Below are 72,089 nucleotides of genomic sequence, written 5' to 3'. Positions count from 1 at the left end.
GCGCAGCATGGAGCCGGACGCAGGGCTCGATCTCACGACCCTGAGATCATGATATGAGCCAAAATCAAGAGTCAGATGCTTAACATACTGAGCCACCCAGGCACCTCCCCAGTATCCTTATTTTAAAAACACATGAACAGGGGCGCCTGGGTGGCTCAGTTGGTTAAGCGACTGCCTTCAGCTCAGGTCATGATCCCAGGGTCCTGGGATTGAGCCCTGCATCGGGCTCCCTGCTCGGCCGGAAGCCTGCTTCTCCCTCTCCCACTCCCCCTGCTTGTGTTCCCTCTCACCCTGTCTCTCTCTCTCTCCCTGTCAATTAAATAAATAAAATCTTAAAAAAAAACAAACAAACCACATGAACAAGCTTCTCTTTCCTATAGAAGCTCTCCTGCAACATTTAAAGCAGGACATTTTATTTCTTTACTTTTTCTCCTTGAACTTGTATTTCTATTCCACTTACCCTACAAAATTTTATCCTAATGTATTTTTATGCTTAAAAGTCTTTTATTGATTGCCCTGTTGTATTTTCTGCAACAAATTTACGTATGTAAATAAAAGTTTTATGATTCATTTTATTTCCTATTACCTAAAGGCTCTAAATGTTAAAATCATTATTTAGATTGGGTTATCATTACAGTCATTTTTTTAGTGTAGAGTTAATCAAAATAATCAAAATAATATAAATGTATTATGAATTTTGATAAACATATACTAAAAAAATTAAACTTGTCTTAGAAGTAAACAATATGACTTTAAAAATTAATTCATGTATCTGGATGAATATTGTTTAGTTCTAGAATGAGGCAAGGTTTATCATCAATTATTTCCCAGTTTTATTTTTATTGATATAAGAAGTGAGAACATTAATTCATGTATATAAGTAGATGGGAGAGAAAGAGTCTTGCTATAGCAATGGTATTCAAATCGTTAAACTCCAAACATTTCAAGAGGTATTATGACAACTGCTGAGCTTATTGTTTAAAACACGTGGACCTGATAGAATTGATTTATCCACCCCACTGGGCAAGGAACCATGATTAACCAAGGTATTTGCTAAAGGCAACTGGAACATGAAAGGTAGGAAGGTTAGCTCATGCCCAATTGCAAAAATGTAATATCAGTGGGTGGAGCAGTCAGTTAAATGTCCAACTCTTGGTTTCGGCTCAGTTCTGATCTCAGGATATGGGGTGAGCCCCCCCAACTCCATTGGCTCCATGATGAACATGGAGTCAACTTGGGTTTCTCTCTTCCTCCTCCTGTACCCCTCCCACCAGCACACATGCTCTCTCTCTGAAAAAAATAAATCTTTAAAAAAAAGAAAGAAATGAAATTTTACTCCAATTAAAATAAATATTTCATGATATATAATAAGATATGTTTTAACTGGACTGTTAACAATATACACTGAATCTAAGAAAATATTATCTAGTAGTGCCTGGGTGGCTCAGTCAGTTAAGCATCTGACTCTTAGTTTCAGCTCAGGTCTGATCTCAGGGTGGTGAGATCGAGCCCCACGTGGGGCTCTGCGGTCAGCACAGAGTCTGCTTAAGACTTTCTCTCCCTCTGCCCCCATTCCCTGCACTCTCTTTCTAAAATCAATCAATCAGTCTTTAAAAAAAATGTTATCTAAAGGTTAATTCCAGTGTGTCTTAAAAATCTGACTAAGTTAGAAAATATTCTTGTTACATTAAAAAGAATCAGCATCACTAAACTTCACCACTTTGGCTGCTCACAGTTGCGTTTCTTTCCAGCTAATGACATGTTCTAGGGATGAGTATTGAGAACAGCAGAAAATATTTGCTTGTGTTTAAATACATGAGGAAAAGTTATTTTTAGCATCCAGAAATTCTAATTGATGATCTCTTTGCTTTGCTTTCATGAAATTCTCCCTTAGATGATTCATTCTTTGAAAGTAGACAGGCTCATTTAAAGGAGTGGGGGGAGGGACAATAGATATGAACAAAGAGTCCAAGGAAAAAAATTGCAAATTGCTTATAATCTTAAGAAAAAAAATGTTTCACTTCATTCAAAACAAAAACAGAGATGCAAGTAAAACCTGAGGGACATGAAAATCCTGGAGAGGTGAGAGGCTGGGGCCTGGGGGTGTGCGATGGGTCAGCAGGTGATGAGAATGGGTCATGAGATTCGGAGCTGGGGGTTCAGGGAAGAGAGAGGGGCCCTGGCTTCACAGTGGCTATGATGAATTAAGAGAACACACATGCCAAGCACTAGCGATGTGGGAAAGCGGCCACCCCTTGAGATAGATGGCTAAAAACAAAACTTAAGAAAAGAAAAAATAATGATAACCATTCTCCTGAGATGTAAAACTGCAAAAAATCAAATGTTGGACAGCTCTGTTGACAGGTCTCTGGGGAAACAAACTCTTCTTCATTGCTGGGGGGAATGTGAAATGGTACAACCCCTAAGGAGGGAATTTGACAAGATCTAGCAATATTACATATACATTTACCTACTATCCTTGCTATCCTCCTTCTAGAAATCCATTTTAAAGATTCACTGGCAAAAATAAGAAATTAGACACACACACACACACACGCACACACACACACACAAAGATCCTTCATCGCAGCACTAAACTATGAGTGTAAATGGAAAGAGTGCCCATGTCAATAAATGAAGGACTGGTTGAGTAACTCTGGTACACACTCACGAGGGAACACTACATAGCTATAAAAATGAAGGGAATTCCATAGGACAAATGGTGCATTTCTTTCAATAAATAAATGGTAGGGATAAAAAACAAGAAAGGGAAATTGTTATAGGTTAAATGAGATTTAATGCAAATACAATGTGTGGACTTTGATCATAATTCCAATGAACAAACTGGGAAAAAAAGATATTTTTGACCTGGATATATAATGAGATGAAGGAATCACTATTTTTGTTAGGTGTGATAATGACATTGTGACTATGTTTATAGAAAGGCATAGAAAGATATATCTGTTGAGCTGTGTACAGAAATCATTATAGGTAAAATGATATATAAGGTATGGTATTTGCTTCAAAATATTTCTCCCACACTAACAAAAAACTGTGTGTGCATGCCTGTGTGTACGTGTGTGCAGGGAAACAGGTGAGACAATGTTGGCAAGATGCCAGTTATTGTTGAAGCTGGGTGATGGGTGCCTAAGGGTTTGTTATGCTGTGCTCTCTATTTTTGTATATGTTTAGAAGTTTCCATAATAAGAAGTTAAATGTTTTAAAATTAAAACAAAAGTTGGGGCACCTGGGTGGCTCAGTTGGTTAAGTGTCGGACTCTTGATTTCGGCTCAGATCATGATCTCAGGGTCATGGGATTAAGTCCTGCATCAGCCTCAGCGCTCAGTGGGCAGTCTGCTTGAGATTCTCTCCTCTGCCCCCCTCAAATAAAAATAAAATAAGTCTTAAAAGAGATAGAGTCTTGTTAAGTAAAAATTATTTCCCCATCCACTCTATCATATATAGATTCCTCCCCACCCCGATCTGAAAGTAGAGCATTCCAATGAAACCTTTCCTAAGCTGAAATGGCATGAATTGAAGACAGATTACCATTAATTTATGTGGAAAATTTTTTGAGCATTCCCAAAATAACTTCTCTTGGGCTTTTCTGATACCTTAGGACACACCTTGCTAACGGATGCACAAAATCAATTGAGATGAAACACAGATGTTCACAGGCAGTTCAAAGTTATGGCGGCTTGATGCTGAGAGGCCAAGTGTGGGTCCCAGGGAAGGAGCTTGATGGGGCCCCTCTTGCTGCTCGGGGTGAGCGCTGCCTCTAAGACAGCTTCTACAGAACAAACACTGAACACGATTTTTAGCTTATTGCCCTTTTTCGTAAAAGTGAAAATCCTCTTCGAATTTCTTTTTGCAAACACAGGTACTAATGTGGGCCTTTCATAAAAGTAAAGTGGTGTAACTCAAGCTTTTGAAAAGCGGGGGACACCCATATTTTAATTTATAGCATCTCGACACAAACCAAAATACCCAGTTAAATTTAAAAATTAGAGTTATATTTAACAGAATCCTTGAACCATTGGCTTTCTCTGTTCTGAATTTATAGCACCCAACACCAGCCCACCTGTTATCAGGCTGAGCATCATCTGTAACAGAACGATGTACAAAATGGAGAAAAATGGGACAGGTTATAGGTTCCTAGCCAATTCATTAAAAAACATCCCTTTTACATCTTCCAGGGTTTTTATACCTTGGTGCAACACAACCATTCTATGTGGGATGGGTGAGGGGTAGTGTGGGAGAGAACGGTGAGCACAGCCCCCTTTCCTCAGTGGATAGGTTTTCGCAGAACACATAAGCCAGCCCAGGGTCTGGAAATCAGGAGCCTTAAACCAATCCACGCCTGCTCTCGTGCTTCTGGGCAGGTCTTTGTCTCCCTGCGAAGGCTCACACACTCATGTGAAGACTGCTCATCTACAGCTTGGTGTAGGTTCTCAGTATTTCCAGATCTTGCTTCTTTGGCCTCTGCTAGGGAGATCTCCGGCTGGGGTGGCACTTTGTGCCCTGTACAAAGGGGCCAGAGTGCAGCAGGGGGCATTCACTCTAGCCCTAGGCTTGCCAAAGCCTGGAGCCTGGCAAGGAAGGGGGCCTTCATGCAACTCAGCTACTGGGGCGTTTTCTGTGATTTCGGTGCTGGTGGAGGCTCTGGCCCCGGGTGTCCTTACTTTATATTCTTCTTCTCTCATCACCTGACCAGTATCAGGACATTAGGCCTCTGTCAGTAGGAACCCAGAATCCTCTGCAGTTTGGGGCTTTCGTAGCTTTGTGTTGGTTGTAGGAGTTGGTAGGGGGGAGGTCTTCCTCATATAGTCTATCCAGTCATGTTAAGAAGGTAGCAAAATGTGGAGTCTCAGGGAAACACAGAATGTAATGTATCTTCATCTGATTCTCCTTTCTCCTTTAAGCTCATATGGCCATGCTGCAGACTTAGACGCTTTCTGCATCTTAAAAATTATACACGGATCCATTTAACACTTTAGATATACAATGCTTGTGACAAATATTTTTAGAATGAGATCTGATTACAAAAATAATACATATTCTTCACACACACACACAAAATACCCTACAAAACACAACACACCTTGGACATTTTGTGAATAAAGACAAAAAAATTCCACCACTCAGAATAAGTGTTGTTAACACTTTGGTGTTTTCTAACAATCTCCTTTTTATGCATAGATCTCCACATAGCTGTATTTGATAATATTAGGAACAACCGGCACTGACAATTTTACATCTTGCTTATGTCATTAAGTCTTTGAGGTCGTTTTTGTTTGTTTTTAATAGTTGAAGAGTATAATAGGAAAGGCATTGTGCTGGGCCTTGAGGTACATAGTGTACGTGTGTTTGTGCATTTGTGTGTGTGTGTGTGAATTTGTGTATGCGTGATTATCTTTTTCAGCTTGTTTTCAAAAGTAAAGAAGCAATAGATGTAATCTCTGCCCTCCCAGCCTTTCCAGTCTAGTAGAAGAAATAATACATGTACATAATTAACTTCAATACAGTGGCAGCATATAATAAATCACGAACTCCTCTGAGATAACTTGGAGGTGGGATGAATCTATATATGCATATTCTGGGCACTTTCTGTTCTAGTAGCTGACATTGAAGAACTATAACAATAATCTTGATGCTTCCCCAATCTGTGAATGAATAATTTCTGCTTTCAAGTGCAGAAATCATCGAAAGGTTTGGTAAGCCTGTAACAAAGGGATGTTGGAAGCAACCAAATTTGTGTCACTTTCATTGTTCGCCACCTCTGAAAGGTCACACTGCCAGTGCTTTGTTTTGTCAAAGGCAATTAGAGGGCTGGGAAGCCACCTGTGTGGCTGGAACGTTGGGAGGGTGAGGAATAGATGAGACATGCGAAGAGTGAGAAGAGGTTTTGCTCCTCCCTTCTTGGGGTGCCATGGGAAAACACTGATTTAGAATAATTAAAGCTAAGTAATGGAGCAGCCATACTGGGACATTAGCCATGCCTGTGACCCAACAGGAGATTGCCCCTGCTAATGAGGAGACAAGACCCGGTCTCCCGTCATTCAGAGGCTAACTGTGAATTCCCATAGAAAAAGTGAGAATTTCAGATAGGAGAGGGCTGGGAGATCAGAACTGAACCTACAAAGGATGAATGTACCGTTGCAGAGGCAGAGAATTCCCAGGTTGTGTGTGCCTCCCGGTGTATTTCACGTCATCGTCTTCTTCTTTAGGGCCTGATCATGACAATGTATAAAATGTGTCATCCAAAGACCAGAAGGTTGCATGTGGAGCTGAGGCTCGTGCAAATCTTAACTCCTTCTCCTTCCAGAAAATGGAGGTGGTACTCTAGTGCTTTTTATGGTCTTTCCTGGGAAGCTTTTAGGGTTTTGGTGAATTTGCTTGTACTCACTACCCATGGGGAAAGCCCATTAAATCTTGATTCATAGTGTTTTCATTTGGGGGAAGAAACCACTTCCCCCACCTTCCAGCAAGGCTTTGCATGTGTTATTTTTCCTCCCTTGGTGCAGATATGCAGATATTTTACAGGAAAGAGTACAGATCCTTATTTGGCATGCTTTATTTAAGGAAGAGTCATGATTTTATTGGTATTCACCATTTCTAAAGGGAGGAAAATCATGACATGACAGGGCCTGAGCAATCCAACACCAGGTAGAGAGATTTCAGGGACCGCCCCCCCAACAGGAGTACCGTGCTCCCGGGACTCTGTTCAATCCACTTGGGTCTTCCAAAGGATGTAAACAAATGGGCAAAGTCCTGAATATTTTTCCCACATGCTTGCATGGAAAAAATCAGACTCCTAAGTAAGTCAGGTTTCATCTTAAGAAGAGCTTCTGCGAATTTACCCCTGCATATGAGGGAGCCTTCTGTAATGGCTTAACCCCATTCAGGTGGAAAATGATATTCTTGGTCATCTGACCATGGATATTTTTCTTAGCAAGACAGGAAGTGGGAATCTGGGCTATTACAGAATAATAACGGCAAAAGCAGTAACAAGCTTTCCTTTTAAGCAGAGACAAGGCGGTGAGCCCCCTTCAGACCGAGTTGTGAATTGTCATTACCGGATGGGTAATCTGTTTATACAACTCAGACCACCCGTTTTCACCATCTCAAACTGACAAAAATGTTTGTCTAGGGGGTGTCCTGTGTGGAGTAATGCTTTCCTTTGTGCAAAGTTGAGATTTGCTTAGAAAGAAGGCCTGATCCCTTCTGACCTATGTGTCACTCTGCCGTCAAATTGGGCCCTCAAAGGCAGAAATCTATCTGACCAGGCCTGCTTCCTGCTTAAAATCCCTCAGGCTTCAGGATGAAATCCAAACTCTTTGATGGTCTGGTCACAGACTATCCCTTTAGCCTCATATCTGACCATTCTTCATTTTGTCCTCTGGGTTCCAGTCATACCTAAGTACATTTTTCTTTTTTTTAAGCTACTGTTTGCTGAGCCTGTTCCACACCACGAGGCAAATACTGCACTAAGGATTTTTACATGGGTTATGTCATTTAATCCTGATGACAGCTCCAGGAGGTAGATGCACAGAGATTCAGTCATTCACCTAAGGTCGTGTAGCTAATAAGTGTGGCTAATAAGTGCTAAACTATGATTTGAACCCACGTAGTCTGACCACAGACCCCAGGCCCCTAAGTGCTTGGCCCCACCGCCTTTTTACCTGACAGCACCATGCTCTCTCTGGCCTTGCTGTCTCTGTTTATGCTGTTCCCTTCATTCCTCAGACCCTGTTAACTCCTTTCTGTTGTTCAGAAGTCCTCATGGACATCACCTCCTTCAGGAAGCCCTATACATGCACTCCCATAATTCCCGCAGTTAATTCCCTCTTAGAACTTGTCACATCTGTGTGTGTGTATTTTTACAGTCTCCCTCCTCACTAGGCTAACACCTTCTTTTAGAAGCTACACCTCTCATTTCCATATCCATACTCTGAGTTCCTCGAACTTAGGAAATCCTAAGTACATAGTAAGACAGCCAATACAGTTTCTTCCTGTAGACAATAAACGCATGATATGGACCTTTTTCTCACCGAAGAGTCTGGATGTAAGCATTCAGGGCTGGGATTGCAGCACCAGGGTGAAGGGCCCTAGGCTCCTTCTATCTTTTTCTTCTACCATCCCAAAGGTGCTGCTCACGGCGCCCATGTGGGCCTAGATGAACCACCACCATGATGTTCATTCTCTTTCAAACCAGTGCGAAGAAAGAAAATAAGGGGCTCACTCCCTCTTTCCCCTAAGGACCCAACCTGGTATTTGTACTATTTACTTCTGCTCACATTCCATTGGTCAGAACCAAGTGACACATGATTGCCCCTTGCTACGAGCAACCTGGGAAATGTAGTCTGGGAGGCCACGTGCCCACATAAACACTATTAGTCTTGCTATGTTACTATAGAAGAAAGGGAATGAGTATTTGGGAATAACTATCAATTTCTGCCACAGTGAAAAAGAATTTTAAAATCACTATATCTTAGGTATATATTTATGCTGTGTTGAGTTAAATCAACATGTGGATTGTTGAATTTTTAGTTTACTGAATACTCATTTATTTTTATAGAATCTAAAGCCTTTAAATGAAGTGTTTCCTGGCTGGAATAATTTGTCAGTGTATGTATTATTAAGTGAATCAATTTGGTGGAGTGATGGAGGAGAGGCTTGTCAGAGAAGGGTTTCCTGGAGGAGGAGGATCTGATGTGATTCTTGAAACATGCATAGGAGTTAGCCAGGTTGAGACAAGCCCGTGTCTCCAGGCCCAGCAGCTGCAGTGGTGACCAGCTATGCATGGACTCCCGTCAACTTCACGCAGTTACCATATGACAGCACCCGCCTCATGCTTGCACCTCAGACCTCTTGCCTTCTGTTTGGGGGGCTTCCCTGTTAACGTCGAGGCATGGGAAGTTGTGGAGCCACTGGGTGCCCACGCTCGCACACGCGAAAGTGCAGGGCCTTCAACCTGAGATGAGAACCGATGGGTAATTTTTATGCCTTTCTCTCGCAAGTGAATGGTTCTGAGGCACATTTTAAGTGGCTTCTCCGCAGGGTGGCATGAGGTCAAGCAGTCAGGTGCACTCCCTGGGTTGCACCCTTACATGGCCCTCCCTCCTTCTTTGCTTCACTCCCCATCCCTCGTCCCTCACCCCTGCTCCACGGACTTGCCACCCCTAACAAAGGAGGAATACAGAAGCCTTTGCTTCTCAGACTCTGTTTTCTGGAGAACCCTTTGCTTCCTTAAGTCCCATTTCCCATTCCGTCAGCAACATAAATCCATTCCCCTCTTTGTTATCTCTGAAAAAGGTAAGGTGCACAATAGCCAGCCACACAAGTACTTTCTTTCCTCCTTTCCCCGAAGGAGATTTTAACTCCTGCAAAGACTTAGAGGCACAGGACATTTTCAGAAAGCCAGTCAACCACACATTTCAATTTAGATCTCATTGATCCCATGTTAGCATGTAGAGAGAAAGTTATTAAAGTCTGTGGTTGAGTGGTTCCTGCCCTTGCCTCTGTCTGTCACGGAAGAGCTTGTCATCGGCCAGGGGGAGCCAGGCAGGGAGGGGAGCTGCCAGCATCAGGTGTTCCGGACGCCCTTTGGGAGCTGGAGACACATCTCTTGAGTCAAGTTCATGTTAGGAGAACAGTCCCCCTTCCCCACCTCAGACCCACAAAAAAGTTTCCCTCAGAGATTCAATAAGGGAGAACAGCACAAAAGTCTCCTCTTCACTATAGAGTCGCTACTTTAAACGGTGCTCAGAGGAAATTTTATCTATTACCTGTTGACCAATCTTGCTTTTGCCTTTTTTTTAATTTTTAATTTTTTTTTAAGATTTTATTTATTTATTTGACAGAGAGAGAGACACAGCGAGAGACGGAACACAAGCGGGGGAGTGGGAGAAGGAGAAGCAGGCTTCCCGCGGAGCAGGGAGTCTGATGAGGGGCTCAATCCCAGGACCCTGGGATCACGACCTGAGCCGAAGGCAGACGCTTAAGGACTGAGCCACCCAGCCGCCCCATTTTTTTTTTTTTTAATACAAGAACATGACATGAAAGAAATTTAAGAAAAAAGATAAAAGATTAGCCACAGTCTCCCCTCACTTAATACAGTGCCAGGCACTGGCTGGGAGCAGCTGGGGTATGTGACCTTCATGGTGTTGCCTGGGTCTAGGAGTCTGGATCTTGGCTGGGATTGTACTTCCTTTCCCTGTCCTGCTGAGGCTGATGACAGCCCATTACCTTCCCAAGTCCTTCTCCTTCCAGAAAATGGAGGTGATACTCTAGTGCTTTTTATGGTCTTTCCTGGGAAGCTTTTAGGGTTTTGGTGAATTTGCTTGTACTCACTACCCATGGGGAAAGCCCATTAAATCTTGATTCATAGTGTTTTCATTTGGGGGAAGAAACCACTTCCCCCATCTGCTGCTGTCAGCTCCCAGCTGAGCCCCAGTGCCACCATTCTCCCCTGTGCTCTGAGTGGAGTGGATCCTGGAATGGTCTGAACTGGAGGGTGCCATCCAGGTGGTTCCCCCATTAGCCCTAAAAAGGCAACCCTCTGGGTCTGGGAGCAACTTCCTGCCCTTAGGGGAAACGTGAATGTTTTTGATACAATAGCGAAATACATGAGGTTAGGCTTTACTGTTCTTAAATAACTGTAGAAAGTCAAGTGTAAAGAAGAAAATCATCTGCAATACACCATCTCGTAATAATCATTCTTACGACTTGAATGTATTTCCCTCTGTATATACATACAAAATGTTCTCTGCTTACCATGTGATTGCCTGAGCACTCATACTGCTTGTTAGCATGAAGCTCAGTCTCTTCCTCTTGAATTCTGTCCTATCGGATGCCCCCCCTTCTCACCACCCACTTTTTGTTGAAAAGCTTCAAGAACTTCCTTGGATAGAGTGGTTCAGTCCTGCTTGCAGATGTTAGGCGTGAGTAGCACCAAAAGCTGTGATCGTTCCTCTGTCACTCAACGCATGACAGTCTTACTCTTGAAGACCAGCCAATTCTGTGCTATTGGACAGATGACTCAGGTGCTCTTGAAAGCGTTACAGAGGTGATTTCACATGTTAGCTTCAAGTTCCCAGTCATGGATTTTCAAAGCATGAAACAGCTGAGGAATGATACAGTTGGGGAATCTATAGTCCCCACCAAACCCTAAAGGCCTTTGTGCTATCTGGACCAGATCTAAACTAGCCCCTTTCCTCAAGGTAATTTTATATCATGACCTTGTTGGCTTCTGCTAATACTAATTCTTGCTTGGGATCACACCATGATTCTCATAACAAATGTCCCTAACTTGAATTTCAATAAGCAAGGGTGGGGGCATCACAGTACCTTCTCACCCAGAGGAGTATGGACACTTTATGATTATAGATCTACATGTCCTCACAATCCTCAGTTTTACAGGGGTGCGGGAGCCTTCACTAAGCTCCACAGAAGATAGAGAGCAGTTACACCCTTTCTCCAGGACCACCGAGGGTCACCACCCTACATTTCTATTGTTAAAAGGAACTCTAAAGCAGGGACATATTTAACCACTGGATCTCTGAAAAGATAAAAAGCCCTGATCTTTTGTTGCCAATTTGCGTGATGTAAATACTATTACCATGGCCAATTTCAACCTACCAAGGTGATGCCACTGGGCTTGGAGTTGAGAATCGATGCCTACTGTCGGCACCCTCTGCTTTTGGGAGTCCAGCCACCTCCAGGACACCGTTGCCTCAAGTGACCGGCAGGACAGACGTCTTCTCTGAGGACACCTCTTGTTTCTGCTACCAGAGAACTGCTGGAAGCATTTTCTAAGTAAGTAAATAAATAAAGTACACTCCATTATATACTTAAAAACTGAACTAAACCGGACAGTATATTCTTTAAACATTATCAAAATAAAACTCCAGATACCCAGTTTTTCTGTACTTACCAAACCCCTTGGAGAATCAGGTTTATTTTTTTGTCTTTAGTTATTAGGTTAAAACACATTATGCCCATCACTTAAAGCACCTCCTTGCTAACCAACGCCGTTACCTCTGTCCTGTCTCCCTCTCTTTGTCCTGCAGGGGGGGAGGGGGGGCGATGAGACATTGAGAAGCCAAGCCCACTGCACGGGCAGCTCTGGACTCCATTCCTGGACCCCGAAGACTCAGGTTTTAGATGTTGTTTAAAGCTGTGTGATATTTCAGTGAGGGGCCTCTCGTTAAGCATTTGGGCCAGAGGTTGTAATCAGTATCTGGCGGTATCAGTTTCCTTTAGGGATCTCAATTTGTTAATTAGGATATACATTTGTTTTAATATCACACTTTAGAGTTTTGCCTCAAAAGAGTATCTAGGGATTTAAAACAACAACAACAACAACAACAAAGAAATGCCAAGTTATACTATAATGAGCCCCTCCCCTCTTTCCAGGGGCTATTTTGAAAGATGACTGTTAGTGCTAAGCTGCAGTCTGCTGGCCAGCGCCCCAGCCCCTAGTGCAGAGAGAGCCCTCGTCTGGGGTAGCTCCCTCCCATCCCGTTTCCCTTGTCTTCTGGGGATTTTGCCCATGGCCTTCAACATATGTGCTGGGGAGATGTAATTTAGTCAAAATAGGGGAAGCTTGTAGGATCTGTGTTTTTATTCAACATATTTTTATTCCGAGCTTACAATGTGCCAGGCATTAAGTGCTGAGATTTATCAGTAAACAAAATAGACAAAATTTCCATGCTCATGGAGCTTACATCCTAGGGAGGAAGGGCAGACAATGAATGAATGAGTGAGTGAGTGAGTGAATGAATGAGGGAATGAATGAATGAGCGAGTGAATGAGGGAATGAATGAGTGAATGAGTGCGGTGCAAACAAGGACCAATGGCTTGCGGGGGCAGCATTCACTTTCTGCTAGAGGAAGCAGAAGAGTCCTGGAGTCTTGCAGAAAAGCTCCGAAACTCAGATATCCTTCCATAGACTCCGGAAGGGCACTGTCTGTGTTCCCAGAGATGGTAGAACAGTGCTCAGCTTTGATGTCACCCCCTCCCGTCACCCCTCAAGACTCAAACTCAGAGGTCTGGGAGCATTGCCAGGCTCCCTGGTCCAAGGGCCCTTAGAGAAGGCGGCTGACCTCCTTTCCTCTCCCCCACTGAGCCGCACATCTTGCACTTAGGCAGCATACACAGGTGTCCGTGGAACAAAGAGGGGAAGGAGCCCCAGAAAAAACCAGAAGCCCCAGCTTCGAGTCCTGGCCTTGCAATTTACTAAACATAAAACTTCGAGCAGCTTGCTTACCTTCTCTGAATCTCTTTCCTCACCTGGAAAACAGCTACTAAATCCAACTTCAACCTGAACCAATAGCTGATACAACACTATTTCAATGCAATTTTTAAATTATTATTTTGATTATGAGCTAAAACATATAGTGACTGAAGTGGGTCAGTCTGGAAATTTGTCGTGTGTTTCTTTCACTCTCTTGCTATGAAAACAGCATTTCCAGTACAATATTAGGCAGTGAAGCTATTTTCAAGTGGGGATTTAAATCAAATATTAAAGAAGCATGTGAGGTAGCTGGTGGTGGTGTGAGACTTCTGCTTGAGTGTGAACCTCCCTTGTTGTAGCAGAGGACTCCTGGGATTTGACCTCGTAGAAAGGTCACAGTGGGTGCTTCCTTGTGCCTGGTTGCTGAAAGGAATGAGAGGCTCCCAGGATGCTGTAGGGCTCAGGGGGAGGTGGGGTGGGTGGGTGACAGAATGGTCAGGTATAGGAGCATTGGGGGAAAGACTGCCTTAGTCAATGTGGATAGTGGCCTTGTACAAGTCTGAACCTCTGAGCAGGGAGCCCGATGTGGGACTCAATCCCAGGACCCTGAGATCATGACCTGAGCCGAAGGCAGATGCTTAACCGACTGAGCCACCCAGGTACCCCTGTTCTATGGAATTTAACGGGAAAACTATTTCCTACACTTGTGAATTGCACATGTAAGATGCCCCTGGTTGTAACTAAATAACAAACTTAATTTCTGGTCATTCTTTGTGTGATACCACAATGTTATTATGTTACTTATTTCACGGTATGAAACAAGTCTATCATTTAATAGGCAGCCTCTTTGGGTCATACTCAGAATGTTTACTGATGCTCTAAAAACATCCAGGTTTTGTCAAGGGCACTTTTAAAATTTGATGCTTAAGAAATCTTTACAGCCAGAGAGGCAGATGTGTGGAGGAGAGAGATAGCAATTAGCAAAGTATAGACCTAAAACATTTTAGAAAACATTGTCTATAGGGGGCGGAGTTTAAGATGGCAGAGTAGTAGGGGGACCCTGAACTTGCTTCGTCTTTCAAATGTGGCTAGATCAACATCCAACTATTTTGAACAACTAGGAATACGATTTGAGGATTAAGGAAACATTACGTATATTCTTTAGTACCAAATCCTTAAAGTGTTATAGACACATTGTGTTTAAAAATACATGTCAAATTCTTAACTATTAAAGTTCACAAAAGTTTGAGTCATTTTTTTTCTTTCCTTGTTTCACTACTATCTGAAGGAGCCTAAAGTAGCTCATGGAATTCCTGTCTTCCTAATAGTTTTGGGAATGTTTTGTGGGTTGTAGTTATTTCAAAATGAGAAAACTGAAGTTCGGGGCAGGAATACCGTTTTCTTCTGAAACAAAATGACAAGCCAGACTTATTACAAGGAGTCAGCTATTCTTAGACTAAACAGATATCTGTTGCAGCTTTCTATAAAACGTGTACAGTTACTAGGCTGTCCTGTTTTCTGTCTTCTCTGGGAAGCTTGCCCCTTATCAGTCTGTCTTTTTTTTTTTTTTTTTATCAGTCTGTCTTAAGGTGCCCTGGAGGGTCTGTCTCTCCTCCCTCTTATCGTTGTCCTCCTCTTCTTCTTCCTCCCCACTCCCATCAGCGTCACCCCTGCTTTGTTCTCTATCCTTTTCATCAAGGCGGGAACTGTTTGACTAGATCACCAAAAGATACCTTTCCATCAGCACCAAAGGACTGATTAAATCTATTCTCAGGCCAAAAGATGACTCACAAGGAAGTTTGTGAAAAGAAGGAGCAGAGAAAAATAGAAGGGACTGGATTTTATGATTTTAAGAGTTGTTTACTTAGAAACAGACTCATGTAAACAAAACTTCCCAAAAGCTCTCTGACAATTTCTGGGGAGAAGAAGCTGGAAAAAAACAACCCAGATGTGGCCTGCTGGTTGGAACATAGATTTCCTTGGTGGTTCCTGGAAAGGCGCGCCACCCTGAGGGCGGAACAAGGAGATCCATCATACCTTAGTAACGTCCTCGGATCTATTAAATTCTTGGGTAACAATTTCATCCTTTTCCATATACTAGCAGCCTCATCCTGAGTGTGCAGGGCAAAGTGACCCAGACCATGATAAGGAGCAAAGTGTTTTCTGTGCTGTACCATGCCTGTTTCAAAATAGGAAATCCCATTCTATGGAAGAAATTCCAAATTGGCTTTTCATTTTACATGCCGATAGCTTCGGGCAGCTGTAACCAACTTTAAGCAGTGATTACAGCCTTGTGCACATAACAACTTTCTGCATTTTGATTACGTTTATTAAATTCGGGCTCTGGAGTCTATTATGGATGGTGTTACTCTGAACCGGATTCGGTTAGGAAATGAGTCCGTGTGCACGCGCCCGCGCACCTCACCATGAGCTGCCACTGCTTGCGTTCTGAGCATCCTGTGAACCGCCCAATGGCAGTTGTGTTCAGTCACAGTGACAGTTGGGTTCACTTCGCCAGCTCATTTGCACACCTCTTCCCCTCCCCTGTGGTTTTAAATTGCTTAATTAGTGAATCTGTCTTACTTTTAAGTAGCAGCCAAGCAGGTTGCTCACCTGCCACGTTTGTTTTGCCCATCAGCGCTCCCCTGTCTTTCTGCCTGGTCAAGTCTCATTAGCTCGTGCAGTGTGGCTTCTTGCGCTGCTGCTGAGGGGCAAGCTGTATGTTCCCTGCAGCACGTCTCATGTGGGGGTGGTCAGTCATTTAAGCACTAAGGTGGGGGAGGAAGAGTGCCGTGAACTTGGGTGTCCCTGGGAGCACCCAGGGGAGACGAAGGGGCCAGTTGCCCCCCTCCTGTGGGGTTATAATCACATGCAAAAGAAAAGCTAATTCGAGGTGAAAGGACTTGATCAGGTTGAGGAAGAGTCTGAGTTCACGGTATGAAACAAGTCAAATGCCAGTGTCTTTGTAGGGAGCTGTGTTGGTTATGTTGGGGATGGGGGATGGTGATGAAACCTTCACCATCTCCCACCCCCAGAAACAGTTATGCCTCTCAAAACATGCTGGTTAGAGGCAGTGATGTTTTGTCTCTGCAAATCTAGCAGATCCTTATTATTTTACTATGGTCCCTTTCACAGGAATGGTTTTGGTACCCCTTATAAATAGCTATTTTTTTTTTATAAACAACCTTATTGACATAAAATTTACAATCCATAAGGTTTACCTGTTTAAATGTTCTTTATTATATGTAGAGGGTGTGTAACCATCACCATAATCTAATTTTAGAACATGTCATCATCCCCTAAAAGGAACCCTATACCCATTAGCAGTCACTCTCCATCCCTCCGCCCCCCCCCCCCCCCGCCCCGCAACCACTAATCTACTTTATACCTCTATAGATTTGACGATTCTGGTCACTTTATATAAACGGAAGCATACAATTCTGGTCTTTTGTGACTAAACTTCTTTCACTTAGCATAATTTTTTGAAACTCACCTATGTTATAGCCAACTATGATACAGTTATCTATGTATACCATTCCTTTTTATGGCTGAATAATATCCCATTCTAGGGATATATGATTTTCTGTTTATTCACTTATCAGGTGATGGACCTTTGAGTTGTTTCTACTTTTTTGACTATTATAAATCATGCTGGTATAAACATTTGGGTGCAAGTTTTCTTGTGTGGACATATGTTTTTGTTTTTCTGGGGTACATACCTTGAAGTGGAATTGCTGGGTAATATGGTAACTTTATATTTAACATTTTGAGGAACTGCCAAACTGTTTTCCAAAGTGGCTGCACTATTTTATATTTCCACTAGTAATGTATGAGTGTTCCAATTTCTTAGCATACTCAGCAACACTTGTCTTTTTGAGTATAACCATCCTAGTGAGTGTAAAGTGGTATCTCATTACCCTAATAGCTAATAATGTTGAAAATCATTTTGTGTGCTTACTGAGATCTTCTTTGTAGATCTTCTTTGGAGAAATGTCTATTGAAATCACTTGCATGTTTAAAATTGGGTTGTCTTCTTATTATTAAATTATGCAAGTTCTTTGTATATTCTGGATACACGTCTCTGATCAGATACATGATTTGTAAATATTTTCTCCCAGTCTATGGGTTGTCTTTCCTTGATGGTGTCCTTTGAAGCACAAAAGTTTTAAATTTTGAGAAGGTCCAACTTATTAATCTTGTCTTTTATTGCTTGTGTTTTTGGTATTGCATCTAAGATATCACTACCTAAAACAAAATCACAAGGATTTCTTCCTATGCTTTCTTCTAAAAGTGTTATAGTTTTAGCTTTTACATTTAAATCTATGACCGACCCACTTGAGTTAAATTTTTGTATATGGTGTGAGGTAGGGGTCCAAAATCATTTATTGCATGTGGATAGCCAGTTGTCCCAGTGTTTGTTGAAAAGACCATTCTTTCTGCCATTGAATTGTCTTAGCCTCTTTGTCAAAAATCAATTGACTATGAAATTTAGGGTTCATTTCTGGGCTCATAATTCCATTCCATTGATCTATATGTCTATCCTCAAATGTCCTCCTCAGAAAAGAGCCTAAATTTAAGTATATAAATTTGAAAAAATTTTGCAAGTGAACACAACTGTATAGCCAACACCCAGACTTAGAAATATAATATTATTACTACCCCACTAAACCCCCTTACTCCTCTTAGTCACTGCCCCCAGAGGTATCTGCTCTCCTGACCTTTATCACCACAGATTAGTTTTGCCTGTTTTTGAACTATATATAAATGGAACCATAGAGCATGGGCTATTTCCTGTTTGGTTTTTTCCTTCAACAGTGTGTTTTTGAGGTCCATCTGTGTTGTTTCATGTAGCAATAGTTCATTAGTAACTAATGTGATTTTTTGATATGATATAAAATATGTCATTTAAGCATCTTCATAATTCAACAAACCAACATTTTCTCTTTTTTAAAAAAGATTATTTATTTGAGAGAGAAAGAGTGTGAGTGCACGAGCTGGGGGGAGGGGCAGAGGAAGAGGGAGAGAGAGAATCCCAAGCAGACTCCCTGTTGAGCATGGAGCCCAACGCGTGGCTCATTCTCATGGCCTTGAGATCATGACCTGAGCTGAAATCAAGAGTTGGATGCACAACTGACTGAGCCACTCAGGTGCCCAGTATTTTCCAAATGACAAATGTATGGGAAAGATCCACTTAAAGTGCAATATAAATGAATGGATTTTGATGTAACAGAGTTTGAAGAATTCACTGACACGATTCCAGTTTCTACACTGTAACTAACCTTTAAAAAATGACTACTTGTAGAGTTTTGGTGTAGTATCAAAGAAGAATAGCCAAGCTGCTAAATTTCTCCTTCCTTCTCCAGCTAAATATCTATATAAGGACAGATTTTCTTCATGCATTTTAACTTAAAAACATATCACAACAGGTTAAATGCAGAGACAAATATGAGACTGTAACTGTCTTCTATTATGTTGGCCATTAAATAGATTTGCAGAAATGTAAAATAATGACACCCTTTTCACTACTTTTTTCTTGGAAAATATAGTTGTTTTTCATAAAATACTATCTTGGGTTAATATGTAATAAGTTTTACCGTTGTGATTTTAAATTAATATTTAAATAATTTTTATTTTTAATTTCTGATAGGACAAATATTAACAGATATTACTCAGATAAACAAAAGCTCTTTGGGGGGTCACTGATAATTTGTAAAAGTATAGAAGGGTGCTGAGACCAAAAAGCTTGAGAACCACTGGTGTAGGGGGTGCTAGGTACTTAACACATAAGCTTATAAATAAGCATGTCATTATAAATCATGGCAAGTGGTATAAAGAACAGGGTGCTAGGAGAAACGAACCAGTGAGAGCCATTAGAAGGGGGGTGACGTCAGAGAAGGCCCCTCTGAAGAAGTGATCTGAAGAACAAGAGTGAAGATCGTTGTGGGCATAGGGAACAGTACAGGCAAAGCCCCTGAAGTGGGGATGAGCGTGGCTTGGGGGGAATATGGTGATGAGAAGGAGAGTGGCATGGGATGAATCAGGAACTAAATCCTACAGACTCCTGTAGATCATGTTAAGATTTTGGCATTTTGTCCTCATTCCATGAAAAATTCATATCGTAGTAATAAGAATTACTATAATATGATCAGATTCAAATTTTAGAAAGAGGACTGATTGCTGTGTTGAAAAAAGACTGGAAGGGGATAGGAGAGAAGTGAGGGGAGCACTTGGGTGGCAATTTTAATAGTTCAGGGGAGAGCGAGGGGTGCCTGCACCAGGAAGGTAGTGGCGCAGGTGGGGCTATTTGAAGTTAACATTTATAGTTCTTGCTGCCCCCATTGGAGCAGAAGAGAGAGAAGACTCCTAGGTTAGAGCGCTTTTACCCACCATGCTTAGAGATACCAGTTCCCAGTATCACAAAGATCAAATATCCATTACATCAATTTTATAATTATTTGCTGGGTTTTTGTGTGTGCGACTGAATCACCCACATTTACTTGATAATTAGATGTGATGAGATTGAAAAAAGTCACTCTTATAGCGCCACCTTGTGGACAGTAGTGAGAAGTTTTCTTATTGGGTCCAATAACAAAAAAGACACAAAGTTCTCGAAGAGGCTCACCAGTTATCAGCCATTCCAAGTTCTTGGAAGGAGATGGGATATGAATACATTCTAGAGAATTAAAGTTAAACTGCTATCCTGAAAATAACTGTACAGATTTATTCAGGCTTGATCCCCTCTGGTTGACATCAACATCAACAGTAATTGACTGAAAATACCTTCTATTTCGGTCTCACCTGACGGCCACCTCTTGTATCTGTCCGCTCCTGTTCTGCTTCTTTCGCACCTGACCTGACTAATGACGCTGGAAGTCCTCAGGGCTCAGTTTTAGAACCAGCCCTCTTCTTCCTTCCTACTCTGCTTAGGCACATTTATTCCAGACCCTCATGTGACTTCCCATCAAGACTCCCAGAGTTCTCTGGTCCAAGCCTCTCCTCTGAGTGCAGGGTCCCTCTTTCTAATCCCCTGTTCCACCTCTCCATGTGAATGTTCCATTCAAGACTGAACTTGGGATTTCCTCCTCTCCACATCTGCCATTCTTCTGGTGTTTCCAAATTCAGTGGAGGCACAACACCCTCCCCTCCCTGTTTTCAAATCAGAAACTTGGAAGTCATTCTTGAGTCCTCCCTCCCCCTCCCTCCCCCCTCCCCCTCCTCCTCCTCTTGAGCCCTCCCTCCCCAGTCAATCTCTTGGCCTCTTCTGTTTTACTGGTAGGTAGGTATCTCCGGAGTGGCCCACTTTGGTCTACTTTGATTGCCCCTGCTCTTTCTGGCCATCCCATCTCTTGCCTGTCCCACAGCTACAGCCTCCCCTCCAGGCTCTCTGCAGCCCATTCTCCACATTGACGCATTTTTTTCAAAATGCAAATTTTACCAGGCCACTTAAAACCTTCCAGGGTTGCCCTGTGGTGGGTCCTTCCCTCCCCCCACCACAAGCTGCTTCCCAGCCACTCTCCACCTTGCTCTCTGCACCTCAGCCCCACTGGCTCCTCCATTCCCTAAGTACCTTCACCACAGGGATCTGCTCCTGCTCATCCCTCTACGACTCTCCTGGTTATTTCTACTTAGCTTCCTACCTCAGCTTAACCATCTGTTCGCAGAGAAGCCTTTTCCTGAACTTCCAGGCCTTTATTCTAAGATACTATGCATCAGAAATCCCTTCCCTCTGAACGCTTATCTCAGTTTTCAAGTTTATATTCATTAAAGTGGTGTTCTGATTAATGACATCCCCTCAGAAGAGCCTAAGCTCCTCGAGAGAGGAAGGCCCATGGCTAATTGTGCTCACTGTATTTTTCTAGCACCCAGAAGAGTGCCTGACACATAGGAGACGTTAGAAAAGTTCTCTGAATGAAGGAACAAACGGTTGTGTCTCTAAGGCCCTGAAAAGCAGTTACAACAGTCAACAGTCTATAGCCATAGTTTGTGTTACTTACTTGTAAATAAAATCAGGTCCAGGTGTGACTGCAGATGGTGCAGACCTGCCAGTGTGGGGGAGGGAATCTCAGGCTGCCTGTCCCCTGGCCAGCTCCCACCTCGTCTTGCCACATTGGTGAACATATACTTGAAAAAATCATACACGAATCTTCTCTAAGAACTAACAATAATTTTGAAGGACATACCAGTCCAAGTCAATATTGAGGGGAAAAAAAGTATTTACCATCTCCTCAGGGACATTGTCTCACTATGGCTACAGTCAGTTTAGGTAACTATTCAGAAAAATTATTCATCTCTGTCTTCAAGCAAATAGCTTTCTCCTGATTGATTAAGAAGCTGACAGGACATGGTACACCTGGGTGGCACAGTCGGTTAAGTGTCTGACTCTTTGTTTTGGCTCAGGTCATGATCTCAGGGTTGTGAGATCGAACCCTGCATCAGGCTCCACACTCAGCGGGAAGTCTGCTTGAGATTCTTTCTCTCCCTCTGCCCCTTCCCACCCCCCTCGTGTGCTCTTCTCTCTCTCTCTAAAATATATAAAAAACCCTAAAATTAAAAAAAAAAAAGCTGACAGGACAATTAAAGTCATTTATCTCAAAACACGGAAAGTTCAAAGGTGATCTGATTGTCCCAGGACATTTCTAGCTACTTTTAAATTAGTCCTTAAAAAAATTACTGGTGCCCTGTTAATAAGGTAAAACAAAAACTCATTTCCAATGTTGACATGAAAGTGATTAATACCTTTATATATATCAAAATTATTATACCTTTATATATAAAACATAGCTTCTTAATCTTCCCTCTATTATTTTACTTATTTATAGATTTGTTCCAGGAATGATTTAAGACAGGTTACAATACATAAAATATGACAAAATAACACAAGTTACAAATAAATTAGAAATTCAAAGGAAAAATAGGGTAGGGACCAAAAATGGACTCAGAAATGAGGCCAATTAAAAAATGCCTTTTGTCAGGACGGTGGACCAGTTGTCTACACAACAGTCATCTGACCCTTCTTCCTTCTGGAGAGCCCCGATTTTGTTCTGGTAACAAGTGTCCAGCTCTCAGCCCTAGAAGATGAATCATGATTGACCTAAGAGAGTCATGGATCCCTTGCTGGACCATTCTTGTTTGAAAAGCACGTCCTTATTGTTTGAGACACTGTGAGTGAAATCTCTTACTCCTGGCTGGTAGCTTCGTCCCTGAGGCATGTGCTGCTATTTCTCATTGTCTCTAAGCTTTCCAGCAGTCCACTCCAACAGGGACATTTGGTTAGAAATGACTCAGTATCCATAAAACAAACAACAGGCCTGCACCTCAGGAAAAGCACAATATTGCTAAAACTAAGACCAACTAAAACAAGGGTTGAAAAGGGTCCACGTATTTATCTAATGGATTTAAAATCCTGCATGAAACACCAATGTAATAAAGATACTGTAATCAGCAATCCAAGCCAAATTGGCTTTCTTTTTTGACATAATTTATTAGTCACCTTCAAGTTTCATTTTCTATGTGCTCCTTAAGTTAAAACATTATTCTCTGAGCCAAATGAAAGTGCATTTCACAAATTAATTTGGACAGTGGGAGTGGAAAAGGCGTTCTTAGCAATCTAACCTTTGGCTTGTGAATACAGAGCCCTAAGTCTTTGAATTGGCAGACCAGTGGGGTGGGTAGGGAAAAGGTCTAGATGGTTTCCATATACTTTTCAAAGAAAGAATATGTGTTTTATTCTATGTATTTCTTCAGAAAAAGTGTAGGCATTCAAGAGGACCGGGAAAGATCACATTCTAAAAAGGATTGTTTCCCCTTTTAACAATGACATAAGAAGAGATTCTATTTTTACTTATAATTTTATTTTATCTAGGAATAAGACTTCTTTTTTAGTTTATCTGTTTGTCTATGTATTTATATTCAGCTTATAAAGACAAGAAACAAACATAGCACTGGTAGAAAGAATGTCTCCTTCTGTGTGCTCTCCTTGACTGCTTGAGCCCATAAGCCAATGACTATTGCTGCCATACTACCAGGAATAGTCCCCCCTCCAAGCCCAAAGAAGCTTATTATTATTTTACTATTTTAATGACCAGAACTTGCTAATGTGGGCATGTGAAATGTAACCTTGGAAAGGAATGCTCTCCATACCAGGAAGTCTTTGAGAAGGCTTGAGTTCTTGCCATAACTAAAAATCTGATGATGCATTACTGATGACTTCATCCCCAAATGAAGGCTAGCTGCCTGTGTCCATAATCCTCAGGGAGAATCACACCAAGAAAAGACTAATTCGAAAATAGAATACAGGGACACTTCATTTGCTCTATTGAATAAAATGAAGGAACCAGTCTGTGCAAGGATAGAGGATCACCTTGCAGCCCCTGCTGGAAGGGCCTATGTTTCTTTTATAGCACAGAGAGCAACTGCAGAGTGCTTCACAGAGACAAAGAAAGAAAGAAAGAAAGAAAGAAAGAAAGAAAGAAAGAAAGAAAGAAAGAAAGAAAGAAAGAAAGAAAGAAAGAAAGAAAGGAAGGAAGGAAGGAAGGAAGGAAGGAAGGAAGGAAGGAAGGAAGGAAGGAAGGAAGGAAGGAAGGAAGGAAGGAAGGAAGGAAGGAAGGAAGGAAGAAAGAAAGAAAGAAAGAAAGAAAAAACGAACAAACGAACGAAAGAAAGAACAAAAGAAAGAAAGAGAAAGAAAGAAAGAAAGAAAGAAAGAAAGAAAGAGAAAGAAAGAAAAGAAGAAAGAAAGAACAAACGAACGAAAGAAAGAACAAAAGAAAGAAAGAGAAAGAAAGAAAGAAAGAAAGAAAGAAAGAAAGAAAGAAAGAAAGGGAAAAAGAAAAAGAAAGAATGGCTAATGGGGTTTTTCAGTGGGGTTCGTGAATGAGGAATGTAGAAGTAAAGTGGTCCCCCCCATATGAGGCTCTGTGCCCCAGGAGCTCTGACACTTCGTAAGTCATTGCACATCCTGGCTTTCTCTTTAGAGAAAGGGAACGGTTCCATTCCAGTTGATGGTGGCTTCTCTCCACTTGGTCCTGATTGCCATCTCTACTGGAGAAAACCGTCTTCTTGGTACATGTTCATCTTCATGTTGGTTCCTTTCCCAGTGATGGGAGTGAGTATCTGAGTGAGGAACAGCCAGCATTTTTTTTAAAGATTTTATTTATTTATTTGAGAGAGAGATAGTGAGAGAGAGAGCAGGGGGGTGGGCAGAGGGAGAGGGGAGAAACAGGCTCCCCGCTGAGCAGGGAGCCTGACCTGGGGCTCAATCCCAGGACCCTGGTATCAGGACCTGAGCAGAAGGCAGACACCTAACCGACTGAGCCACCCAGGCACCCTGAACAGCCAGCATTTAGGCCCTAGCCTCTCTACACCATTCCAGAGGAAGCCAGGAAGGAAGGAAAACACACAATGGGTGGGCAGGAGCTGGGCTCAGCAAGCTGTGTTCCTAGAACTGGTTAAGCAGAAGGGGATTCCAGTAGAAGGTATGTAGAAATGCCCCATACAAAACAAGTCTGTGGTAACATGGGTTGTTATGTATTTTGGAATATGAATAGTGATAAGTCGTGATATGCATCCCAGCACCATGATAGGACACATAGAGCCAGGTGTAGGCCACAGAATGCTGTCAGGAAAACCAGGAGAAGGGGAGCTCATCACTTCTCAGTGATTCTAAGAGTACATTTACATTTTTGGGTGAAGGGCAAAGTAGCTTAGTGAGGTAGTCAAGAACTGGGTTCAAGAGCCAGCTTTGTCTCATATGACATTTGAGAAGGTACTTAACATCTCTCAGCCTCATTTGTTCAGTTAGTAACTATTTATTGGCTACCTCAGTTTCTTCTATGTGGAAATAGATATCATAGTATCTACCTCCTATAACTGCTGTGAGAACTTAATGGGATTATATGTACAGCTTCCAATACAGTGCCCAGAAGAGCATGCTTGAAGTACATGTGAGTTAATACAAAAATCTCAGAAAACAAACTGAAGGTTGCTGGAGTGGTGGGGGTTGGGGGATGAGGTGGCGGGGTGATGGACATTGGGGAGGGTATGTGCTATGGTGAGTGCTGTGAATTGTGTAAGACTGATGAATCACAGACCTGTACCTCTGAAACAAATAATACATTATATGTTAAGAAAAAAAAAAAGAAGAAGATAGCAGGAGGGGAAGAATGAAGGGGGGGGAAATAAGATGGGGAGACGAACCATGAGAGACTGTGGACTCTGAGAAACAAACTGAGGGTTCTAGAGGGGAGGGGGGTGGGGGGATGGGTTAGCCTGGTGATGGGTATTAAAGAGGGCACGTTCTGCATGGAGCACTGAGTGTTATGCACAAACAATGAATCATGGAACACTACATCAAAAAATAAAGATGTAATGTATGGTGATTAACATAACAATAAAAAAGTAAAAAAGTAAAAAATTAAAAATAAATTAAAAAACCACACACACACACACACACACACAAATGATGTTTTCTGGGGTGCCTGGGTAGCTCCATTGGTTAAGCGTCCGAGTCTTGGTTTTGGCTCAGGTCATGATCTCAGGGTCCTGGGATCAAGCCCCATGTCTGGCTCTGTGCTAAGCTCAGAGTCTGCTTGGGATTCTCTCTCTCCCTCTGCCCCTCCCCGCATGCTCGGACATGTGCACGGGAGCCTTCTGTCTCTCTGTCTCTCTCTCTCAAATAAATAAATAAATAAATAAAATCTTTTAAAAAATGATGCTTTCCTCAAAGAAGAGAGTAAAGTAGGAATGATATTTTAAGGAACATATTGTCAATGTCTTCCTCAATTAAATGGCCTAATATATATCTTTCATAATTAAAGAAGAATTAGGAGCTGCACAGAAAAAAAGTCACTAAGACTTTTCCAGATTTAGTCATTATAATGAAAATTTGTTTAACACCAGGCCCATGATGCTAAATGCCAGGTCAAACATCAAGCCGTCAAGCCTCCACCAGTAGAACCAAGGTACCCAATACAGACTCCCAGTCTCATTGTGTTTATTCCCTTGTCCAAAAGGCCAGTGTTTCAAGACACTAAAAGTTTAAAGACATTTAAAGTTTACTCTTTTTTCCTTATGAGTTTAAACGAATATGGGTGTAATGGAAGTAAAATGACCTGTGTGGTCGTCTGCCCCTCCCATTAGACCGGACCCTCTTCAGTTTTGCTGAACTATGGACTATGCCTTCGTTGTCGTGGCTTTCCTAGTGTCTAGCACAGCGCCTGGCACTTAGGAGGACCTCAAATATCTGCACCGAAATGCACTCTCAGTGTGCTGACTAATGTCGCTGGATGATCACCTGATCGGTTGTAGGATAGAATTGACCAAATGGCAGCCCCCTGCCCCAATCCCTCCATTCTTCCCAGTTCTTCCCTCAGGCATTAAGTGCCTGATGTTCACAGGTAAAAGATCCCGGAGAGGGCTTTTTTGGAGATGTGATTCTCCCCCTTTTGTTGTTTCTCTTACCTAGAGGTTGTTTGTTCCTCTGTGCTACTTCTAAGCCCGCTGCTCTTATTTAAAGCAGCTGTAGAATGCCCGGGTTGCCGTGCTTGGGTTTAGGCCCCTGGGACTCGTGCATGGGTTTCATTTCAGAACTCAAGCCTAAGCATTTCCCTGCAAAGCGAGTGGGAATACCCACACAGCAGTGAAACATCCGCAGCCGCATCTTTCTGAGCGCACGAAAGCGCTCGGCACTTGGGGTTTGAAATGCTCACCTACTGTGAGATGCACAGGCGTGTTCTGGGGGGGGCGGCCACTGTACAGATACAGAGCAAAGCGACGCTCCGCTTTCCAGTCTGATGAGAGCTGCCTGTTTGTGCTAAAAAGGACGCTGGGTTTTCCACTGATGTTGCACAGCCAAATAGGTAATTTGGGGGTCTTCAGCATGCTGCCCACCTGGAAGGGGAGAGGTGGATGCAGATGAGTATATAGATTTGGCCACATCCCGGTGGATGCTGATACATCATCGCGATCAAAACGCAGCTCGGAGGCTTCTTCTCACACTTGTAGGTGCACAGGGCGCTCTGCGCGCAGTGAGATCTGAAGCGAAGGCTTCGTCATGAGCGAGTTTACATGTACGCAGGCTGTGGTGTAGTGGGGATGCTGCGGTGTGGGGATGGCCTCATGGAGGATGTGGAGCCACCTCAGTTTGGCGTGGAAGTTTAGAGAATAAACAAACTGAAACATAAGTGTAGTGCTGGAATAAAAGAACTTCCATTTGTCTTCGTCATTGACTGGTGTATTTACTCCTATGCCCAAGGTAGGACAATATTTCATTCGGCAGGTGGTCAGACTTCTGGAAACACTAACCATTTAGAATATAGGAAAAAGAGAATATTTAGAATATAGAAATATAGAATATTTGGGGCGCCTAGGTGGCTCAGTCGGTTAAGCGATTGCCTTCGGCTCAGGTCATGATCCTGGAGTCCTGGGATCGAGTCCCGCATCGGGCTCCCCACTCGGTGGGGAGTCTGCTTCTCCCTCTGACCCTCTCCCCTCTCATGTACTCTCTCTCACTCTCTCTCTCTCCAATAAATAAAATCTTTAAAAAAAATAAAAAATAAAAATAAAAATAGAGAGGTATAGGGGTGCCTGGGTGGCTCAGTTGGTTGGGTGTGTGATTCTTGATTTCGGCTCAGGTCATGATCTTGGGGTTGTGGGATCGAGTCCCGCATCGGGCTCCCTGCTCGGCGGGGAGTCTACTTCTCCCTCTGACCCTCCTCCCTCTCATGCTCTCTGTCTCTCATTCTCTCTGTCTCAAATAAATAAATAAAATCTTAAAAAAAAAAAAAGAAATATAGAATATTTTGAATGGAGGGAAGAGCTCCTGGGAAATGAGGGGAAAACACAGACATACATACAAACATTCATACATAGACACACATATCTATCTGCCTGTTAACACGCACATCAGATGTGAAGATGTACTGAGAGCGGAGCATACTAGTTTAGCATTACAATAATAATATTAAGTTTGCTCTTTTAACTAGTTTATCTAGCTTTTCCCCGCAACTATCATTTCAGCTTGACTTCTCATGACTAGTGAATTAGACTGACAAAAGTACCACTCTGAGAGGCCCCTTCCGGCATCATGATATTACAGTGCGTTTCCATTTATGATATCTACCATTTTGTTTAAAGAGACAGGAAAGCACATATTTTTTAAAGATTTCCATCAAAACGTATTAATGTTAAAAACTAATTTTTTCTATGTAGAGAAATAAGCATGAACTACATAGAAAAAAAAAAAAAACAAACCATCATTTTCATGTGATGCCAGGGAGAGCTACTGGACCCTCAGCCTTGGCGTGTCTTCCCATAACGGAAGGATCCAGTTCTGGTTCTTTTCTCCATCAGTCCTTAGAGTTGTCCTGTGTGTTCAGGAACAGATTCTGTTTTATGGAAAATCCAGCTTTGAAAAATTATCACGTCTCATAAACCCAAGTATTAAAGGCTAATAACTTGACATTTGGATTTCTCAATAGTTCTATTCAAATCTCTTCGTTTTGCTTTAGTTTAAATTCTTCAGTTGTGGGTGAGTGGGTGAATCAGAAATGCTTTTGTCTTTAAGATTTTCACTTTCGGCTACCATAGAAAAATTTTATTACTGTGTTTGAAAGACACAAACTCTGTTTTAGTTAATAGTTTAAAAAGGGGGTGCAAGCCTAGCACCTCAATTTGGACATGCTCATAGTGGGTGCAGGAATTGCTTATCTACTCACACTAGAATTAGCCCCTCTGGGCTGAGTATAAATATGAGCATCTCACATATCAAACGGGCGAGTCGCCCACTGGCTACGTCAGAAATAAAACACAGAGGATGTGCAATGGAAGCCAACAAATGTGTTTACGTTCCAAGAATCCACCCACAAGTTCCAAATAACATTGTAACCATTCATTAGTTACAAAATAAGCACTTTCTCTCTTAGGCCTTCTTGCCATGGCACCTTGTATACTAAGATTAGATGTAATCAAAATACGATCTTCGGGACATGGAATTTTTAAGGTTGGAAAACTTGGATAAACTAGGAAATTGAGGGCTGTTTTGGAATAAAATGTCACTTATTTTGAAATTCAAAAGAATTGAATTTGGGCCGATTTTCAACCAATGGAAGTTCCTGTAAATTACGTCTGGGTGGATGTAATAGAATATAGACATGTATGATATTGTTTCACAGAGTTTTTGTAACAGAGGCAAAATTCAACTGGCACTCAGGTAACTCTCTGCGAGGTGCTGACACCACACTGTTGTTACTTTCCGCAACAACACAACAGTTTTCTCTTCTGAACCCAAAGCTACTCAAGATTTTATTAAGAGTAGGAGGAAGATAAAGTAGTTATAAATACGACAATCTCTTCTATACAGAGACTGCACACTGAGCAGGCAGAGCCTCACTTGCCTTCAGAGATTCTAGGGGAAAGGAAAATGTCATGCATGACTGTCAAGGCACTTTGGCTATTAACTCTAAGCGGCAAGCCTTAAGATCGCAGCTGAGAACACACCTGGTTTCAAGTGGGGCCTGCGAAAACAAAACGAAGCACCTCCCAACCGAATGCAGCCAAATATTATATCCCCTTTTTTTCTTAGCACACCACATCATGTGTTTGGAACTTTCAGATAAAAATTTGTATTGCTTTTGGGTAGACAGTGTATCAGCTAACCTCCACCCCCAAAAGCCACATTCTAAATATGTTTTATTGGTGAGATTCCCCCAATGCAGAATTTGTGCATGTTGCCTCGTGTTGCCATGGTAAAAAAGGAAATTAACTTGTGATACAGTAGTGCTATAAATAAAATACCTTTCTCCTTAAGTTCACTCATTGTGTAATAAGCCCAGTGTTACATGCAGCAATCAAGCCTTTCATAACATGTATCATTTAAGCCAGTGTAAAACTATAAGGACAGGAGGAAGGATGGATAAATTCTAAACACTACAGGGCAAGGATTGAGTCCATGTAACTCTTTTTTTTTTTTTTTTTTTTTTGCCATCTAGAACAATGGTGCTTAGAATGTGCCTTTGCATAATGAGCTTGATATTGCAAGTCCCAAGGGCCCAGTTTGGTAATGGGAATGGGAGAAAGGTGTTGGAGATTTGTGCTTTCTTCCCTGATTTCTGGTGACGATTCGCGTGCATAACTGTGAAGGGTCTGGCTCTCTGCACCTGCAACACAGAATTGATGTAACTTCCCTCGGCGAGTTCGCAGGTATGTTGTCATGTTTGCGGGGTGCGACCTCAGCAACTTGGTGGGGAGAGCGCCGTGGGTGGAGCTTCACATGGTACTTTTATGGTTGGATTTCTTCCTACGAGTCTCTTTAAAGGGAATTTAAAGAGGGAAGAGGGTACGGCTGGGATGGTGGTGTGCTCTGTGGGGGCTACCAGGGGAGTAATTCCAGCAAGACCTAAATGGCTTCAGCCCCTTCTAAAAATCAGAGTTGATTTTTCTGCTCGGTGGCAGGTGCGAAGATAATGCAAACCTCCTAAGGCTTTCCAGATGGTGTTAGACTCAAACTGCTTTATGTTCTCACTTGGGTATCGGAACCTCACACTCAAACCTGTACCTTCAAAGAGAAAAGGGAGGGCAGGCTTCAAAATAGTGCCTAAGCTTGTGGGTAGCTGGCTGTGTTCCACAGGAACTGTCAGTCTGGTGGGCTCTGGGGGGCTTGCCATGGCATCTAATGAGAACTCCATTTTTTTTTCTTTTTTAAATCTCACCCACTGGGCTGTGACATTGGGACTGGAAGACGTGTATTTTTGCAGTCTCTGCAATTTTATCCCAGAGTAAGAAGAGATTTACTTTAGGAAGACAGATACAGCATTACAGGATGGTTTTCACCTGGACAGCAGAATCTGTTAGTACGTTGGTTTTCTTTTGAACTCCAAAACCTTTCTTATATTAGATTTTTATTATCAGTGGATACACATAATCTTCTCACCCTAGGCAGGAGCCCCTATGTACCCGCACAGCACCTAAGTACCCAGTTGGCACGTTCAGGAGTCCTGTGTGGAGGAGTAACCCTGCTCAGAGCAGAAAGGAAGGGGTTTGGCCGTGGGGGTCTTCAATCCAGTGATATAGAGAGCACTGTTCTGGAACCACATCTAGGTCCTTCTGAGCAGACATATGTTCTGCAAGGTACTTCAGTTCTATGATAAAATACTGTGAACTATGAGGCTTCTGGATACACTGTGGTCACGTGTGTCTTCCGTTAGCATGTCTCTCAGTGCCACTGAGCTTGTCCTTTGGCCATGTACTAGACAGACACGGTCTGCCAAACCAGCAGGTGAAGGGGGGCAGATCCTTTTCAGAGGGTGTGCCCCAAGTACGTGTTGTTCACGATCAACTCAAACTTATGACTGCTTTAACCTGGAAGTCAATGTACAAAGTTCTAGCTTATTGAGTCATGCCTTCTAAAACCTAGCCATGGTATTGCCACCACCTAAATGTTAGAGTCTAGGGCGCCTGGGTGGCTCAGTCGCTTGAGTGTCCAACTCTTGATACCGGCCCAAGTCATGATCTCAGGGTCCTGGGATCCAGCCCTGCTTCGGGCTCTCTGCTCGGTGGGGAATCTGATGGAGGATTCTTTCTCTCCCTCTGCCCCTCTGCCTGCTCACACAAGTGCTCTCTCTCTCTCAAATAAAAATAAATAAATCTTTAAAAATAAATAAATGTTAGAAGGGTGCCTGGGTGGCTGAGTCAGTTAAGCGTTTGCCTTCGGCTCAGGTCATGATCCCTCCCACCCCCCACTCGTGCTTGCTCTCTCTCTCTCTCTCATGCTCTCTCTCTCAGATAAATAAAATCTTTGGGGCGCCTGGGTGGCTCAGTCGTTAAGCGGCTGCCTTCGGCTCAGGTCATGATCCCAGGGTCCTGGGATCGAGCCCCGCATCAGGCTCCCTTCTCCGCGGGAAGCCTGCTTCTCCCTCTCCCACTCCCCTTGCTTGTGTTCCCTCTCTGGCTGTCTTTCTCTCTGTCAAATAAATAAAACCTTAAAAAAAAATCTTTAAAAAAAAATAAATAAATGTATGTTAGAGTCTAACATCAGTGTACCTATAACAGATATTACAGATGACAGGATACAAATCTACATCTATATGTAAATATATAGGTAGGATAGATTATAAAAGCACTTATGATAGCGTATAATTCTAAGAACTGGCATTTTGTGTTGATCACCTTATCAGAAGACAAGAAAAGATGGTAATGGCAGACAGTGTGGCCCAGTGGGCAGAACCTGGGCTCTGATGCAGGTGGATCTGGTGTCCTAACACAGTCTCTGATGCCTCGCTGGTGGCCGAGGGCAAGTGCCTACACCTTGCTCAGTCTGGATTTTCTTGGGTCTAAAATTAATGGCCACACAACAGACACTGGACTGAAACTAACACTTCTCCCTTTGAGTGGAAGTGGGGATGAAATGAAATAAGGTATCCGTGCGAATGAATGGCTCGGAGAGAGCCTAGCACATAGTGTGGGCTCTGTTAGCACTACACTGAGTAAATAAGCTTCGTATAGACTCCCTTTAAGTTCCATCTCCAGGGATGGTGAAAAATATATGTAAAATTATATATAGAGAGAACATAATTATAGATATAATTATTTGAGTAATACAGATGAGTTATGGATTGCTTTTTGTCCCCAAATAATGAGTGGATATAGAAAGAATAAAAAAGCCTCTTCCAATAAAAAACTTTATATGTCTAACATATTCATAGATCTCAGCAGTTCAAGTAAGAGAACCAACAACCAGCCGGTATTTGCTCTTTAATATATTTGTCCAAGTGCACGACAGAGACAACATAATAAACATCCTCGGGGTTTCAAGCTATTAGTGTACAATTGCAGGCAATTTTCACTGAGGACAGGATTCATAGGAGTCTCCCTGGAGAGAGAACACTGAGTCCAAGATGGCAGGATGAAAAGTCCCATGAGTCCCTTTTCGAAAAGACAGAAGCATTGTAGATGTGACTTCTATGTAGATTTTAAAGCTAACTTGGGCAGTTTCCATGCTTTGCCCCATTTCCAATTTATGAGCAAGCATTTGCATGGTGGTCCTGTTGTCTGGTCCATTTTGCCCCATTAGTCACTTTCTCAGTAGGAAAGCTCTTATTTGTTACCTCATGCCTTGGCCTTTTGGCTTGCTTTAAAGGTCCTGACAAACATCCACTTTATTACCAGAGGATATTTTAGGCACTGCAGGTAATTTTCTTTAAAGCATGATTTAGCAGCTCTATTGGTCTGAGCTGACTTGTGTAGAAAGAAATGTGTTCCAGAGGAAATGGTAGCGCTGGATCTCTGGGAATTCTTGACTCTTTGAGGCACGCGGCTCTCCTTCTCTCAGTCCCTCTCTCCCTTTTTGTGGCATTTTCTTTTAACATCGGCCCTTTTCTCAGAGCCACTTAGTAGCTATGTAGCAAACACCTACTTAATTTTAATTTAAGATAAGGTCTGAGACTTTTCCCTAAAGCCTTGCAGATGTTTACAGGAGCAGAAAGCTGTCAACCTTTCTGATACGGCTTGAAAGACGATATTCTTTCTTGTAATGTTTGTTGCAATAGCTAGTTTTCCAATTCTACACACATGGATTTAATCAGTTAGGTCTAATGAGTTTCTGCCCTTCCTTTATTTTTTTTAAGATTTTATTTATTTATTTGGCAGAGAGAGACACAGCGAGAGAGAGAGAGAGCACGAGCAGGGGGAGTGGGAGAGGGAGAAGCAGGCTTCCCGCAGAGCAGGGAGCCCGATGCGGGGCTTGATCCCAGGACCCTGGATCATGACCTGAGCTGAAGGCAGATGCTCAACGACTGAGCCACCAAGGCACCCCTCTGCCCTTCCTTTAAAGCATTAGTTCAACCAAGGCAATTTTGTCCCCCCAGAGAATATTTGGCTAGGTCTGGAGACATTTTTGGTTGTCACATCGAAGGGCAGAACTATAGGCATCTAGCGGACAGAGGCCAGGGATGCTGCCAAACATCCCACAATGCACAGGACAGCTCTCACCACAAAGACATTATCCAGTCTAAAATGTCGAGGTTTCTAAACCTGGCTGCCCATGAGAATCACTTGTGGGCTTTAAAATTCTAATGCTCAGATGCTCTCTAGACCAAATAGAATAGAGTCATTGGCTAGGACTGGCTATGAAATTGCAGCCCAGTGCAAAATAAAAACGCGGGGACACTTACTCAAAAATTAGTAAGAATTTTAAGATGGTGACAGTAGAGCATTAGACTAAGGGCAGGGCCTTCTGAGTGTTGGGGCCCTGTGTGCCCACACAGATCTTCCACACATGAAGCTGACGGCGTTCTGGGGGATGACCTGGGCATTGGTAGTTTTAAAAGCTCTCAAAGCGGGCCAACGACTCACTAAACAAAATATACAGATGGCAAATGAGCATATGCAAAGATGTTCCACATCACATATGATCGAGGAAATGAAAACAGCAATGAGATACCACAATACACCTATGAGAATGGCTAAAATCCAGAATGCTGACAACATCAAATGCTGGTGAGGATGTGCGGTAATAGGAACTCTGACTCACTGCTGGTGGGAATGCAAGAATGTACAGCCACTTTGGAAGACATTTGGGCAGTTTCTTACAAAACTAAACACTCTTACCATATATCCAGCAATCATGCTCCCTGCTACCTATCTAAAAATGTTTAAAACCTATGTCCACATAAAAATCTGCACACAGATGTTTAGAGCAGCTTCATTCATAATTGCCAAAACTTGGAAGCAACCAAAATGTTTTTTGTAGGTGAATGGACAATTAAACCTTGGTACATCAACGGAATATTACTTAGTCAATGGAATATTATTCAGCATTATAAAGAAATGAGCAACTGAGCTGTGAAAAGACAGGGAAGAGCCTTGAACTTATATATTACTAAGTGAAAGAAGCCAACCTGAAAAGGCTACATACTGTATCATTCCAATCATATGACATTCTGGAAAAGGTAGAACTATGGAGACAGTAAAAAGATCAGTTGTTGCTTGGGGTTGGAGCATGGAGGACTTTTAGGGCAGTGAAACTGCTCTGTATCACGTTATAATGGTGGACACACGTCATTATACATTTGTCCAAATCCAGGCAATGTACAACACCAAGATGGTAAGGTCAGCTATGGACTTTGGATAATCATGATGTGTCAATGTAGGCTCATCAATTGTAACAAATGTGCCATTCTGGTGGGAGATGTTGATAATGGGGGAGGCTATGCATGTGTGGGGGCAGGGCATATATGGGAAATCTCTGTACCTTCCGCTTAATTTTGTGGAGGAAAAAAACTGCTCTAAAAAATAAAGTCAATTAAAAAACCAAACCCTCCAGGTGATTTCAGTGTGCAGCCAGCGCTGAGAGCACGGTTCTCCAGCATTTATCGTCTGTCTCCTTCCCTGAACACTCAGCGTGTGTGTATGTACTGGCCCATGTGTGACTCATCTTTGTACCTGGACACAGAGCCTCACAATTAGGAGACGATCAATGAGCATGGCCTTTATCATCCATTCTAAACTTACATGTGTACAGGTCACTCTGGCTTCCCAGCAGGCTTTGGCATTCATAATCTTGTTTGCTCTTCGCATCAGTCCCGTGGTTGCAGAGCAGGTGTGAGGACACTAGTTTGAGATGAGGAAACCGGTGTAGAGAGAGTAGGTGACCAGCCCAAGTCACACCCCTGTGAGGGGCCGGGCAAAGCCTCCAACCAAGTCTCCTGGTTTTTCAGGTGAGGGCGGCTTCCTGCGTGTTACAGAATCCCCCTCACTTTTATTCCAGGTTTCCAAAGTGTGGCACAGAAGTGCCGTTTGGTGGCACGAGGCAGGAATGCCAGTGGCCCAGGGTAAGCTTTAAAACAAAACCTGTTTATTTACTTCTTTGAATATGTATTAGGGAAAAAAAATAGCGAGCATGTCAAGTCCGTGGCTTGTATTACTGCTGCAGAAATGGTTACATGCAAATTTTTAAAATGAGTTGATTTAAAGAAAAATATTAATCACATAATAGTAGAGCGTGCTGCAGGTATGGAGCGACGACAAAGCTGTTTTAAATCTTTGTAGTTTATAATGAGAATAGAGTGAAATCGTGTGAAAGAGCTTTGTAATCATAGACAAAGCAGTCAAATTACGATTGTGGCTTTTGCGTCCTCACTCCTTGAAACTTGCCCCTGGTGTATCCTCCCGGTGTATCCTGCCATTTTTCTCCAAACTAAGTCTTGGCCATCAGGTGAAAGTGTGTGGTTGAAAAAAAAAAGAGAAAAATATGTAAACTGAAATCTATAGTTCCTTTCTTTGGGTGGCTTCGTTTTCCTCTTTATTGTAGATCTATCAAATTCTAAGATGAGTTCCCAGTTTAGAACCAAGGGATTTGGAATTTTATAACAATAACAAGTCCCTTCTCTGTCCAGGGTATATTCAAAGTACGGTCTTTCATGTTCATGCAGTGGAACTCTTTGCATCCTAAATATGATGAAGGACATATCTTCATTGACACATACAGATATGTGTTAAGTGATAAAAATTGGGTTTCCAAAGAGTAGCATAGGACATATTTATATAAGAAAGAAAAAGAGAAGGACGCATTGCTGAAAGGATTGACCCCTGGGTGATGGGAATGGGTTCATTTCTTTTACTTTTAGCTTCTCTGCCACTTCTCATTTTTCTATGATGGGCCTAGATTTCAAACTCAAGGAATAATAAGCAAACTTTAAACAGGCTTGTATGCAAAATGTACTTAATTCTGCTACGGTCAAACTCTACTTCTCTGGTGCCCTCAGATACATGATTTGTAGGTATAACAAGTTGCGGATTTCATGAATAAGGCATTGTGGCTGGAGCCAAGAGCAGGAGGGAAGACGAGTGAAGCTCTGGATATAAAAGGATCTTCTAAAGCCTGAAGTCTTGTGCCCACGAAAGGGATTTTGAGCTGAACTGGGAGAGTGAAGGACAGGACAGGGCACTGAGCAGCAAGGCCCTCATTTACTGCTGGTGGTTGGGAGAGGCTGGGGCCGGGACAGGGCCGGGGGGTTGTCAGCATCCTACTGAATTACATCCCAGCTAATTTCATGGCCACTCCAGAGAAGCCTGGCTTTTTCACAGAACCCACCTTGCCTTGCCTGGGTTTTAGGATGGAGATCTTTGTGAAAATATCACAGAAGCATCTTTGATTTGTGGTTTGGGGTGGGTGTATTTGCTTTCTCACCCTCTCTCCTGTTTATTTCTGCAGAGTCATATCTTACTTAATTCTCTGGTTATGTTTTTCAACGGCACATTCTACTTTCTGAAGGTTGTCAGAGGTTGTAAATCCCCTGAGCTGGAAATCATTTTGAGAGGAGTTTCATGGGGTGGGGGGGGTGGGGGGCAGGAGGCTTTTTTTCCCCAGTGATTTTTTTTTAAGCTTTAAGCAATAGATTGAAAATATGCATTCATTTGCATAAACAAAGGATTGGGAAGATACCCATGGGCTGCTGACAGAATTGATTTCTGAGAAGGAGGCCTGTAGCTGGATGGGGATAAAGGATGCTTTCCTTTCATCTGTATATTTCAAGTATTGTTTTTCAAAAAAGTTATTTGCCTCTTACTTATATTACCTGTACTCTATATACATAAAAATGTATACAATAAAAGATGAAGCAAGTACAGTAGACTTAGATATTTACATTGAGACTCTGAGAGTCTCTCTGTTTGTGTATGTGTATGTGGTGGATGGGAGGTGTGCAGGAATATAGTAAAGGAAAAAGTTAGCTCAGATTTTTCATTGTCTTAATATAGAGAGTGAAAAAAAATATATCAAAACACTGACACTCTGGTTGTGTGGTTGCGAATCAGAACACACTTACCTGCGAAAGCCTGTCATCCTCTGAGGCATCCTTATACCACTGCAAATACCCGACGTCACTGCGGGTCAGGACTCCATGTAATATTTCTTGCGACTTTCCCTTCTGATAGCCATTAAAGACATTTGGACTTGCTCTTCCGGTTAGAATCATGTTCAAAACGGCCTAGATGATATAGTTTACAAATATTTACATGTTAGGTAGCAATGACAGAAGGACTTAATTTTTTTTTCTTTTAATAATCGCTGAAAAATTACCAGTTTTACTTAAAAGAATGAAATGACATAATATCTAATTCGGGAAAAACAGGTCATCAACATTTGTTATGGTTAACACAAAACTTGAGTGACTTTGTTTCTTGAGCCAAACCCCATAGATCCTCACGTGCCCCACTCAGATCTTACTGCCATTCTTCTCTTTCCATTTCTTTTAAACTCTGCTTTCTGTAGTTGTGATTTTAGAAGCAGTACGCTCAGCTGTTGTTATAGTACTTTTCTTTCCATTACTAGGGATTCCTGGTGGGTCTTGTCAAGGTATTTTCTAATGGGTCTGTAGAATTGCAGGGATGTGGGGCTCTCAGAGGTAAACTGGGAAGACCGTGGTGGAAGTTGGAAGGTAGACTCTGATAACAAACTCAGGGGAGCATCTTCTTAGTCTTTCAAAGATAACTCGATCACTCTTCACTTCAAGAGAGAATATGCTTAATTGAAAAACAAAACAAAACAAAAGCCTAATTCAGATTCTGCAATAGAAAGGCAAAGTCTCCCAACCTACCTGCCTGCACAGGAAGCCCCCAGCACTTGGTTGTAACAGATGAGCTGTGGAGGCATCTAGGTCCTTCTGAAGCCTGCAGAATGCGAGATGCCATCAGCCTTCAGTCAGAGACAATGACTGCACCAGGAACCTGCAGCCTATCCTTCCTCTGCCTCCCAACACAGAGCAGCAGTTGAGTGGGTTCGCCCAGTCACTGTCCCTCCTGTGTGCCTTGCACCTTTTTGTCTCTCACCGGAAAAGTCTCTGGGATGGAGGCTGCAGAGGTGATGGGAAAAGCTAGGGATGCATTTGGGGGAAGCTGCTGATAAGGGAGAAGGCTGAAGTGACAGACTCCATGTATGCTCTGTGTGGGTGCTGGGCACAGTGGAGAAACTATTTGTTCCAAGTGACAAGGGATGCTTGGCTTAGGGGAGTGACACATGACCACTCCAGAGAGTGCTGGCCCAAGACTGAGTTGAACAGACTGTTCAAGTGGAAAATACCAGTTTGGGGGTGAAGCCCATTTCCTGACTGCAGAAGGGCAACCTCTACTGTTTCAACAGGGAGCAGGGCTCATGGTCCTACCCTGGACCATGTGAAGTCAAAGTGGAATGGGGCTCCAGCTCTCACACAGGGAGAGGGGCTGAGTACTGGTGTGTGAGCTGTAATGTGCTCTTGAAGGAACCTATTCACAGGACTGGAGGTCATGCCCTTCTGTGAATAGGGACCAAAAACTTGGGTCAAGCACAGTGAGTGCCTTGGTGGCATCAGATATAATTCAGGGCAGCGTTGCCCAAAGTGTGGCATGATTTAAAAAAAAAATTACAGTGATGTGCTTAATGCATTTCTCTTTAGTACAACAAATACATGATTAAAAGGATATGGATGTTTAGGAAGAAGTTAATATGTAAATATGTGTTGATTTAAAGAAAACTGTTAAGCAAATAATAACACAGACCACAAAAATGTGGTGACGTTCTGCAAAAGACAAGTGTTAGGAACACTGCTTCCGGGCTTGTAACTCTTCCTTCCTAGAGGCTCTCTCTCTCTCTCTGACTCTCAAGAGGTTACCTTCCTTTCAGAGCCCAGAAGTTCTTCTAAGAAGCCTTCCTCTACTAGTCTGTCTGCTGGGACCCTTCCTCCTCTGGAATCCCCTAAGACTCCTTGTCTTTATGCCTCATTTGGTACATGAATTACCACCTGCACCATGCCTGGTATCTCTGTGTATAACTCCTGTCTTTCCCAGACTGGACCCTGCAGGTCAGGCCATCTCTTCTTTTATTTGTATTTCCCACGGTGCCAAGAACAGGGCTTTGCATATCATAGAAACAAAATAAATACCTGTGGATATATCTTATTGTGCACATAAATAATAAAATGTTTTTTATTATGAAAATTACATGAAGAAGCTTTGGTGTTATCTGTCAATATTTATAACCACCAGGAGAAGGAAGCCATCACTGTCCTAGAAAAGCAGATTCAAACCTTCCTGATGACATCCACTCACCCATTAATATGGCCAAACCGACTACAGAAAAGGATGAATCAACAGAAGAGCATCCACTAGAAAAAAAACTGTACTCCTGTTCCCAGTAGGCCATGAAAATATTTTCCAACCCAAGAATACATCGCTTATGTGATCACAGAGCTATAGGAAATGCCCGTGCAAATATTTGTTGAATTTACCTTTCAAATGTTCTGGAGAAGATGAGGCTGTAAAGAAACAAGATGACACCGTGGCTTCCTTCCCCTTTGAACTGTTTGGGGGGACAAAAATAAAAAAGCATGTTTGGCTAAAAGCAATGCAGCTATGTATATCTCTAGGCATTAATTCAAGGATTTATAGCCCAAGAACCTAGAAAAGCTGCTGATAGGACAGTTTCCCAGAGTCATCTTCACTCTCAAATGCATCCTTCCTTGTTTCAGGTCGGCCCGTGGCGCTGTCCTTCTCTTGCCTTTTGACCCCTTTTTCTTTCCTCCATTTCTATCACATGGCTGTCTTTGAATCATGGCCAAGATGTAGTGTAATTTTCACCTCCATTTTTCCGGCGTCCATCCTAGCCCAGGCCCTCTGTGTGCTCTTGGCTGGCCTCCTTCCCAGCCTCTCCTCGGTTGGGGCATCCCTCCCTCCTTATTGCCCCAGGGGAGCAGAGATGCTCTGTGGAAATAGCTTTGGAGTTATACAGATCTAGGTTCAAAACCAGTTGTACTCTTACTCGCAGTTACTGACTTGCTTGAGTTTCAATCTCCTCATCTGCAATTGCAGATAAACTGCAGGTCTGTTGCAAAAGTTAAATGACATCATGCACAGTAAATGCCTGAGTGCTTGGAACGTGCTAGAATCACAGCAAAATTAGTATCCGTCCCTTTTTAAGGCACTTCTCCCCTGTCTCTTCTCTTGCCCAGGTTATTTTTTCTGCTCACGAGTTTCCAAAGGTGCCCTGTGATCTCCAGGATCAAATCCAAATTGCCCAAGCAACATTCAGGTAGTAGGCCTTAGCTTTATGTCAATTCTCTGCCTGCTGAAAAGTGCTCCTTGGCTGGCTTTCAAGGTTCCCAGGGTTAAAGCCTCTCCTTTAAAGGCACTGTATCAGGAAGGCTTCTGCTAAAATGCAGGTGCTTTCCCTTTTATGGATTAATTTGTCCCCTTGCTGCGCTGTGACCTGGCAGAGGCAGGACCCTCAGGCAGAACAAATTCCAGTGTGTGGGAGCCAGACAGGAACCCAAATGGGTGTCCTGCAGTGTGTGAGAGAAACGGGCGGCGGAGGTCGGGGAGGGGGGTGTAGGTGGACCCTGAGGCAAACTGGGGATGCTGGCGTATTAGTTTCCTATTGCTTCCTATTACTGCCGTGACAAATGACCACAGACTTGGTGGCGTAAAACAACACAAATCCATTGTCTTATGGTTTGGGAGGTTTGAAGTCCAATGTGGGTGTCACTTCTTGAGTTTGATTCAAACTGCTGTCAAGCCTGTGTTTCTTCTGCAGGCTTTATGGGCCATGCTGTTCACTTCCTTTTTCAGCTTTTATTTTTTTGAGAGAGAGAGAGAGAGAACATGAGTAAAGAGGAGGGGCAGAAGGAGAGGGAGAGGGAGAAGCAGACTTGCCACTGAGCAGGGAGCCCGATGTGGGGCTCGATCCCAGGACCCTGGGATCACGACCTGAGCTGAAGGCAGCCACTTAACCAAATGAGCCACCTAGGTGCCCCCTTTTCCAACTTCTAGAAGCTGTCCTTATCCTTGGCTCATGATCCCAAATTGTGGTCATACATGGTGACCCCTCTTCTCCCTCTGCTTCCCTCATCACACCTCTTTCTTTCTCCTGACATCCACTTTCCCTTAAATAAGAAGCCTCCTCTTATTAATTGGGCCCACCAAGAAAATTCAGGATAATCTCCCTATTTCAAGATCTTTCACTTAATCACATCTGCAAAGTCCTTTTACCAGGTAGGTGGCATCATCCAGCCTCTCACAACTTTTCCAAGGGGAGTCAAGGCCCCCTTGTCAGCTAATTTGAGGACATGCCAGAAGATAGGGCTAGTGCAGCCAGATTTTCTGATTCAGGGGAAAGCTAAAAAAATCCATTTTTTTTTTAAGATTTTATTTATTTATTTGACAGAGAGAGACACAGTGAAAGAGGGAACACAAGCAGGGGGAGTGGGAGTGGGAGAAGCAGGCTTCCCGCTGAGTAGGGAGCCCGATGCGGGACTCGATCCCAGGACCCTGGGACCATGACCCTAGCTGAAGGCAGATGCTTAACCATCTGAGTCACCCAGGTGCCCCAAAAATCCAGGTTTTTATGTGGAATCTCCTGATTGTTTTTGACAGAGGCTGAGTCCAATTCTTAAAAATACAGCATGGTGTGGGCTCCTGCTGCAGATCATATATGATGGGTGTATTTGTTTCCTAGGACAAATTGCCAGAAATCTGAATGGCTTAAAACAATAGGAATGTATTCTGGCACAGTTACGGAGCCTAGATGTTTGAAATCAAGGTGTCAGAGCATGGCCACACTCTCGCTGAAGGCCACAGGGAAGGATCCTTCCTCGCATCTTGTAGCTTCTGGTGGCTTCTGGCAAGCCCTGGGGTACAGTGGCTTGTGGGCTGCATCACTCCAATCTCTGCCTGCATTCTCACGTGGCGTTCTCCCTGCGTGTCTGTGTCTGTGCCCAAACTGCCCTCTTCTTTCTGCCTTATTCTAAAGATACCAGTCACTGGAGTAGAGCCGACCCTAATCCAGCATGCCTTCTTCTTAACTCGATTACATTTGCAAAGACCTCCTTTCCAAATAAGATCACCTCCACAGGCACTGGGGGTTATGACTTGCACATACCTTCTTGGGGGATGAAATTCAGCCCATTACAATAGGTCTTGCTATCCACATGTAGCCATCAGACCTTGATCTTGAGATTTCTGTCTCAAGATGGGACTCAGGAATGGGACATAGGACTGGTGCATCTTGAATGGGCTTTGGTAAAGGTCTGGGATGGGGGTTCATCGCAATGGGCAGTCCCTGGTCAGGGGTGCCCTTGAGAGGAGCGTCAGACGTGGTGCGGGCGCTGCCCCAGAGTGGCTGTGGTGACAGTCAGCATGGGTCTGTCTGACCCCGGTACCCCTCCTGTCCCCGTGCCATGCTTGCCCACGCCCCATGGTCTGCCTCTGCTTTGGGCCTGTATTGCTGATCCCAGCTTGACTCTCAGGCTTTAATGTGTATAGTTGCAGCTCTGATCCTCTGATTCTCAACTCTGGCTACACTGAGGAAGCCCTTGCAGATGGGGGGGATCCTTCCTAGTGAATCAGACTGCCCCAGGGCTGAGTTGAGCAGATGGAAGACAAAGAGGAAAGGGTTTGCCTCTCTTTGCTGGAAGGCGCGTTTCTTACGGGGTCCTCTCTATCTGTGTCACCCTGTTAAGCCTCTCCTGCCCACAACAAAGAGTCCCCTAAGCAGGCTTCTAACTTAGTACTTCATGCCAGGTATTTAAAATCTATCATACAGGTTTTCTTAGTTAATTTATATTTAGGCTGTCACAAATAACCATAAATTTAGTAGCTTAAATAATACAAATTTTGAAACTCCTATAACACTGTATGTTAACTATGCTGGAATTAAAAAACACTTAACAAAACAAAATATAATACAAATTTATTAGCTTACAGTTCTAGAGGTCAGAAGTCCAAAATGGGTCTAACTGAGCCAAAATTGAGATGTCAGCAGGCCTGCTAGAGGCTCTGGGGGAGAATCTGTTTCCCTGCCTTTTACAGCTTCTGGTGTCCCTGCCCACCGCCCCCCACCGCCACTTCCATCTTCAAAGCCAACGGTAGCAGGTGACACTTTTCTCCCACCACACCCTCTGACTTCCTCTTCTGTCGTCTTCTTCCACATTTCAGGACCCTTGTGGTTACATTGGGCCCACCTGGGTAGTCCAGAGTACTCACCCTTTTTTAAAGCATTGTGTCATGTACAGAATTGTTGAATCACTATGTTGTGCACTTGAAGCTAATATAACATGGTATGTCACCTAAACTTAAATAACACAAATTTTTTTTAAAAATGAGAAAATAAAGTCAGCTGATTAGCAGCCTTAATTCCCCTTTTCTATGAAGAATAAAATTCACAGGTTCCGGGGGGTAGGGTACGGATATCTCTGTGTGGGGTTGAGGGGGGTACTTTCTTCTGCCTGCCACAGAGACCTGTGAGATGGTGGGGGAGGTAGGCCTGGGGTAACCAGTTTAATCAAGATCGTATGGCCAACGTGTGGCTGAGAACTCCTGCCTGAGTTTTCTGCCTCTATAACCTTCGGAAGGAATGGAACAATGAGTTTCCTGGAACACATTTCCCCCTTCTGTATAATCCATAGTTGTATGGCTTCATGGTAACCCTGCTAATTGTCCTCTTTTACCCCTTAGGGTTCCGATTCTTTAGAAAATCAGCATTCCTTTCCCTGCAAAGGAATCTTAAAAGAGCACCTTAGATTTTCCACCACACTGTCCCGTCCTGGGAGGTGGGGAAGAACCATTGTCAGAAGGACACTGTGTGGAAGGTGCTGGTAGAGCAGGTGAAACGGGGCCACCTTTTTCAGACCAGAAGTCATTTCCTCGGAGTCAGTGTGAACGGTCATTTTGGCAATTTAGACTAGGGCCTTCGTGGTGGAGCGTTTTTGTGTTTTATCCATTAGATGAGGCAAGACTGCTTTGACATATTCTCTCCCCACAAAAGAAATCTTGGCATATGCCCTCTATAGTATTATTCTCTGGGTTTGATTAGCCAGGGACAAAGAGGTAATTGTGAGTGGCCTGTGTGTGAGCTGGCTCTTTTTAGGTTGTGGGGAGGGAGAGGCGGGCTTCTCTTTCTCTCATCCGGCCCTTTCTTAGCTTTCAAAATGACCTGGTTTTCTTAATAAGCATCATTAGAAATACACTTTGTAAAAGAAAGAAGATTCCTGTAAGATCAGTTCAACATAAAGGAATTATCTCCACACTTAAACACTTACACATTGTAAATGATCATAGATGAATCTCTCAGTGGCTTCTTTCTCTAAAAGTTCAAACAGCTGGAGCTATAAATCAGGAATAGAAGATAAAAATGGAAAGGAAGATGAAAGCTACATCTATAAGATGTCAACTCACTGTTATTTCCTCAAGGGAGCTTTTTGTTTCATTGCAAGATCACACTGCTAAAACCTGACATACTGTCTTACACAAGGCCATGTAAATCATACGTAGTGAGAGTGGATGGCCTGGCCTCACTTTTCCATTCCTTAGTTTTAAGCCAATATGATATTTTGAGCCATAAGAACATAAACATATTTTTTTCCTAACAGGTAGAACTCAGCAATGTTTAAGACAGTGGATATGGAAATGCAGTCTGTAATGATTTCAGGTATGGGATATTCTTGATCATGGTGAATTCTGGAAGGAAAAATTCATAGCAGGATTCTCCCCTTAGGCTGCCTGGATCACTTACAACCCTTTGTCCCTACCTCTTTGGAAGACGCCTTTGGCCACATCGGACACCTCTAGGAGCGTCGATGGGGCCTCACCTTCATTTCCGTGTTGAGTCTCGTGCCCTCTTAGGCTTCATTGGCCCTTTATCTGGCAGGACGGGTAGGGGTGCACTCACCCGCTCAGTGAAATCATCTCCCGAGTAGTCAGGAGTTGAGGTGATGTAAGTGTCCTCAGCGATGAGACAGACAGTGGCCTTCTCAGTTGCGCCTGCCGCCCACAGGATGCCAGCCAGTGCCGCAGCCAGGCCCTGCTCCTGCTCCCGTTTGCTTATTGCACATAAACTACAACACAGGACGTTGGGTAGGAAGACAGTGGTGTGAACAGTCACCGAGCTGAACGCGAGGCGCCTCCACCTTGAAGTCCCCTTCTGCACACCAGGCGGGTCTGTTTGGTTCCTTCCTCAGCCTAGCCCATGAGAATGTCATGGGAACTGGTATCCTCACAGATTATTTCTCACCAGTGCCCCCCTGTAAGTCATCGCCCCTCTTGAGTCCCCACCAATGTCCCCTCTCCTGAACTCCAGCAGAGACTAATCCAAATTTTTAACCCAATAACAGGCCCTTTGCAAGTGTGACCCCAAACAATCCTTGCAGTGCTATCTCCCAGTGATATTTTGCAAACCCGATGGCCCACATGGACCAGTGCCCCGAACATACTTGCCACATTTCACCTCCATGCCTTGGCTTGTGCCCTGGTGCACCTTTAACGAGCTAGTCTTGTATGTCCTGCCAGATCGTGTCCATCCTACGCCTGGCTGGAGGCCCACCACATGTCGCCCTCACTGACTTGTAGCTTACGTTCACCTGGCACTCACTGCCCCTAGCATTGTTCTAAGTGCTTCATACATGTCACCTCATTTCATCCTCACTTCAACCTTGTGAAGTAGATGCTACTGTTCCTCGCATTTTAGGGAGGAAGAAAGAAAGAGAGGTTGAGTAATTGGCCCCCGGTCATTCACCTTGAAAGTGGTAGAGCAGTGACCTGAAATCAGGCAGCCGGGCCCCCTGACTCCCTGCTCTTCACCATTATAGTCTAGGGAGTAATCCCAGGCTGTCAGGATTTCCCAGGAGATGGGAGCCAGTCTTTATGTGGTAGACCTTTACTAGGCTGGTTTTCTAAATATTTAACACTGACAGCTGTTGGAGAAACACATGATAGGGGTTCATGAATGAACTCAGCCATGATTTCTATCATCCTTCTAGCCCTGTGGCGATACAGGAATGAGTAACAAGGAGTTCCATACTCCAAAACCCTAGTCTGAGGAGGTGGATGAGAATAAAACAAAGTGCTATGACAGTACCGAAGAGGGAGACAGGACTTGTGACTGAGAAGATTCAGGAAGTCTTCGTGGAGCAGGTCTATGAGAGCGGTTCCTTGTTACCACATATTTAATATCTGCCGCACGCCAGGCTCTGTGCTAAATGCTTTGTGTGTGTAGCAAACGTGCGTGTGTTTCATCTAGATTCCCTGAGGTCCCTTTTACTTAGTTGGTGGGCGCCTCCCCCGGCTGCCTTGGGGGGCTGCTACCAGTGGCTCCTACTTTTCACCTTCCTCTCAAGAGTTGGAGTGACTTTGCCTGGGAGTGATAAGGAGTGATGCCTGCCTTTCCACGGATGGCTCAAAGCCCGTGGCTGCCTGGGGGGGGGGCGGGGGGGGGAAGCACAAAGGCCCCACTTCCTTCTTTGGAGATGGGGCAGCTGAGGTTGCCGAGCTCCCATGGGATCAGACTGAGGCTGGATATCGCTGGAGACCACATCTTCTGCTTCTCTTTCCCTATCCTGCTTCCCTCGCTCCTACAGGTTCCTCCTGAGGGCCAAAGGGGAGCAAGTCTTGCCACCCAACGTATATCTCTTTGGCATACTGATTATTTTAAGCTGGTTATTTAAAAACAACCAAACTACAGACTCAAGAGAAGATCTGAAAACTCAGAAGTTAGCCTTTTGTAAAAGACATTTTAAGGGAAAACTCCATTTGTAAGGGTATCTCCCTCCCCGGAGGAGGGGAATGGCTCTCAATCTCTAGAAACTCCTATCAGTAGAGAATGCACTGATGTAAATCTGCATAACCACCTTACCCTTGTTTACTGTGCTTTTCCTGGTAACCTCCCATAACGGACTCCCACCCCCAACATCTTCTTTGGTCTTTAGCTAAAGATGGTATTTAAGGTGATGCCTTTGGCTATTCTGGGGAGTTACTCAGTTTCTCTTGGTCTCTCCCAGGTATAAAGGATATATACATGTTATTAAACTTTGTTTTTCTCCTGTTAATCTGTCTTATGTTAGGTTAATTATTAGACCAGCCAAAGAAGCTAGAAGGGTAAAAGAATTTTTTTTTCCTCTCCAACAGGGCATTTGCTTCATAAATCACTTGTATAAAGAATTCCCACCTCTGGCTCTGCTTCTCAGGAAACTGGCAATTCATGATCTTAGAATAAATTATACATTTAGTTCCTGTTTTGAGGGATAACTTATCCTGCTGAGGGCAGATATATACCTTTTACTTGTTTATATTTCTTCTCATACCAAGCATAGAGCTTTGCCCATGATGGAGTTTGTTGACTTCTAAGTAAAGTCATTTGAACTGATTTTCTTAAATAGGCAACTACCAAACACTGTATTTTGTCAGCCTGGTTAAATAGGAGAATTAATTCTTCATTTATCAGGGTTTTTTTTTTTTTTTTTTTTTAAACAGCCCTTTTGTTCCTCCTTAATTGTTAGTCTGGCTTTTCCCATCAAATACTGTCAAGTAAGACCAGGTGCGTCACTTCACCTGACAGGACGGTCTGCAGTGGAACATGAAAACTCAACATTATTCCAGCAACCATTGAGAGTGGCTCCAGGAGAGTCCTCCCCAGCCGCAAAGTCCAGTCCCTCCGGGAGAACCAGAGCCATTTTGTCTCGTGAGGCAAGTCCCCTTCCCGAGGCCACCAGGGGATTTTCCCCAGTGACTATTTGGCATGTAAAGGTTCTCATGAAATGGGTAATTCTCTCAAGTAGTTCTAGGCCCCTTACCTGTGAAAGTTACAGTCTTTTCCCTTCCTTGTAAACAGCAAGTATTTGATGATGGATCCTTGTACAGCCATCTGAATGCTTCGGGCACCTCCCTGAAACGGGGAAGATGAATAGTGAGGCATATGAAGGCTGGGAGCAGAGCTTTACAACTGTACTGGAACCCCAGGGGGCCAACAGGACAAAGGAGAACTCTTGGAAATGGATGCCATCTATTCTCCGAAGCCCTTTCCCTCCTGGTATATAACATCCCTAAGCTGAGTGAAGGGGCACCATACTATGTACGTTCTGTGGTCAGATGCCATGGCTGGGCTAGAATCTGCAACAACCACCTTCTTTGTGGAGCCCTGTAGACTGGCACCTGGGGACATGCATCCTCCTCCACCCCACCTCCGCCATGCTCCTGCTTCCTATCCAACTTTTAGATTTGGAAGATGTCGGGAAATTGTTGGCTAGTCCTTGAAATTCTTTGTTACTGGTAATTGATGACATGAATTACTGAGATTTTATATAAGCCAGGAAGAACCTCCTGGATCTCCTCCTGCCTTCACATCCTCAGGGATACTTAGAACTTGGAGAGGAGAGCCAGGAAAACTAGAATTGGGGAGGGCAGTGTGCATGGGGGCGGGGTTTGAGGCTTTGCTACAATCCTGACAGTGAGTTATAATTTTAAACAGCCTCTTATCATTTAAGGTTAAATTTTAAATTATATGAAATATGCTTCCACAAATGATTATAATGAAAACATATATTCTTATGGATGAGAATGGAAGGAAATATGGATAGGGAATATGGGATTAGAATATTTAAAAATTTTTGCCTACTATTACCTTTTCTACTTCCAAAGCAAAAGCCAGGTCAGAAAAAGGATCATGGAACCTGAAATAGGCCTTTTTCCAGTCAGAGCTGAAGACATGGACGGCATTTCCAAAGAGGCTCTGCCGTAACTTCTAAGAGGGGAAATAAAGGATTCAAACAAAAATAATTCTTCTTAGACACACTGCTCATCAAACGGCCTTAAGTAAGGTGGTAAACTTGTGGAGGTAGGCCTGTCCCCTTCCTACATTCTGGTTTACATTTTACCTTATTCCTCTATCATAACTGTAGAGTCTTGTGCAAAAGAGTTAAACCAGGTTCACTTAGACTATTTTTTAAAAGATTTTATTTATTTATTTGAGAGCGAGAGAGAGAAAACGGTGGGGGGAGGAGCAGAGGGAGAGGGAAAAGCAGATTCCATGCTGGGCAGGGAGCCCGACATGGGGCTAGAACCCAGGACCCTGAGATCATGACCTGAGCCGAAGTTGGATGCTTAACCAACTGAGCCACCCAGGGGCCCCTAGACTATTTTATCCTGAAGTCTCAGTGTGTCAACTTTGTACCCCGTTGTCCCCATCTGATGTTTGTCCCTTGTGTCTGTCTCACCTTCCATTGCCAGACATCTCTCCTTTATGCCTTGCAGTCCACCATGGGCTGCCGCTCTGCCTTCCTGCCTCTTGTCCCCATCTATGTCCATGACTCTGCAGCCCCTGCCTCTCCCATCTTTGAGTCTTTCTCTCTTGCTCCAGCAACAAGAATCAGACAAGACTCTATGTTTCTAGCTTGAGTACAACATTGATTTAAATGATACTAAACAAGCATTCTCTGTTCTCTTGCCCCAGAATCTTTAAGGTTTTCCTGGAAACTCTATAGCATGTTGAGATTGGAGAGGGTCTTCTAGAGCTTCCCAGAAAAAAATAAGCCTTTATAAACAAAACACATAAAAAAAAAAGGGAATGCATTCATAATCAAGGACATATTCATTGTTTAGCATGTGCTTGGTCCTAGGTGGGATATAGATATGTAAAAAGTCTAATATCCCACAACTATGTACAAGATAGAATGTGTGAAGTTCTGTAAGTATGAAGTAGCTTGAGAGAACAGAGGAAGGAGAACTTCTGACTGGAATACTCAAGAAGGCTTCGTGGAAGATGTGGCATTTGAACTGGGCTGGCAAATGGCATCTAGCATTTATTGAGCATTTTCTATGCACCAGGCACTGGCCTAAGTGCTTTATGTTCATTACGTTAACTTAATTCTTTGACGGAGAAGTATTTGATTAAGTCACCCAGCTGGTAGAAACAGCTGGGCTTTGCGTCCATTCCAACATCACTGCTCTGCCTCCCCGGCTTTAAGTAGGTGTCATCCTATGATTGCTGTCCTTTTTGCATGCCAATCATTATTGAATTAATATCTCTCATTAGCTTGAGCTACTCTCTTATAACTCAGGAAATATCTATTTAATAAGGACTCTTCATATCACATCTTTAAGTGGGAATCAAAACCATTTGTCATATAGAAAAAATAATGGAAATAAAACAATGTTATTCACTTACACTAGAAACTGTTGCCTACGAAAGCGTTGCCTGAGCTCACGATCTTTTTAATTAAAAAAGGAAGTAGGAAGTGTTAAAGAGGTGTCGACATGTGTACCCCTTACAGTCTTTCTCCGGGTCTGCGGAGTGAAGAAGGAGCTAACTTTCCCATGAGGTGACCCAGTCTATTTAATACGTTACTTAATGACATATCCCTAAAAGCCCTCATGCTCCAGCAGAGGCACATATCCCACACCGTGGGACAGACCACACAGTGGCCTGTTGCCTATAATGGAGGGGAGGCTAGATGGAGAAGATCTGCAAACATACACACACACACACACACATGTGCACACATGCGCAGAGTACTCAGAGCATCCAGGGACAGGGAGTGGTTCAGCAGAACTAGGAGACGGTGTGGTGTGTCCATATGTATGCATGTATGTGTGTGTGTGTTCCAGAACCACGGGGCAGGAAGTCTATGGAAGTTGAGACTGGAAAGTACCTTAGGGCTGATCCTGGAAGCCTTGAATATCACATTCACGCATTCAAAGCCAGCTGAAGAGTGTGGACAAAAAGAACAGGCAGCCATTAGGTCCAGACCTAATGGTATCTAAGAAGGACAGATGCAGGAGAAGCCTACATGTGGATTGGTTTTCCCCTTGTCGGACCAGGGTCCAGTTCTGGGGCTGGAGTTTATTTCCTGGCCATCTCTGCTCCCCCCGTCAAAAGATTGCCTCTACAAAGAAATAGCGGCAGGTGCATTTCAGCCTGAGCAAGGGCCCAGGAGTGCACTTGAAGAAAAATAATTTGTCTGGTGTCTCAGGGCAACAGCAAGTCAAGGAGAGAGGATTGCAGGGCATAGAGACTGCTCTTGGAAGACACAGACTCGGTGTGTCCCATGGCCAATGAGCCACCAACCCAGGACATCCTCAGGAGAGGACTGACAATGAATCCAAGTGTTTCCCTGATGCCAGGGCAGCATGAGAAAGACTGAATCCTCCCCGCTCTAGGCTTGAGAAGCCCACTTCTGCACTGCACTGACCACACGCACTTGGACAGACTACCCATCCTTGCTAAGATTTTATTTGCTTATCCTAAAATGCGGATAACCCTTGCTCGGTCCACACTGGGGCTATTGTTGAAAGGGAAGAAGTATGGGCAAGGGCTTTAGGAACCACCGTGGGTGCTGAGTAAATGCAGGGTGTTATTACCTTTGTGAACACACAGCCTGTCTGCTGGAACGCTTTAGGGAAGGAAGTCCCCCCACAGATGGGAAAAGAGCAGAGCTTGGCAGGGGAGGGGAAGGGAAGTTGGGTACAAATGTGAGAGAGTAAGACTGTTGACACTAAGAAGGCTTAGAATTCAAATTCAATCACTAAAACTCTACAAGCCAAACCAAACCCTTGTTTCTGTTGCCGGGTACCACTTCCAACTTAGGGAGCATGCCTGTCCAGATACACCTCAGGCAGGCCTTGAACAGAGGAGCTGCGGGCCGCTCAGACCAGACCTACTGGCCTGCGGCACAGGCAAGGTGACTCATCTTGCCTATATAACAGTTCCCTTCATATCAAATATAATTTATCACAAGATTAGCCTGGTATATTCAATGATAGGCATAAGTCATTGTGCTGCCTGGTAACTAGACACAAATATGGTAAATGGTCCTAATAAATGACTCTAAGGATCATTATTATTTAACACAATCAAGCACGGTTTATAGTTTTTCTCTTTTCACTTTGTTAGTTTTCGAGGATTTGTAATGAATACCTCTCTTTCCTGATCGCTATGATGATGATAATGATGATGATCATTATCTCACATGTTCTCACACACACATACACACACTCATGCACTCACACTCACATACACACTCACACACATGCACACGTTCACACACTCATGCAGAAGAACACAGTGGTCCTGGATCATTCTTCCAGACACATGTAATTTCCTTGCCCTGACTGCCTTGTGTCTGGTCCCTGGACTTAGACTTTCCCTGTGACAATCTTGCCTGTCCAGATGGGAGCATCTCCGTGCCTGCCCCCACCACCAACATGAGGTAGAATAACCCTTTTTGAAGCTTTTCTCTAAATCTTGTCTTGCCTTAGATATTACCAGCTCATCACGGAATTAGAGATTTTTAGAATTAGCGAGTCCTAAGAAACATTGTTCTCCTAGCCTGTCAAATAGAGTGGTAGACTCTTGACTTGATCACCTTCACCATGGATTCCTCAGCATCTGGTGCAGAGACTGGTACATAATGGGTTCGCAATAAGCATTTGCTGAATTTAGAAAAAAAATCTATTTGGCCCTTTCCTTTTACAATTAAAAGATTTGGGGTGCAGAGCAGTTACATGTATGCCCAAGGTCAAGTATTTTGTAAATGGCAGCTCCAGGACCCCAGTGCAAACCTTCCAACTTGTACCATAAGAGTCTCAGCAGGAAAACAGGTGGTGCACGGAAGTCGGGATGATGAACTCGAGGAGAGTTTAAGACTGGGACGATCTACAAAGATGTGGGCTGCATGTGGGGAAACCACAGCGGCTAATGCAGGGTCCCACAGCTAGCAACACTATCTGCCCTAGACCTGAAGGGGGTGGGGGTGGGGGAGGAGAGTGACCTGAACCAGGAAGGAGAAAGTCCCGGGAGAGAACGGCCAGAAGAGAAGAGGGATTCAGCTGGCTACACAGAACCTGGCTTCTTTCCCTTTCCTCCCTCCAGGCTCCCTCCGGGACTCACATTGGTCAAACTCAACAGGAAGCCAGAAGAGGAGGGAGCCCTGTTGATAGAGTCCCTCCCAGGTCAGTTTTGGCAGAAAGCATGGTGGCGAAGGGTAGAGAGTGCCCGTGAGGGGCACACGGATGATACTTGCTGCCCCATACTGAGATGCCTCTTGGGGGGATTGTCCAGACCAGTGAATTAATCAAGCAAACATCCACTGAGGCCCATCTATTGACCAGACCTTATGCTGGGGCACCAGGCTGTGCTTCCCACTTCTAAAAAGCCACCCCCTTGCCTGTTATCCTCCGTGGAAGCTTCATTCATCTGAGTCTCTGCCAGAATATTTTGATCTCCCAGTGTTACATTTTTAATATGATCCTGCTAGGTGGTATTGCAAACACACCAGGGGTTGGTTTATTGGCTGCTGATAAAAGAGGCTATAGGAATGTGTTCCAGGCTGGGTTCTGGAGAAGGGCCTGGTTGTGGAGGAGGATGGGAAAGTGCCCTGGAGGGAAGCAGGCAGTTTTGGGGGGAGGGACGGAGAGGTGCTGGCAGAAGAGCACAGAGAAGGATGCTCACATTCTCTACAATCTTACCTGGGCCGGCAGCCTTGGCCATCAGTCATTACACCTCATTCACTGTAAGATGATTCAGCTGGGGGAAGGAAGAAGGCTGTCGTATTAGAAATGAGTCAAAGTGTGGAAAGAGCCGAGATGCCCTTCAACAGATGAATGGATAAAGAAGATGTGGTCCATACATACATGGAATATTACTCAGCCATCAGAAAGGATGAATACCCAACCTTTTGCATCAACATGGATGGGACTGGAGGAGATTATGCTAAGAGAAATAAGTCAAGCAGAGAAAGTCAATTATCATATGGTTTCACTTATTTGTGGAACATAAGGAATAGCATGGAGGACATTAGGAGAAGGAAGGGAAAAATGAAGGGGGGGAAATCAGAGGGGGAGATGAACGATGAGAGACTATGGACTCCAAGAAACAAACTGAGGGTTTTAGAGGGAAGGGGAGTGGGGGCATGGGTTAGCCCGGTGGAGGGCAAGTACTGCATGGAGCACTGGGTGTTACACACAAACAATGAATCATGGAACACTACATCAAAAACTAATGATGTAATGTAAACATAATTAAAAAAATTAAAAAAAAAAGAAATGAGCCAACAAAAGGTGAGAAACAGGAATGCTGGGGAGAGAGAAGTTTCACACACACACCCCCACCTTTCTCAGCAGATTCCCAGCAAAGAGTGTGTGCCAAAGTCGGGAAATCCCAGGCATCCCTACCCCAAACAGAGGAGGGAAAAGAGAACGGCAGAATGACAACAAAAGGCACTCTCAAGTGAGTATTAGGATTCAATAGCTGTGATAATTTGCCAGGCGGCTGCACTGCCGAAACATCGATTAGAATTGGTCAAGCTTCCAAACCACCTCCCTGGAATACACATATTCAGAATCCCAAGGCTCAGCATCTCAAAATCCCAGGGTGTGTTTAATTAATGCTATTGCTATTTAAAGGACACACTATCATCTGGCCCACATAATGGGAATAAGTCCAAATTCTTTTTTTTTTTTTCCAAGAAAAAAATCAATTATCTGCACTTCTGGGACTTCCTTAACACTCCATCAACTCCGGTTCAGGCTAGAGTGGTCTGATTCTTTTGTCCCCCAGGATTTTCCAAAGGGAGAGAATTACCTTGGAAAAGTCATGGGGGAGGTCTGCAATCACACCACGTTTGTGTCTGTAGATAAGTGGGGGAATTCAGACCCAGGCTCTCTTGCTTCCACAATATAAAGAGAGACTAGAAGACTTTGGAAACATCTGTGAATGCATCTGTGATGCTTTTTTTTTTTTTTTCCTGTTTTTAAAATTTCTATGTGTGTTTTTAAAAATAGATTGCACATTCACATGGTTCCAAATCCAGAGAGTACAAAAAGGTACACTCAGAGAAGACTCCCTCCCACCCATGTCTCCTACCCCATTCTTTCCCTCCACTGTTACATTCCACAATTGCTTCTGGAAGTTCTGTAAGCATATATGGGCAAATACTGATATAGATCCATGGTCTTTCTCTTTTTTTTTTTTTTTAAAGATTTTATTTATTTGACAGAGAGAGACAGCGAGAGCAGGAACACAAGCAGGGGGAGTGGGAGAGGGAGAAGCAGGCTTCCCGCCGAGCAGGGAGCCCGATGTGGGACTCGATCCCAGGACCCTGGGATCATGACCTGAGCTGAAGGCAGACGCTTAACGACTGAGCCACCCAGGCGCCCCTTTCTCTTTTTTCATAGGAAAGGTAGTCTAATTTCCAGATACGTGTAAATTCCAAAATTTACATAGAAATTCATTACAGAGCCAGGAAGACATTCTTATTAAAGATGGTTTGTTAAAAACATTATCTTGTCCAGTAAAATACAGATAGTTACTCTAACTTATGGTTCTATGGCACAGCATAGGCAGAATAATCACTGAGGCTGGAAACTCGAGCAGGAGCCCACGTTCATCGCCTGTCTTCATTCCCTGAAAGGCAAGCCACTCACTAGACACCTAAGACACGAGTTAAGGCACCATCCAGGGGCTGTAAGGCCCATGAGCAAGCACATCATCTCATGAGACCCCGGCTGACCGATCTTCCTGTGACATCCGGCCTTTGAGCAAAAGAGGGAAGGTGGATTGAGGCAGAAAGATTTGTGATAATGAGAAAGAACGGTGGGCCTCCCAGCCCATTTATACTGCAAATATGACAGGAAAGAGAGGTGCTCTATGAAGCCAGTGAGGACATGTCTGATAAAAAAGAACGTGGGGGCTTGGTCCCTATACATGAGGACCGTAAGGAAAGGTGATATTCAGGGCTGGAAATACTGCAGTCAGGGCCAACTCAAAAAGCAGGTGGAGACTGGATGGTTTCCCCAGCAGGGGTTCCAAGCCCCACTCACCCCTCTCAGCAGGAACCCTGTGTGCGGTGCACGGACTGTGGAACTGTAACGTACAAGGAAGGCCTCCTACAGGGCAAGTGCTATTGGTTTTCGCCCAGGTGACCAGTCTGGTCCTGGGTGCTTTCTGCAAGCTTGCACAGGTGTAGGGCAGCCTGCCCTCAGGAAGTGCTGCTTCCAATTCTTGTTCTTGGGGCCCCCAGGAAAAGTCTCTGCCTGAGGCTCCAGGATACAGTGTGCAAGTTAAAGTGTCAGTGTGAAGGTCCTGAGAAGAAATTGTCCCGAGTCTCACTATGACTGAGAGAACTATCTTGGAGGCAATCCAGTCGAAGGGATCTCTCACTCTAGCTGGTCCTTTCCCCCTGGCTTGACCCAGGGCTTAGCTTCCCCAGTTCCCAATCATGCCTCTTTGACTTTGACAGCTGGGCCTTTGGTCCGTTGCCAAGGCATTGGCTCCAGCCCTGGCTTGTCTGCTAGTTCACCTCCTTGCTAGGTCTCTGCCATAGCCCTTTGCCCCTACGCATCCGGTTTGGAATTGAGCAAATGGTCCACAGAACCAGGAGCTTCCAGATCCACTTGAATCCTCAATGTCAGGTTCTTTTCAAATCTGCCTGTTAGTTGGCAGCCCCAGAAAAGCATTTCCTGAGATCAGCTCCTTGCCCCAGCACCAGGCCCGGCACAGGTGCCCCGCCTGCCCCCCACCTGCCCGCGAGGACAGGGCCCTGCCTCACACAGCGACATGGCTTTCTGTGAGTGGTTGGCAGCACTCGTCACCTGTCCTATCTTACCTTATTAAGTGATTTGTTGGAATTCAACTCCCTCACTCCCTCAAAGTTAATCGGCAGACCAAGGAAGTGACTAGAGACTCTCCGAGTTTGGGAGGAAAAGATTGTAACATCACCGATGTCCTTGAAAAATACCATAAATAAGTCATTTTAATTATATTCTCCTTTTACCAATCACAACCGTCTGTAGTCTTATCTTCAATAATACTCTCACATGACAGCAGATAAGATTCCCCAGCCTTGTTGTTTGGGGAAGATTACGTTTCCTTTCATGTTTAATTGACAAGCTATACTTACCGTGGCCATTGCCAGGGAGATAGGAAAGCCGCCGGATTTTGAAGAGATGATAGAGGGTTTGGGGATAGAACAAAGGCTACTTGGTGGCAAATGTCCTTGTCCTTTGGGCTGAGGTATTCCTGTTCTATCTTCAGTTTCATCAGCAGATGTATGGTTGCCTCCATGATTCTGTGTAAAATATCACCACCAAAAAACAAAGCAAACAGAGCTGGTGATGACCTGGTTTCCCCCTTCTCTATCTTTCTCTCTGAAATAGCAGTGTTCAGAAAATATTGTCTCCCTTTTACAGACATCTGAAAATTGTGATAAATAGCAATAAAAGAGGTAGAAAAATCCCGATGTCTGTGTCAAAGGGGTTTCTCATAAGTTTTATGTGACTGGGAGAGGTTAAATGTAACTATGGAAACATAATTAATGCTATCAAGACCTTGACTTGAAGTTATGTTTAGAGAAGAATGTAAATGTCACTGTCTCTTGTTTTGAGAAGACAACATTTTATCAACAATCAATGAATCTTTCCAGTCTATGTGAGGTATTCCTCTCTGTGTAGTTAACTGGCCAGTAAATGAAGTCAGGTTACCTCCTTTTAATTCTCTCAGATTCCTGCTCCCTAATAAGTGAGTTATAATAATTTGTTTCTTTAAAAAATCCATCCCCTACCTTTAAGAAAAAAAATCTATTTTTTACTTTTCTTGACTGATTCTTACGGCATTTAAATATGTTAGCAATAAGTCTTCTTCCAATTTACCTAACTTCTATACTAATGTCGTGAAACAAATCTGCCCTATCGGAGGCTGAAACATGAAGGAAACTGCCTTCTTAGTTCTCTGGATTCCTAGAGGCTAAGATGCTTTCTTATCTCAGAAACACAGCATCCAAATTGCAGACTACTGTTGTGATACGATGCATTCCGTAAACCAAATGGAAAATCTTTACATTTGTAGTGATGGGTTTCCCTCACCTTGTATAAAGCGTAACTTGACATTTATTTATTTTTTTCCTTTCAAAGATAGTTTTATCTTTTGAATATTCTATTCTCCCAAATGGTAGCTATTTCCACTTAATACTTCTAAGACTAAAATGGAAGCATTAAATTCTAATTTAGACTGTGGTTACGAAAGTTTTAGCACAAATAAGGCTTTTGATGACAGGTTACTTGGAGGAAGATGCTTTAAAGTTACAGTTAAAATATTAATAATTCAGTTGTTTGATCATATCATATATTAGTGCCAGGAAAATCACCCTCACATTTTGTGCTGTGTTTGTTCAGAGATTGAATTAATATCTGAAATACCAAGTTCATTACCTTGTAACCTTTTCAGGTTACAGGAGATAAAAAACATCTTTCATTTTATATCGTATAACAGATTTTAAAATACCTAGTAACACCTGAATTCAGTCACCTTTGCCTTATTTGAAAATGATGAAGGAAAACAGTTTTTCAGAAGCTGAATAAAGATGATAGCTACTTTCAAAATTACTTTTCTTCAAGAACAGTGAAGCACTTGGATGTCAGAATCTAGTGTTATTTCACAAGTGTAAGAACTCTAGATTCTAATATTACTTTTTTCTGAAATAATAACCATATGGTACTCTTAATGATGAAAAGTACTTAAAAGTAGGAAGAGATTTTTATGGAAAAAGAAAGCACAAGAAAAGATTTCAACGGGCTTTCTAGTTTTATGTGTTCACACGTTAAATGCCGGGTGCCTGAGTGACATTATGTGCATAGAATAAATGCAGATTATGCCATTAATGTGATTGTTCAAAGAAGCAACTAGAGGAAAACACATTGGTTTTGAGAAAAGTAATTACCTGAAGAGTTGTATTATTGGTTCCCAACCTATAAATGAGAGAGAAAACATCAAGTAAATTACTCAATCCATTCAACCCTCAAACCTCCTCAAACCCAACCTTGCTAGCAAAGACTCTCTCCACAAACGAAGCATCTTAAATGTAAATCTATAATGGAGACTTCTCATGTAGCGAGCATAAAAGCTGATTACTTAAATACCTGAAATCCCTCTGGTTCTAGAGAAACGAGAGAACAAGAACATCTTACCTGTGACAACTAAAGATTTGCCGCCATTTGTCAAGAAATGAAATTTTCCTGGTTATTTCCTCCAAATCCAGCTCCCGGGAGCATTGTTCCTGGTCCGGGACTTGCATAGTCCTTTGGGGAAGGTGGGGAACTGAAGAAGGGAGTTGTTAGGTTGGAAGAGAGAGGTCTGGCAGTGGGGAAGCGAGACGCTGGCCAGCTGGGGGGCAGCCCCGACTTCTGACCAGCAAAGTAGGTGACACCACACAGTTTCTGCTCTGTGCTCTCTGTAAGCCCCTGCTATCAGATCACCATTCAACTTTCATTAGAGGTGGAATACTTGGTGTATTCTGCCCTGTATAGACACCATGAATGTTTAATCCAAGATGCAGATTTATAAACAAAAGGATTGCAATTACTTCTCTGTATTAAAGCAATGGGATAATTTAATTGACGAAGGATACCATCCTGGTGGAACGTGATAGTACTTTATGCTGTCATGCTTCTGTGGACATGTTTGTGGTATAGAAATACTTAGCCACTTAGCCGGGGGGTGGGGGGGTGGGCAGGGGTAAAAGCCATCCTGTTGATATCTAAAAACTGTATCAACTACTGTTGGATCATATGTAGGCCAAGGAAGAAACTGGCCAACAGATGTTTGACATAGTACACAGAAATCTTGCACACAGTTTGAAGAAGGACTGGTTTGATTTGTTTCAGGGAGAGGTATAAAATGATGTCATGTCCTATTGGCTGAAGGAAATGTAGCTGCAATAACTGGCATAATAATGACTATTCATTGTTGTGATGGTTAATTTTTTTTTTTAAGATTTTTTTTTTTTATTTGAGAGAGAGAGAGAGAGAGAAACAGCATGAGAGGGGAGAGGGTCAGAGGGAGAAGCAGGCTCCCCGCCGAGCAGGGAGCCCGATGTGGGACTCGATCCCAGAACTCCGGGACCATGACCTGAGCTGAAGGCAGTCGCTTAACCAACTGAGCCACCCAGGCGCCCATGATGGTTAATTTTATGTGTCGTCTTGTTAGGCTACGGAACCCAGTTTTTGGTCAAACACCAATCTCGATGTTGCTATGAAGGTTTTGTTGTTGTTGTTGTTTGTTTGTTTTTTTAGATGTGCTTAACATTTAAATGGTAGATTTTGAGTAAAGTAGTATATACTTCAAAATGAGGTTGGACCTCAACCAATCAGCTGAAGGCCTTAAGAGAAAAGACTCAGGTCTCCCGGGGAAGAAGGACTCTGCCTCTAAATCGTCTTCAGATGCGTCAACACTTCTCTGAGTCTCCAGCCAGAGAAGTGCCCTGCCCATTTCAGACTTGTCAACCTTCACAATCATGTAAGCCAATTCCTTACAATAAAGACCTCTTTCTCTCTCTCTTTGTCTCTCTCCCTGGAGAGCCCTGAGCAGTACAATAGTGTTTATCAAAAACAAATACTGGGGGTGCCTGGATGGCTCAGTCGGTTAAGTGTCTGCCTTCAGCTCGGGTCATGATCCCAGGGTTCTGGGATCCCGTCCTGCATCGGGCTCCCTGCTCAGTGGGGAGCCTGCTTCTCTCTCTCCCTTTGTCTGCTGTTCCCCCTGCTTGTGCTCTCTCTCTCAAAATAAATAAATAAAATCTTAACAACAACAACAACAACAAATACTGGCTACCAGCAAAAGTTACCTTGTCTCTTTGGATTTGGTTGAATATCAGACCTGAGCCTTGGGAGGTCATTTTCCTCTTTGAACATTTCTGATCAAGAGTTTTGTAAAATCCTGAGAATGCTGAGAGGTCAAGGCAAAGAGGCAATTTGGATTTATTATGACTAGTGTGGTCAGGGCTGAGGGGATTGGTTATGTGTAATACGGCAGAGACCCTAAAACACAGCAAGTCACTAAATCGACCACAGGTGGATTTAGGTGTCCATAGTTTTGCTTTGGATTTCTCTGCCTCCAGTTTCTTAAATGAACTTTTGGTGGTTGTAGGACCATTTCATATTCACAAGTCCCATAAAATTCTATCAGATTTCATATTTTTATTGTAAACATAAGAGGCACAAATAATTCCTTTATTTCCCTTCTCTAAACACAAATCCTTTTTTTTAAGCCTTATGGTCCCCCTCTTTATAATTTTATAGTTTTAATAGTGGCATCAGCATTATTGGGCACTCCCAGTATAGAAAAAAATAAGAAATTATGTGATCCTTGCTCTCAAATAATATAACGAGAAATGTCTCGGATTTCCCTACTTAGAAAGTCATGTTAAAAAATAAATTCTGCATCTTTCATTTAAATTGTTTAACAACCCCAAACCAAGAAAGGAAAGTAGCTAAGAAAGCCTTTATCTTTTTTTTAAATTCAATTCAATTAATTAACATATAATGTATTATTTTTTTCAGGGGTACAGGCCTGTGATTCATCAGTCTTATATAGTACCCAGTGCTCATTACCACACATATCCTGCCCAGTGTCCATCACCCAGTTACCCCATCCCCCTCCCCTCCAGCAACCCTCAATTTGTTTCCTATGATTAAGAGTCTCTTATGATATGTCTCCCTCTCTGGTTTCATCTTGTTTCATTTTTTCCTCTCTTCCCCTATGATCCTCTGCCTTGTTTCTTAAATCTCACATATCAGTGAGATCATAAGAAAGCCTTTTTCTTAAGAATCATTATTAAATCTGTGTATTTTTGTTTGTGTCTCTGTCCTTCTTTACAGACAATTCTGTAAAGGTAGAAGCATAAATCCCAGTGAATAGACAACTTAACCAGTAAACTGTTCTGTTGGGTTTAATAAACATATTTTGAGTATTTCCTATGTGCCAGGCACTTGGAAATGCCAAGGTGAATAAGATGAGGTTCCTGCTCTCTCTAGTGGTGGAAACAGACACACCGAGAGAGGAAAACACTGTGAACACAGCTCAGAAGGCTGTAGGTGCATAGGACATAGGCAGGAGAGCAGAGTGGGTAACAACATGGCCTTTGGGTCCAAACTGCTTAGTTTTGAAGCATGGCTTCGCCTCTTGCTACCTGTATGGCTTCGGACAAGTTATTTAACCTCTCCGTGCCTCAGTTTATTCATCTGTGAAGTGGGGATACTTTCATATCTTTACCATATGAAGACTTCTACTCTGAAAACAGTATGTCACTCCACTTATTTAGACCTGATTTATCTTCCCATTGTTTGATCCCCAGAAGTGGAATGCCTGAGTCAAATGGTATGGTCATTTTAAAGACTTTTGATACATATCCCAACTTTTATCATTGTTGGTGAGCATCCCTTGCTCAACCCCTCTTATTCCTTTTATTCTCAAGTTAGAATTCATGGCTCTGCTCTTTTTTAATAAAAAAAGTACTGCCTTTACTTCCTTACCATTCTCTCCTTTTTCAGTTAGATGTTGTTGATAAGGGCTCTACAGATGGAAAGGGCTGGCCTCTGGAATACACCAAGAGTCAAGAATGCAATTCAGCCACATCCAGAGGAAACCACCCCTCTCTTGGCCATTTTGTCTGGACTTAGAGCAGGAGGCCTGAGTGTAAGAAGTGGGGTAGAAAGGAAAGGTGGGATTGGGGATCCTGGGCCAGGTTGGAAGGACAGGGCAGGAGAGGGGTGCAGAAATATATGGACTCTGGGATTGTCCTTTTCTACATTCTTATGTCCTTGCTCCTACCTCATGGCACGTGAAGTCACCTAAAGCTCCTGTCCCCACACTGTCCCTGCTCAGGCAAAGGATTGGGGCTGAATATGGAGCCCGGGCAGCTCTGCAGTTGGTCTGCAGCAGCACAAGGCAAAAGCATGAACAATGCAGGGACAGTGGGGGAAGAGGAGGATTCTTGCAGCCGTGTAGTGGGGGCAGTGGGTGATGGTGGAGGGTCCGAAATCATTCCCCTATGAAGGAAGTGCACTACGTGAGTGCAGAAACCTGTGTCTGAATCCATTTGGTTTCTTTGTTGATAAATTTGAAAAATAATACCAATGATTGCATGAGAAAAGCTAGTATCTACTCCAAACTTGGAAACTGGTATGTAAAAATGTAATGTGATTAACATTTGTGGTAGCTTCCCAGAAAGCTGTGATTGATCTTTACAGTCCTTTACTCAATCAGCCTTATAGTCAAATTTGAAAACATGGGGCTTGTAAGCGTTTTGACTTGCTTGCAAAATGATCCCCAGCCTTTCTTCTTGCTGTTTTCTTATGATGCTTCATAAACAGAAATCCAGAAGTAAAATTTTAGAAACTTTTTTTTTTTTCAAACAGAATCTCATTAGTATTTAATTAACCTTACCCCTGGAAAGCTCTTCCTTAGGATTAAGTTAAATCCTTTATGCTTTGATTATCATTCATTTTCTTTAGTTCTACTTTCTGTGGAGATGGAAATTTCCTGATTACATTCCTTATTAAAAGAATTCTGCCAGTCCACTGGAAACTAGAAGATGGCTGATATCTTCTCTTTTTGTTCTTTGGTGATGAGATGAGGAGGAGAAAGAGGGAGTCAGGCCCAGTGTCAAACCCCAGGGCCTTCCCCATGACTTGGTAACCTTGGAAAAGTTAGTCTCTCTGAGCTTCATTTGTGGTGGCTCCTTTGGCTTAATTCATAGAATCATAATGAATACAACTTATGTGAAAATTCCTAATCTTTAGCCGATGTTTTCTTGCCTCCTGTATGTTAAAAACTCTCCTTTAAACATTTGATATTTTCATGGCTTTATGTATTTTGAGAGTCACCCCATGGGCATCATGGAGCCCCAGAAGTCAAAGTCCTAAAGTGAGAAAATGCAGATAGTGGTCCCAACCAGTCCCTCAGTTCATGTGGCCTTCGGTTGGTCACTCGCTCATGTGGGCCCCAGTCCTCATCTGAAAGACCTTAAAGACCAGTGTGGTATAATGGGAAATACATATTTGGTTATTGTTCCCCGTTACTGGCACAGAGCTCTTAAAAATTCTTGGAATTTCCTGAGTGACAAAGAGTGATAGGACCACCTGGGACTTTCAGCCCTAGCCCCCAACCTCCAGGGAGGGGATACGGGCCAGAGATCGATTGATCCCCAATAGCCAATGATTTGATCAATCATGCCCGTGTAATTGAAACCTCCATAAAACCCCTAAACATCCGTGTGCCAGAAGGGTGACATACCCCAACTCCACTGGGGACAGAGATTCTTGCCCTTGAGACCCTCTGGACCCCACTCTATGTACCTCTTTACCTGGATATTAATTTATATTCTTTATAATAAACTAGTAATGTAAGTAAAGTGCCCACCCAGAATAATCTCCCTTTTGATTAGCTCAAAGTCCAAACTGATTAGGGACATTAATTACATCTGCAAAAGCCCTTCACTTTGTTGAATAAGGTAACATAATCATGGGAATAATATCCCCTCACCTTTCCCATATTCTGTTGGCTTATTAGATTGTCTCTTCCTTCTTGTGAGTTTTGGCAGATTGTGCCTTTCAAGGAATTGGTCCATTTCATCTAGGTTATTAAATTTGTGAGCGTAGAGTTATTCATAGTGTTCCTTTATTATCCTCTTAATGTCCCTGGAATCTGTGGTAATGTTCTCTCTTTTATTTCTGATATTAGCCATTGTGTCCTCTCTCTTTCTTAGCCTGGCTAAAGGTTTACTGTTTAAAAAAGATTTATTTATTTATTTTAGAGGGAGGGTGGGTAGGGGCAGAGGGAGAGAGAGCGAGAATCTTTTTTTTTTTTTCTTCTAAGATTTTATTTACTTATTTGACAGGGAGAGAGAGCACGCACAAGCAGGGGGAGCGGGAGAGGGAGAAGCAGGCTCCCCGCTGAGCAGGGAGCCTGATTTGGGGCTTGATCTCAGGACCCTGGGATCATGACCTGAACCAAAGGTAGACACTTAACTGACTGAGCCACTCAGGCGCCCCGGGAGGGAGAGTCTTAAGCAGACTATGCTGAGTGCAAAACCTGAGGTGAGGTGGGGTTTGATCTCAAGACCCTGAGATCATGACCTGAACCAAAACCAAGAGTCCGAGCACGCTTAACTGACTGTGCCACCCAGGTGCCCTGAGGGTAGAGACTTACTGCTTTTATTGATCTTTTCAAAGAACCAGGTTTGGTTTCAGGATTGTTTTTTTCCTATTGATTTCCTGTTTTCAGTTGCTCTAATTCTTATTATTTATTTTCTTCTCCTTACTTTGGACTTAATTTGCTCTTCTTTTTCTAATTTCCTAAGATGGAAACTTAGATTATTGATTTTAGATCTTTCTTCTTTTCTAATATATACATTCAATGCTATAGATTTCCCTCCAAGCACTGCTTTTGCTGCATCCGACAGGTTTTGGTAAGTTGTGTTTCATTTTCATTTAGCTCAAAATATTTTTTATTTCTCTTGAGATTTCTTCTTTGATCCATGTGTTATTTAGAAATGCATTGTTTAATCTCCACATATTTGGAGATTTTTCAGTTATCTTTCTATACTGATTTCTAGTTTAATTCCATTGTGGTCTGCAAGCAGACATTGTTATGATTTTTATTCTTTTAAATTTGTTAAGTTTTATAACAACTGTAAGAGGTCAACCAGTTAACTGGGCAGGTGTGTTTTATTGCTCAGAATGTGGTCTATCTTGGTGAGTGTTCCATATGAGCTTGAGAAGAATGTGTTCTGCTGTTGGGTGAAGCAGTCTATATACGTTAAAAATCCAGTTAATCGATGGTGCCGTTGAGTTCAACTCTGAGCTCACTGATTTTATGCCTGCTAGATCTTTCCATTTCTGAGAGAGAGGTGTTGAAGTTCCCAACTATGATAGTGGATTAATCCATTTCTCCTTGAAGGTTCTATTAGTTTTTGCTTTGCATAGTTTGATGCTCTGTTGTTAGGTGCTTACGCATTAAGAACTCTTATGTCTTTTTGGAGAATTGACCCCTATATCATTATGTAATGCCCTTTTTTATCCCATATTCTGTTAAGCAAGTCACAGGTCCCACCAGCACTCCACAGGAGGACATTACACTTGTCCGGGCGGGCAGCAGGGGAGGGTGTCTCCCCAGGGTGTATCCACCACATGTACATGATGGCAGTGATCTTGGGTCAATCATTTCACCTATGTGCCTCAGTTTCTACTCTTGTAAATGGGTATAATAATATTAACCATCTTATTGATTCACTATGAGGATTCATTAATTAATACCTAAGAAGCATTTAGAACAGTGCCACATAGCAAGAGTTCAGTGTCTTTTAGCTATTTGTCTTCAAAATAGGGACAATTGCTGCCAATTTCTGGTACTTCTGACCACCTGACTAGGGTTGTTACAAAACTCAGGGGGATGAGACATCTCTGTTAACTGAAAAACACCACACAAATGAGATGGGTTACTGTTTTAGGGCTTGTCTTCCTCATTCTTTAATGAATATAGCTTTTTCATTTCTTTCCTCTGTGCAATGACACATAATTGTCTCTTTATATTTGGGGACAGAGGGAAGTAGAGGTTCTACATCGATTCATCTTGTTGGTCTTTCACATCTGCCTGCCCTGAGATATTTTCTGTCTTGTTTTAGAGGCTGCTCAGGTATACAAAAGGTCGTGGGGCAGTGAGGAAAGAGATGTGGGTTCACTGAATCTGCTGTGTGATCTTATGGAAGTCACTAACCCTCTCTGGGCCTGAGGAGGTAAAATAAGACATTGGACAACACCTGATAACCCCTTCAGTGCTTACCTTCTCTGATTTGGGCCTCATTTGTCAATTCTACCTAACTCCACCCAGAATCTCGACTCGGGTCCATAAGCCCTCTTTATTTATAGGCTGTTTGAGGTTTTGTAATACTTTTTACCCTCTCCTCCGACTTCAGATTACTCAGTTTTCTATGGAACCAAGAAAGCCCCCTCAGAGACAGCAGAATTCGTTCTCAGGAATGTAATTCCAGGAACCAGAAGTAAAGTAACGCTAACAACATCAAAAGCCAGGCAAAATTAACAGATGCTCCAAGTACTGAACAAGGTGCGGAAAGGTTTTTCATAATGACTGCCTCCATAGAGTATAAATAGGAATGCATCCCTTCCCTCCCCGCCTCCCCTCACACCATCTGTTATTTGTGTCAGGCAGTCAGTAATGGCTATATGTGACCCTTGTTGTTGGTAACGGGGACAACACTGTGCATTGCGGTTCCCTTTGCTTTCACCCATCTCCTGGCAGCTGTGACTAGAAGGTTTGTGTCTATCCTGAGATGGTAGATCAGGATTTCCTTGGCCCCTGGACTAAATATAAACAAATCACTCACCCTCCCTATTGGGAAATAAGTTATAAATAACAAGTCAGAGCAATCTTTCATCAGAGAGGCTGTGGTTACTAGGAGACGGGCCCGGCAGTCGGGCTTTCTGTTGTCATTATGTATCCATATGGCATTGAATATAAGCTTCAGCTCTCTGTCTTTGGCCTCTCTGAATGGTTCTGAAGTAGACTGTTCTTGCAAATCATTCAACTCTTTTGTGCGTTTTGAGAGATGAAGGCTTGGGTTCTAATTTGGCCTTTGTCATCAGCATGCCGTGTGACTTTGGGTGAATTAATTCATTTCTCTGGTCTTGAGTTTAACTCTCGGTAAAAGAGATGAGAACGTTGGCTGGATCCGGGGTTGGCAAATTATGGCCCATAGGCCAACAAATCTAGTCTGCTGTCTGCTTCTGTATGGCTTGTAAGCTAAGAATGGTTTTTGCATTTTAAAATGGTTAAAAACAAATGAAAAGAATAATATTTCATGACACAAAATATTATATATTATATCATAGTATACTATAACAATACATAGTTGTAAGATGTAACATATAATAATATATAATAATATTCCATGAAAATTATGATTTTTCAAATTTACATCCACAAATAAAGTTTTATCAGAGCACAACCACGCTCATTTGTTTACCTGCCCCCTGTGATTGCTTTCGCACTCAGTACCAGAGTTGCATGGTTGTAATAGAGGCCGTTAATGCCTGCAAAGCCTAAAAGAATTACTCTCTGGCTCTTTACAGAAAAAGTGTGCTGACCCCTGAGCTAGATTGTCTCTTAGGTCCCTGTAACTCCTTTTACAAATTGACCAATTCTTAGCACAGCTCCCTCTTAGCCTGGGCAAGAAATTCCAGGCTTCAGGTGAACCACTCCTGGGTTCCTCTTACAGGAAATCTGGCACTTCCAAGGAATCCTGCTTGCTGCCCTGTGGTAGCCTAAAAAAACTAGTCGTGTCTGGGCCCAAGACAAGATGGGGTGCTAGACTCTGGCCCTGCCCTCATGCTGGGTTGGCACAGGCCTGGGGACCAGGGTCACGAGCCACAGGTTTGCCCTAAGAGTGGTGACAGGTAGTGGTTCTGGATGGAGGCTCCTGCAGGCCTAGTGAAGAGGTGAGGTGTTAGGATGTCCCTGCTGTGACAGAGAACCCGAATAATAGCAGCTTCAACGAACCAGAAGCTCATTGGGGTTTTCCATAAAAGTCCAGGGAACCGATACATTAAAAACATCAACTGATTGCAATCTGTAGAATTTATTTGGATCCTACAAAAAAAAAAATTATGAGATAATTAGGGAAATTTGAGAACTGTATGTTTGATAATAATAAAGAATTATTGATATTTTTTAGGTGTGATAATGGTACTGTGATCATGTGTTTGTTTTTTTTTTAAAAGTCCTTATCTTGAAGTCCATACTAAAATGTTAATGAATGAAATGATGTGATGTCTGAAATTTGCCTCAAAATAATCCAGTTGGGTAGGGTTGAAAGTGGGTGATGTATAGATTTAAAAAAAAATTGGTCAGGAGTCGGTAGCTGAAAATGTGTAATAGGTTCATAGGAGTTCATTATATTACCTTGTCTAATCATAGATATATTTGAAGTTTTCCATAATGAAAGGTTAAAATATTTTTTAAAATTTTTATTGTTATGTTAATCACCATACATTACATCATTAGTTTTTGATGTAGTGAAAAGTTTAAAATATTTAATGTTCATAAGCAGTGATTAAAAATTTGTACTTAAAAGGAATTGGGTCTATGAAAAATTTCACACAACTGCCGAAAGCATATAATTACAGCCATTGTAGCTGTGTTTATAATAGAAACACTTAGAAACAAGTTTTCCTATGAGAAAAAAAAATTCCTCAGGGAAAAATGGTTGTGTTAAAAGTTCTGGGCATTTAAAAATTTCAATTGATGGAATACATTTTATTAATAAAATTTTTATTGATAAAAAATCATTTGAAAGTTTAAAGTAGATAAATGAAGAAGACACAGAAATCACCACTAATTCCCTAGTCAAATAAACTTTTTTTTTTTTTTCGTATTTTTAGCATGTGCATCAATCATGGACACATTTACCATTCTTCAATATAACTGTCATAAAATTATTTCTTAGACTTGAAAATAAATCTGGGTTCTCAAGTGATTAGTATAGTGGCTTCTCAATCATCAGGCATCTGGGCCTCAGGCCACAGACACCTCCATTTTGTGGCTCTGACATCCTCATGCTTGGCTTGCATCTCATAGTCCAACATGGCTGCTTCACCTCCTGCCATTAACTCTGCATTCCAGAGTTCTGGAGAGGGAAAAAGGTAAAGGACATGCCCTTTAAGGGCATGATACAGTATTTGCACGTGTCACTTCTGCTTCTCTTTCACAGGCCAGAATTGTGTGGCCACTAATTGGAAGGGAGGTTGGAAATATAGTCCTTAGCTGGGCAGCCATTCATTCTACTAGGAATATTTTAAGTATACAGTAAGGAGAGAATAGCTGTTGGGGTACAATGACAAGCCTTTGCCGTGGATGTTTGTATTTATGTTTATATTTATATTTGTATGCAAACTCCAGGAGTCTCCCTCTTGATCTAAGTTTATTTTTTTGCTTTTCCCTCTCTTAGGTCTGTATTCTGACCCCTCCTCCCCTTTTCCCTATCTTCTTGTAAACAGCTTGGTGTGGGATCCCATGTGACCACATTCTTTCAGGTCTGGTGGTTCTGATCCAGACACCCACTCACCTATTGTGCATGCGTTCCTGTCCATGCAGTCACCCAGCCCCTTCACCCACCCACACCCACACCCACACCCGCAGTCACATATTTGGTTTTGTAGTTCAGGAGGCATGGGTTTTTAGTCTTGCCTCCTTCATTTAGCCTGTATGTAACCTTGCGTAGGTCAACTAAGCTTTGTAAGCCTCATCTTCCTCACATGGAAGAAGGATCACTGCATCACAGGAAAGAGCCCTTGCTCAACCTACTTATGCGATAAGTGAGGATGTGAAGAGTTGTAGGGAAGTGCCTGGGCTTTTATAAACAAAAAGCACCATTCGTGGAAAGTAATGTGTGGAGGGAACCCTGGTTCACTGTCCTGTCCCTGAATGTGATCACACTGACCTTCTCACAGAGGGAGCCCCTATGAACCATCTGTCTGCACAGGACCACATCCCAGTCACAGCTGGGTGATTTGGACACAGAATCTTGTCCCAAATTGGCTTGATCGTGTCTTTTGGAAACATGCATTTGGACTCAAGGGTCAGCCAATGATGACAGAGTCCTCTTAGTGGCCAAGGTTTGCAGGGACTTTCCAGAGTCCATGGAGTCCTGGAGTCTTCTCTGAGTCCTGGAAGTCAGCAAGTGTTTGTATTCTGTGAGATACCTTATTTCTTCAATACATTTCGCTTCTTTGCTGACATTTGTTAGAGTAGTTTCTCTTCCTTACAAGAACCTTAAACCAAACAATTCGATTATTGGGAAATTTAGCAAAACTTAACATTTGGTGCCCTCATCTTAAAAATCTGTGCCCTTTCACCTCTCAAAGGGGAAGGTAAATTATGGGTTTCTTCCTGTTGCCATGCTTTTTCCTAATCAAAATCAGCCATTAGAAAAGGCTCCAACAGCAATCATTGACACTGAAAACATGTGAGTTTTTGGATGTCTACCTCTCCTCCAGTGACCATGTTATCCTTAATTCTAATTACATTAAAAAAAAAAAAACATATTTTTCCCCAATAAAAGGATTTGATGTATCAGGAAAGAGATGAGGGTGGACTTCCTGGAGGAAGGGACGATCTTTCAACCCTCTCCACCTCTACCTGAGATCGGACTGCACAGGTGGCTGCCTAGATTGCGTGTGTGCACGTGCACCCGTGCGCACCCCCACATTGGTACATACCCACGCC

The 72,089-nt window shown here is 43.0% G+C and overlaps 1 protein-coding gene across 1 annotated transcript; it reads right to left on the bottom strand.

The window, feature by feature from the left end:
• Window positions 1-23,726: 23,726 nt before the first annotated feature.
• MINDY4B (MINDY family member 4B) lies at window positions 23,727-60,087 on the bottom strand. Its single transcript, XM_045902134.2, has 12 exons — window positions 59,981-60,087; window positions 59,734-59,761; window positions 57,919-58,086; window positions 49,647-49,766; window positions 48,820-48,911; window positions 45,924-46,089; window positions 45,295-45,360; window positions 40,492-40,562; window positions 38,827-38,899; window positions 38,056-38,217; window positions 26,944-27,124; window positions 23,727-24,349 (listed from the first exon to the last, which is right to left on the bottom strand). The coding sequence occupies exons 1-12, from the start codon at window positions 60,085-60,087 to the stop codon at window positions 24,207-24,209; spliced, it is 1,377 nt and encodes a 458-aa protein (XP_045758090.1). The 3' UTR covers window positions 23,727-24,206.
• Window positions 60,088-72,089: the final 12,002 nt, after the last annotated feature.

This window comes from Mirounga angustirostris, unplaced genomic scaffold, assembly GCF_029215605.1.
Source record: "Mirounga angustirostris isolate CCGP_5_RB_7025 unplaced genomic scaffold, mMirAng1.0.hap1 SCAF_1, whole genome shotgun sequence".
Lineage (NCBI taxonomy): Eukaryota > Metazoa > Chordata > Mammalia > Carnivora > Phocidae > Mirounga > Mirounga angustirostris.
This window is presented reverse-complemented; position numbering and strand designations above follow the sequence as displayed.

Coding starts and splice junctions, on each gene's coding strand:
- MINDY4B (XM_045902134.2), bottom strand. CDS start 60,087: ATGCAAGTCCCGGACCAGGAACAATGCTCCCGGGAGCTGGATTTGGAG. Junction 58,087..59,733: donor CCAATAATACAACTCTTCAG/GTAATTACTTTT, acceptor TATTTTACACAG/AATCATGGAGGCAACCATAC. Junction 49,767..57,918: donor TCTCCCTGGCAATGGCCACG/GTAAGTATAGCT, acceptor TTCCCCTCTTAG/AAGTTACGGCAGAGCCTCTT.